This window comes from Cynara cardunculus (assembly GCF_001531365.2).
Source record: "Cynara cardunculus var. scolymus isolate 2C chromosome LG 1, CcrdV1, whole genome shotgun sequence".
NCBI classification, from domain to species: Eukaryota; Viridiplantae; Streptophyta; class Magnoliopsida; order Asterales; family Asteraceae; genus Cynara; species Cynara cardunculus.
Window position 1 is genome coordinate 47,059,426 of NC_037528.1, and position 72,089 is coordinate 47,131,514.

At 32.9% G+C, this 72,089-nt stretch overlaps 3 protein-coding genes and 1 pseudogene across 5 annotated transcripts; 2 read left to right on the forward strand and 2 right to left on the reverse strand.

The window, feature by feature from the left end:
• Positions 1–4,393: 4,393 nt before the first annotated feature.
• Positions 4,394–4,922, reverse strand: LOC112506738. Its single transcript, XM_025110985.1, has 2 exons — positions 4,610–4,922; positions 4,394–4,461 (listed from the first exon to the last, which is right to left on the reverse strand). The coding sequence occupies exons 1-2, from the start codon at positions 4,920–4,922 to the stop codon at positions 4,394–4,396; spliced, it is 381 nt and encodes a 126-aa protein (XP_024966753.1).
• A 3,867-nt stretch (positions 4,923–8,789) lies between these two features.
• On the forward strand, positions 8,790–10,465 carry LOC112508579 (annotated as a pseudogene).
• Positions 10,466–23,883: 13,418 nt separating this feature from the next.
• LOC112518361 lies at positions 23,884–33,959 on the forward strand. Of its 3 annotated transcripts, XM_025126036.1 has the most exons (4): positions 23,884–23,994; positions 24,664–24,740; positions 30,684–30,759; positions 30,863–33,959. In XM_025126036.1, exon 4 carries the CDS (start codon positions 31,172–31,174, stop codon positions 33,617–33,619), a length of 2,448 nt encoding a protein of 815 aa, XP_024981804.1. In that variant the 5' UTR covers positions 23,884–23,994; positions 24,664–24,740; positions 30,684–30,759; positions 30,863–31,171; the 3' UTR covers positions 33,620–33,959. The 3 variants fall into 3 exon arrangements, with proteins under 3 accessions (XP_024981804.1, XP_024981796.1, XP_024981812.1); XM_025126028.1 differs by having other exon boundaries at positions 30,684–33,959; XM_025126044.1 differs by lacking the exons at positions 23,884–23,994; positions 24,664–24,740 and having other exon boundaries at positions 30,754–30,763.
• A 12,955-nt stretch (positions 33,960–46,914) lies between these two features.
• LOC112506748 (thaumatin-like protein 1) lies at positions 46,915–48,335 on the reverse strand. The gene is made up of 3 exons (XM_025110997.1): positions 48,269–48,335; positions 47,310–47,991; positions 46,915–47,098 (listed from the first exon to the last, which is right to left on the reverse strand). Exons 1-3 carry the CDS (start codon positions 48,333–48,335, stop codon positions 46,915–46,917), a joined length of 933 nt encoding a protein of 310 aa, XP_024966765.1.
• Between the last annotated feature and the right edge of the window lie 23,754 nt (positions 48,336–72,089).

Here is a 72,089-nt window from a genome sequence, read left to right on the forward strand (position 1 = left end):
TGAAATTCTTAGCGGGTTGAAATTTTTTTGTTTGGTTCACGGAATTCAACTTTGGAATCGGAATTAAATATCAACAAATGACCTTTTATGATTTTTAAATAACGGATTTGGACTAGTGATATCGATAGCTGGTTTTCTTGAATTGGTTCCTTGATTACAAATGTTGTCTATCAATCTCGTATAGATGGAGAAATTACGAGAGAGAGAGAGAGAGAGAGAGAGAGAGCGTACCAGATGGAGATCGAACCAAAGATCAATTAGATGGTAGACGCAACGTTGAATGAATTTGGATTAGAGAAAGAATTTGTCGGAAAGGAATTGAAATCCGAGGGCATTGCCGTGGAATGTAAAATCCATGAGTGAAGGAATTTATTGGAATTGAAAGGATTCCATCATTATTATTCCATGAACCAAACATTGTATTTGGAATTTGGTTAAAGGATTTGGTCATTCCAATTCCTTTCAATTTCATCCAAATCCATGAATCAAACAGCCCCTAACTATGATGCACTGTATTTATATTAAAAATTAGTGTTTTACGTCGTGCAACGACAATAATTTTATTATTATTATTTAAGTTAGCTAAATGAGTCGATGATCACGTTTATATATTAAATTATATATATATATATATATATATATATATATATATGGTTCAAATGTTAACCAAAGTTTTTGTATTAACTTTGTTAACCGATCTTGGCTATTTAATCTTTCAATAAATGGTTGTGATTAATCATGATAAAAAATTATTTTATTAAATTTAAAATTTTATAAAAATAAGTGAACAAAGTTGAAAAGGGTATTTAGGTAAAACAAAATTATGTAACTCCCATATCATTAATTGGGAGTTAGAAAATCAAAATATTCTATGATTTTTATTAATTTATTTTTGTTAATATAATAATCATATGAACACAACTATATATATATAGGGGCCCATTCAAATGAGAACTGATTAGTTTGTGTTAACTGTGAGAACCAATCTCAACCACAAATTAACGAATAAATTAGAAAATTAATAATTATGGTAGTTTGAGTTAAAATTATAATTATAGGGCATTTTAGGTATTTTTAAAAAACTCCTCTCTCCTCTCTCATCTCTCCGACCTCCAATCTCCGGCCTTCGGTGAACAAAAATCCGGTAGGTACCAAGTAATCACAAAGATACACAATGTGATACCCATTATGATATACTGTGATACCATTGGGGTACCACTGTGTACCACAGAAAAGGAGTGGCACATCTTCAAAGTTACATCTCCGACGAGATCTGGTTTACATCTCCGGCGACACCTGTGCTAATCTACCATCATCATCATGGCGACTGATGATCGGAGATCTTTTGTGGATTTTCCGGCGTTCGAAAAAGATGCGAAGGCGCTTGAGTTCATCGAGAAGATGACGAGCAGCGCTGACACCGTTTAGGCGAATGTTTTGGCGGTGATACTAAGTCGGAACGATAAAACTGAGTATCTCAAGCTTTACAATCTTGATGGAGCCACCGATCGAGAAACTTTCAAGTCGAAGATTCTAATGGTCACTTACAAGGATCTTCAACCTCTTATTCAACGCATCATCAATGATGATCGTTCTCCCACTTATATAAAAACTCTGTTACCTGGTTTGATTGATTTTCCATGTGATGATGAATGATGGTGTGGTGGTTGTTGTGCGTGAGAAGGGGGAAAGAAAGGAAGAGAAGCATGCCTATGCTGGAGGACGGCTGTTTCATAATGAAGGAGAAGAGTAGGGTTTTAAAATTATAAACATTACCAATTTACCCTTTATGTTATTTCAGGATATAATATTAATTATTTAAATGAGTGGATCACATTGGTTTTCAGAGTTACCACAAATTAATCAGTTCTCATTTGATTAGGCCCCTATATATATATATATATGAACCATTGTGTCAAATACGAACAAAAAATTGACATATATATGAACTTGGACTGCATAGCATTTATGAACACAATAAGAACAACCGTTATACGAAAGGAAATAAATAAATAAAACAAGTATGAACACAATATGAATAGCTTGTGAACATAGTTCCTTCATTATAAACACATTCAGGAGCGATACTTTGTCAATTGGAGTTTTATACATGCATTGCATCCACACCGTTTAAGGTTCACCACTTGTTCATATATGTTTCTAGTCTTATGTGGTTGTTTACCGCTTGTTCATATCGTGTTCACCCCTTGTTCATATCGTATAAAATAGATGAACACATAACTCTGACGCTATGAACACCGGGTGCAAACACTTATACAAATATAAAGATTTGGTATCAAGCTTAACAAATAACACTTGTGTTCATATGATAGAAGTAACATGAACACAATTGTTCATGATTCATAAAAGTCGGTAATATACAATATGAAAATGGGTCGTGCATGTACTTCCATTTGAACATGTGAATTATGTACGTATTAATAATTAAAGAAAAAAGTTATCAACGCAATATGAACTACAAAAAACACAACACATCATAAATACATAATGAACATAATTTCGATTAAAACGAGTCTAATAAAATATTAATCTATTACCAAGACATTCACTTTGGTTAATTTCTTCACTTTCCGAACTCGAACTCGAACTCCGATTTTCACCATAAACCATTTTAATCTTCTCAATGTTGTCGATTTTTTTTCCAATGCATTTATCCATAATAGTTTGAACGATATCGAAGATTTTACTACCGTGTTTCCTCCACGAATAAAAAACTCATAAAACAATAAAATAAAGATCAAGATTAAAAAATAAATAAAAATATCAATATAATAAATGTATATTTTTAGAGATTTTATGATTATGTAACTCCCCTTCCCTTTAATGATATGGGAGTTACATAGCCAATGAATTTACTCAATTACTCTTGGTATTAAATTGTGAACATGATAGAAACCTAATAAAAGAATGGATTGTGATTGGTTGACATGGTTTGCAAAGTTAACATAAAAACTTTGGTTAACATTTGATCTTGTCCATATATATATATATATATATATATATATTAATAAGTCTTATATATCAGTCTTTTATTATATCAAACTTAGTAATTGGTTCAAAATCATAAAAAAAAATATGTTGAAATCACAAATTGCCAAAACATTTTGATAACATTCATCATTTCCTCGTCCTCTATACAAATGTTGTTTTTGAATAGGGAAGATAGCATGTATTAAAGTTTCATCTAAGGCGCCAATTACTCCCTACATTAAAGTTAATAGTCAAAATAAATTTAGTAAGGAAAGTTATACAACTGTTATTAGATTATCGTTTACCTCAAATATTCGTCGTAACCTCCTATAATTTCCAGGGATGTTTGGATTAGTATTGAATGATGTAGGAACTATGATCTCTTTTGCAAACTCCATCATTTTATCTTCATGAATTTTTTTATGAATTGTTTGTGTTGAGTGCTGAAACCTGTTTTTCAACACTCTATAATGTTGATTGTGACCAATAACCGTCAGGAAAATAGCCATCTTTTTCTTCGACCAATATATGTTTGTTATCCGTTAACCAACCTTTTGCTTTAAAGTGATCACATAGTCGAATGAAAGCTCCACGGAACATTAGCAACAACTCAATATGTTGACGATCACTACCTTCAACTAGCTCATTCATTAATTGACGTCCAGTCATTGCAGACGTATTATCTGTTTTCCTTTTCAAACGTCTTTGTCGCAAGTAAAACATATACAAGAATACGACGATGAGAAGTATAGGTTTTTATTATTATTATCCATGATGATTTGATTATTATCCATGATAAACCTGTTAAAAGCATAAATAAAATTATAAATAGTAGTAAACTTCAATATCAAATTCATTACCAAATAACAACTTGTTCAACTTCCAAAACACGTAACCAAGTAGTCAAAAATCAAACATATAAGCAAATAATATGTTCAAATACAGAACACATAACGAAGTAACTTGTTCAAATTCTAAAAACTAATCCATGAATCCCAATTGTCTTGTCGTCCTTGAAATTCATGATGTTAATATATTAGTGTTTGAAGAGATCGTCAATCATGTCTCTCTTAATAATGTTGACTGCCCAAAAATGTCAATGACTGCACTGTAAAGAGGACTCCTTTTATCAAGGCCAAGAGTGTTCAGCAGTTCAATACAAACATTTAGTTTTGAGGTTTGTTGTGCAAGTGTGGTTTGTTGTGTAACAAGTGTATGAAGTGCACCCCTCATTTCTAAAGACAATTCATCCATGTTGACCTTGGTTTTACTCTTCTTATTTGGGTTAGACGGGGTTGTGCTCGATTTATCGACAGTTGGTCCTTCCTTCTCATCTCCATCCACCTCATTTTAAGTATTTTCAGTAGTGTGGATATTAGATGTAAATGATGATGACGAAATCTTAGTTCTCACGGGTTGAAGTAGGGACATAAGCACGAGATCCGGTAGTAGAAACCCCCTCGAACAAAGCTATACATAATTCAGGATAAACCAATGATGATGTTTTTAAAATTCTTGCTTTTGGATGTCCTTACATCCAAATTAAATATAATTATTTATATACTACCGGTACTTTTGTCTTTAATATCTAAAAAGGTAAAAATTAATAAAAACTAACCTTGAAAGAAATCTTCCCATTCTTGATTAGATAAGGTGAACGTATCCAGTTCTGGGTCATAAATATTCTCTGTTCTATTCCTTAAGTACGTCAATCCTGTATACTTTCTCTTCAAATAATCATACTGATTTTTCAATTGTTTTTGGACGAGTTTTACATAGCACACTTCCTCAAACTTTGTTGCCAACTTCATCCAAGTTTCTTTGCGAAGACTACCTCCATTTCGAACCACTTTATTGACCTCTTCCATACAAGTCTCTAAAAAGCATTTGGTAATTTCATTTGTCCACCTCAGACGCACATTCTCGTCCATCACTAATTAGCACACAAGAAAGAATCACATGCATTCATATAAACAGCAAAAATCAAATTCTAGCGAATGGGTAATGTGTATGTGTCTATATATATATATACATACTTCCTCCTAAATCTGATCATACAACATCATGTGCATATAAAGTCCATATAATTATATCCATAAAATTGTAACCTTGATACCACTTCAAAACATATTTGTTAATGAATTATCAAGAATTGAGTTAACTAAGAAATAGTTGATTCCCGTTGCCCCAGAACCTCATTTCACCACAATCTGCTTCTCTTTAGGTGTGTGTTGTTTACCGCACCAACCCATAAACACCTTCAAATTCTTGATTAATGTACATTACAACTTCTCATTTTATGGTTTTTTTTATGAGTGCTTTGTTGCGGCTACCTTTTGCAAAATCAGGAACCTTTTATCTACCAAAAAGAGACATTACCCAAGTACTGAATGCGGACAAACATCAATCCCTTTTGCAAAGACTATGCAGAAATATAGATGCAGAAATATAGAAGGAAAGAACTAGAGAAATACAGATGCAGAAATACAGATAACATATACAAGATGCAGGAATACAAGAAGGAAATAAATATAACATATACAAGATGCAGAAATACAGAAGGAAAGAAATGGAGAAAGGAAGATCGAACAAAGAAACAGATTTGGAGATCGAATAGGTAACAACTTCATATTTGGGAAACAATCAAGATTTCTACAAATGGTGGTAGGGTAAACATATTTGGATTTTTGACATACCTTAGAGGCTTGAGGAGAGATCGGACGTTGAGGAGAGATGAGAAAGCTTGAGAGCGAGATCAGGGAGCTTCAGAGCAAGATCAAGACCTGAGGCGGGTTTGATTTAAGAGACATTTAAGGTGTTCTTTTATCACTTAAAATTTCAGAGGAAGACTGTTGGTTTAAAGCTCTTATCTGAGAAAAAAACAAACGATCTGAAATTGAAAAATGTATGACCGAATCAGACTTAAAAGCTTATTAAGAGCTGAATCTCAAAAAACAAACAACCTCTTAATCTGTTTAATAATTTATTTAATTTTATTAAGATTTTTTAAAATAAATTCAAAAAAAGTGACGTATTTCCGACAGCCATTTTCCGCTGGAAAACAAAGAATCTATCGGTAAAGTCGCCGGAAAAATTATCACCAGCGCCACTTTCTCTAGCGGCTAAATCCGTCGAAAATCCACCAGGAAACATTGTTTCCGGCAAACTTTGAATACCAGAAAAAGTGGCCCGTTTGATAGTACCAACCTAACATAGATGAACTAATTAATTAATTTGTGGTCCTGCCATGCATTTTCTTAACTTCAAATCAACCATATTGTTGTTCGACCTAATGTATTACCGATATATGTAACACTTCCACTGATCCACTTCTAGAAAATAGAGTATTTTCGATTGGAAAATGTCGGTGACAGATTTTCGACAGATTTTAAAGGGATTATCGACAAAATAATAAATAATTTTTTCTTCCAAATTTTCGATAGATTCGTTGCAGATTATAGACACAGAGAGCGATGTCGATTTTCCATCGAAAATCTTTGATGTATAATTGACGGTTTGTTGATGAAGACTTGGTTCATCGAGAATTCTAAAACCCGCTGCAAATCCGTTGAAATATTCCGTTAAACATCCATTGAAACTTATTCAAATAATTATTAATATTTTTTTATCATCCGCCCGTTGAAATATTCCGTGATTTCCGATATATCTCCAATTTTCAGAAAGACTCTATTGAGACAAAGATGGGTTGTCCAGCGGTTTAACGACTTCTCTCTTTCACGGAGACAACGAGGGCCTGAAGACAGGGGAGCCGGTGATCGAAGCCGCCGTTCAGAAAATACATCTGTCCTTGATCTATAAATTATATCATTTGTAATACTATCGAAGGCAAGAAATATATTTTCTACAGGATTCACAAATGCATCTTCAAATTGATTTTTTTTCCGGTGATTCACATACGAACATTACGTTCTTACATTCTCATGATATTTTACTTTCTTATTTGAGCTTTTCACTATTTGTGTAATGTATAATAAATATATTAATATGATACAATGAATAGTATATGATCTTTTTAAATTTTAAATAGACAAAAATGCCTAACAAAATTAGGAAAAGAAGATAACAATGAAATGGAAATTACAAAGAGGTTGGTGTAATTTACTTTAAAGAAAACATAGGTTTATTTTTTATTTAGTTTAAAGGTTTTTGTTTATCGCTTAATAGTTTCATTACGACCGAATAAAATATGACTAGAAAAGTTGTCCCTAAAAATTGTCTGATAATTTTATATATAATAGTGATAAATGACACAAATAAAGTAAATACTTAAATAATTTAATTTATAAACAAATTTACACAGTTTTCGTATACATAAATACATACATGTATAATAGTAACAAATTTGAATGAAAATCTGATAAAATTGATGGTAATTCGAAAAAAATTAACCCAATTCGTACAATAAATAAACTATGTTTTATTCGGTTTGAAAGATCCTTATGAATTGGTGGAGACACGATGAAGGTTGTCGCAACGACAATGGTGGTGGAGTTAGAGGCGGTGGTGGCTTATGGACGACGGTAAATATGGAGGATGTGAAGACCGTAGAATAATAGTGGTGGTGGAGGCCGACAGAGGTGGAGGAGGTTGTTGTCCTCTTTGTGGTAGAGGTGGTGGTGGTCATGGTCGAGGTGGCCAATGGTGGTTATCGAGGTGGTGGGGAGGTTGTTGTAGCGCGGGAGGAGGTGGAGGTGACCGAAGGTGATTGGTGGTTGCGATGACGAGAGGTGGTGGTGACCATTAAAACATATACAATATTAGGGTTATATATTAAATTAATGTAAATTAATAACTTTTTAGTTTTTGCTCCTATATTGTCTTATCTTGTTGTTCCACTTTGGTGGAACAAGAAAATTCGTTTTTTTATCCTACGTCGTCCCACCATGTCCTAGTCTTTATCTCTGTCTCATGTCGTGCTAAATATTAAATAGTGAATTTTTGTGCTATTCCATGTTGTGTCAAACGTGTGACAGTGAGTTTTGTCCCATCATGTCTTATCTCGTCTCATGTACCAAAAAACAAAATAAAATTCATGTGTAAAGATTTGTCTGAAATTCTCATACACGTATATGAGCATTTTCTACAACTTTTTAAAATAGAGAAAAATCAAGATTTTTTTTCTTATATTTACTCTAACATAATCTCTATATTTGTTTTAAAATAGATATACAAGAGCATCTCCAACAACTTCTTCAAAATGAAAAAATAAAGATTTTAAACAATTTTTTGTTCCAACAATTTTTTTAAAACATTCTTCAAAATGAATAAACTAGAAGAGATGATGTAAAAATCTCCAAAAATAATTACCATGAGAGACATTTTTTTATTATATTCCACCAATAAAAAATCTAGAAATTCAAAGTTTAGGTGAAAAAAATAATATTTAATTATATATAGAAATATCTTTTTTATATTAACCTCGATATCCGATCCGTTATGTGATCCTGACTAATTCCAAGACGATCACCTGCTTTGTAGATAGCTTGAAGTCACCACATTTGAATTTGAATCCGAAACCTACCGGCAATTTTTAATGTATCGAACCAAATCTTTCTTGTAGTACAGTGGAACCGAGGAGTTATTGCATTTTCCCCATAACTACACGTCTTGATTGTTCATGAAGGCTGTTTAGTTCCCCCATGCATCCCTTGGGTTTCTCTTCACTCAAGATTTAAGAACTTCATCCTCTGATACTTGTGGTCATTTCTGCCCCAAAATCCATACATTCACATATCCCATTCTTCGTCGTTTATTTAGATTCGATCAAGTGTTTCAAGATGTCTAACAAAGTTGAAGGAATTGCGGTGGGGATTGATCTTGGAACAACATATTCCTGTGTTGGTGCATGGCTTCAAGCGCAGAACCGTGTTGAGATCATTCCTAATGAACAAGGTAACAAGATTACCCCATCATGCGTCGCTTGGAATGGCACAGAAATGTTAGTAGGCGAGGCAGCAAAAAATCAAATTAACAGGAACCCCAAAAACACCGTTTTTGGTAAGTTCATTTCATCCACTTTGTAGTCTGTAATATAATTATACACCTTACAGCTTACTCTTCATTTTTTGCTTATTTTCAGATGTTAAACGTTTGATTGGAAGCAGATTCAGTGATAGCATAGTGCAGAAGGACATCGAGTCATGGGCTTTTAAAGTTATTGAAGGATCCGAGGATAAGCCAGTGATTTTACTTGAACACGAGTCTGAAGACAAGAAACTCTTACCTGAAGAAATATCTTCCATGATTCTAAAAAAGCTGAAAGAATCAGCTGAAGCATACCTTGGAACAACAGTTGCAGATGCAGTCATCACTGTTCCAGCTTCTTTTAATGACAAGCAACGACAGGCTACGAAGGATGCAGCTACGCTGGCCGGGCTCAATGTCATGCGGTTGCTAAGTGAGCCAACAGCAGCTGCCATTGCGTATGGTGTCGATAAGATTGCTGTAAACTGTCCAAAAGAGAAAAATGTCTTCATTTTTTATATGGGTGGAGGAACGTTTGACGTGTCTCTTCTCAATATCAGCAATGTTGGCAATGTTAATGTTAAAGCGGTAGGTGGTGACACTCATTTAGGTGGTGAAGATTTTGACATGGCGATGGTTAATCATTGTGTGCAAGAATTCAAGAAGAGAGAAATGAAGGATGTTAGTAAGAATGCAAAGGCAATGGCTAGATTGAAAGGTGCATGTGAGAAAGCAAAGAGAGATTTGTCTTCAACAACTCAGGCCTCAATTGAAGTTGATTCTTTGCATGAGGGAATTGATTTTTCCATGAAATTTAGTCGGGCAAAATCTGAGGAGTTAAATGCTGGTTTTTTCAGAAAGTGCATTGAGCATGTTGAGAATTGTTTGAAAGATGGGAAGATGCATAAGAACAATGTTGATGTTATAGTTATTGTTGGTGGGTCGACACGTATTCCCAAGGTTCAACAAATGCTAATGGAGTTCTTTGATTGGAAACCACTTTGCAAGAATATTAACGCCGATGAAGCTATTGCTCATGGTGCAGCATTGTTGGCTGCAAACTTGAGTGGGTATGGCAATAAAATTGTGCAGGATTTGATTCTCTATGATGTTACCCCTCTCTCTCTTGGCATCCTGGTACGTGTAGATGACATGAGTGTTGTCATCCCAAGGAACACACCTATACCCACCACCAAGAAGCAAACTTATTGTACGCAATTTGACAACCAAGAATGCGTGGGAATTTATGTATTTCAAGGTGAGAGCAAAAAGACAGAAGAAAACATCTTCCTTGACAAATTTATTCTTTATGGCATTCCAGAAGCCCCTGCATGTGAAGAAGAGATAAATGTTTGGTTTAACATAGATGCCAATGGTATTCTCAACGTTTCAGCTGAGGTGGTATCAACGGGTAACAAAAGATGCATAACAATTGAAAAGAGAGGAACTGTTGTCCAAGGATGAGATGGAAAAGATGCTGAAAAAGTAATGAAGTTTATCTCAGAGAAACAAAATGGGATTTTGAATGTTTTCTTCTTGCAGCAAGATCTGCTAAAAGCTTTAACGTATGTTCATTTATCGATAGATGTACGTAAAAATGACGTCTTTCTGGTTCAATGAAAAACAAATTGATCATGAGTTATTTTTCCCACGTTTAAAAATAATAAAGTAGTGTGTCTGGCTAAGGGCTGTTTATTTGTGGCTTAATTAGGTTTATTGAATTATCTGGCTTATTCGTACAGTTCATTTGGATTGTTTACTTACGGCTTATTTGCACAGAACATGGTTTAATCACACAGATAGAAATGGTGTGTTGTCCTCATTCAGCTACAAAAATGACACCCCTACCCCTTATTTAATGCACCGCCTTCTTCTCATATGAGACATTTCATTTTTGGTCTTTTTATGATTTCTTGTTTTGATGTTCAAATAATTAATATTGGGGGGTAAATCGGTTATTTATGTTATTAAGACTCTTGGTTCAGATAAAGTAAGTAAACGACAACACCCATTTTTCTAGACGGACAAATTTATCCATACATGACTTGATAAAAAATTATATTTTGCCCAAATGACCTAGTCAAAGCTTTAACCACAAGTTCTTCAAGGTCAACCGAAGCAAATTGATCAAACAGCTAGTATACATAGACAAAGATTTATGTAAAAACTTGAACCAAATTGGAAGAAAACAATATGGGTGGAGGAGACTGATGTGAAGTTCACTATATTTGATTCTATGCAGGATTAAAAGGATTGTTATTTACACACCCACCTATTAAAAAAATTAAAAAAATACCTATTAATAATGTTAAATGATCTGAAATTTTGAATTTTTCTCTCTCTTATGTCCTCTCTTTCTCTCTTAATCTATATTAATTATAATTTTTATTTATATTATATATTAATCAAATTTAAAATAAATAAATTAGAAAGACAATARCTTTGTTATTTATAAAAAATAATATATCATTTATTTTATTATTTTACAAATTTTAACCATATGTATATAGTCATATAGTTTGCCCTTATAAAAATTTGAATAAAAACTTTAAAAATTCATATTGAAATTCTTAATTTTCATTTTATCTATATCATTAATCTTTCTGCAACTTTAAAAATATTTAGAAAATAATCCATCATTTTTTTTCCGACTTTAACACGTAAAAAGTACCGAATCAATTCTTATTTAAGTTTTTGAACATTCAAATACTAATTTCACCAGTTTTCAATAATCTCTAAAAATTCAGATAATAATTCGTCGTTTTTTATTAAAAATTCAAATATTAAATTAGTTTAAATTGTATTATGCTTTTTTATAAAAAAAAAAACAATATTGTTATACTAAAAGTATATAGAAAAGAAATTTTGAAAACATAAGCTTAGAGGTGGTTGGGAGAAAAAAAATTGACTTCTTGAAAATATCTTTGGCAGAAGGGCACCCGATGCCTTCTATCGTGCCAAATTGGTTTCGTTACAAATATGATTGCGCGACCGCATGGGTTACTCCATACATGACCCGAATAAATAAGTACGAGCAAATGTTATCTAGTAATTGTACTACGRAATTTATTTCATTTGATTGAGTTGTAATATTTTCAGACTTTCTGTACTCTATTTGTTGATTTATCAATTAACTTATTTTGATGATCTTTTTTGTATTAAATTATTTTATCTTTGTAGTTTTAAATATTTATCCTACAAGTAAATTGCATGTACATGGTTTCAATCTCTTTGCTTGATTTTCTAAGCTCTCGCAACGTAGCATTTCTACGTTCGTCACGATCAAACTCACCAAAATCTAGTGTTGCATCATGCGCTCGCATCCCAATTGTCTAGACTCCAATCTAGTGTTGCATCATGCCCTCCATGAAAAATTTGGAAGCTAATCATTGTAGGCAAGTTCACTATAATTAGATTGGAGAAACTTCAAAACACAAGATTATCGCTATAAAGGTGAAAAAGGAGCTCAAGAGACAACCAAACGTACGCTTACCATGAAGTTAAAGTTCCTGAACATCGATTGGGTCATTTCATGCTCGAAGTTGGCACATTGTCGGTGGCATTGACAACGTTGTGAAGTTTGCGCTCTATATAGCTTGAAGATGAGCTCCGGTTTTAGCAGTTTGAAGGCTACGATTTGTGCAATATGGTTTTGAGAAATTGTGTTATATAGAGATTGCTACTTGGAAGCAGTCATGCAGGCCTTTTAAACAAAATGATCTAATCGCCCTCATGTGCTATGTATGTTGGGAACTTGACAGACCCTCTTAGACCAAAGTTGGTGGGAGGGACCTTGGGGATAACCACATAAGAGATTAACCAAATCAGAATAATAATGACAATTCATTGAGATTTAGCAAACATTAAGGGAGCATTTGGTTTGTAGAATGGAATTGGAATTCATCAAATGAATTTGACTTCGAAGGAATGAAATGAAATTTGATGGAATTTGACCATGCCTTGTGACTGCGTTTGGTTGCATGGAATTGGAATGAAATTCTTAGCGGGTTGGAATTTTTTTGTTTGGTTCACGGAATTCAACTTTGGAATCGGAATTAAATATCAACAAATGACATTTTATGATTTTTGAATAACGGATTTGGACTAGTGATATCGATAGCTAGTTTTCTTGAATTGGTTCCTTGATTACAAATGTTGTCTATCGATCTCGTATAGATGGAGAAATTACGAGAGAGAGAGCGCGCTCTTTTGGGCTCCATATATTTTAGTTAGGGCTGTTAGGCTTAGAATTAGCGTGAATGGGCGGTCCAAATTGCTTGGGTTACAATTAAGAAATTGTAATTGGATTGTAGTTTTCAATATCATGGTGCAAGTGCAAGGGCTCCACATATTTTAGTTAGGCTAAATTTAGGTTATTAGGGTCCATGGCTGACCCAAACAATTTTCTAGGTTAAAAACAAATGATTTATTCTTAAGTGATGGTATAAGTCTTTTTCTAAGTGCTTATTCATTAAGCTCGAGCCCGAGTTTCTAAGCGTCTGTTTGGTTTGAATCAGATTCCACTTTAATCCCACATTTGATTTAAAAGAAAAGTATTCTAATGATATGACGGCTTGCATGAGTTTCTTACTGAGGATATCTTCAAACTCGATAACCACCAATCATTTCGCAACCAAAGCCTATACATATAAACATGTGCGTGTCTATATATAAGTTGCGTTCAAACGAAATAACATGGTCAAAATAAGAGAACGCTTATATCACATGTGGTCATAATAAGTTGCGTTCAAGTTCAGTCAACATAGGGGCATGCACGAGTGCGCTTAGCCCAATGGCTTAAGAGCGTTCACCAAACCTAAATCACATATGATTTTAGACTTATGTGATATAGACGTTCTTTTGTTCTCTTATTTTGACGAAGTTCTCGTTTGAACCTCCTTATACATTTTTTTCACTATCTTCGGTTTTCTCAATTCTAAAAAAAAGAATAAAGAAAAGAAATACAAGATTTTTTATTTATAACTATATTATATATATACTATATTAATAAGCATTTAGACCAAAAGTCTTAAATGCAATCTATAAAGCCCAAAGTACTCTACTACCCTTTTATGTACAGATTTCAAAAATCTCTTAATTACAATTTCACATGCATAAGGTACAATTGTTGATGCACACCACCAACAACATCCAAGTTGAAACTTACAACTTTACTTTATTTCTTTCCAGCTTTTTTGCTTCCTTATTAAAAGCTTTCTTTCTTTTGGTATATTTACACCATTCTTTATTCATTCAAACTTTTGTTTTAGCTAATTTTAGTTCTCCTTTGCAAAAAGGTGGATATTGGTTTCTATTTCGGTTTGTATAAGATAATTTATTTATTTATTTAAATGTATTCACTAGATATCTGTTTCTTTCTTCATTATAATTATTTAGACAACATAATTGATTTTCATGTCTGTGTACGATAAAATTCACCTTGATTCCTTATTTTTTTAATTGTATTTGATTACATCATGTTGCATCGCACGAGTACTCAACTATAAGGAATCGAGGTTTAAATATTTCTAAGGGTTCCCCTGTAAGATCGAATGTTTAAATATAAATTTTGTACTTTTTAATGAATAGTTCCACTCATTTTTAGTTGTAGGTTTATTTGAAAATTTGACATCCCACTGTATTACGCGGGTACACAACTAGTTTACATTTTATTATGATTTTAGTCCAAGTAATTTATAATTCTTATTTAAAAAGGGCACATTGAAATTTTAGTAATTTGTTTTCCTTTGGTAGGTAAACATTATTTAAAACCAGACAAGGAGCTCAAAATGTCATTATGAATCTGGATTGTGTCGAACTACGTGTCTGTTTCTGAACCATTTTTCAGTAGTATCAAAAAAAGTTCGTTATTTTTTTCGTATCATATAAAACAGATCGAACTGGTCCCGAACCATGACATATTACTAATTTGAGTTCATACAGCTAGCTTTGTTTTGGACCATTTTAACTAAGCTCTCATAATTAGACTGGACTTTTTCTAAACCGGGTTTTGTACAACCATTGGTTGTAATAATTTACGTTGGTCATATCCTTGATACAAAAATATTTATTCTAATCATATAATTATTATCGTAAACTAATTGCAAGAGCATTTTTAATGAAGACGTCAAATTTTACATCAAATGTGTTTATTTTTTTCATTATTCACACTCCGATACACGCTCTATAATCGTGTAACGAACAATAAAAACACCAAATTTGACATAACATGATTCATATACACAATATTTGGTATTAATATTTCAAAGTTATAATTAGTCCATCAAGTTTGATATCCATGTAATTTTAATGATTATATGACATTTTAATTAATTATATTACAAATAAAATTTATATTTAATTTCTAGTTTTACGGGTTGTTTGTTTACCTTTTAAGAGTTCCCTTAAGAGGTAGTCTATGAATCGTTAAGATGTGAATCTTGTTTGATAAAAAAAAGTCCACCTCTTAATAGTTCTAAAACTCTCTGAATGATTTTGTATCATGAACCTCGCTTAACCATTCAGCGCCCTAATTCCATTGTAAACAATTACCGAACAATTATATTTCATTTTGCATTATATCATGAGAGTCTCTTAATCATTGTAACCAATTAATCATTCGACAACCACCGAACAGTCTCTTGGTACACTTCATTCTTCGTATTCAATCAACTTATATAAATTAATGACATTTTAATAACTTATAATCAGATAACATATTTAAATAAAACACAACAAAGAGATATTGGTATAATTGTACTCAAATTATCCAGCTTTTTAGGAGGTTAATAATTTAAATTTCATTAAAAATAAGAATTATGTATGAATATCTGTTGTAGATAATATATTAATAATATATATATATATATATATATATATATATATATATATAAAGGGATGTTATTCTGCCATTCCTACACCCTATACAACCCTCATCTCAACCATTCAATTTTTAAYCAATTAATTGTTTCCTAATATAAAGTATTAATCATAATTAATAAACTCTATTCATATTCCATAAATATTCAAATAATAATAAATGAACTTCAATCATTTCTATAAATNTGGGTACACAACTAGTATATATATATATATACATATATATATATATATACATATATATATATATATATATATATAGAGAGAGAGAGAGAGAGAGAGAGACTTGGGATCATGTGAGACCAAGGGTTTCTCGTGAGACCCGTAAAACCAATTCTCAACCCTTGAATTAGATCTGACAATCTGAACATTCATAAACGCCACGGGACTTCTCAATAATCACAAAATTGTCACCGTGCAACTTTAGACCATTAGATCATTAGCTTATAAAGTTGATCAATGAACATAAATTGGTCTTGCGAGTCTCACGAAAAACCCTTGGTCTCACGTGAACCCAACCCTATATATAGTATATATATATATATATAGAGAGAGAGAGAGAGAGAGAGAGAGAGAGACTTGGGATCATGTGAGACCAAGGGTTTTTCGTGAGACCTGTAAAACCAATTATCAACCTGTAGATTAGATCTATAATTTGAATATTCATAATCACAAAATTGCTACGAGACTTCTCAATAATCACAAAATTGTCACCATGCAACTTTAGACCATTAGATCATTAGCTTATAAAGTTGATCAATGAACATAAATTGGTCTTATGGGTCTCACGAAAAACCTTTGGTTTCATGTAAACCCAACCCTATATATATATATATATATATATATATATATATATATGGTGAATTACCAAGAACATATAATAAATGAATGATAAAGAAATAAAAAGTATACCATGATTAAATAGATGATAAAGATTTCATCATTTCAACTATCATTTTTTAAATTTCTTTAAAAGAGTCAAATTCAGTGTTTTCACTTTGTTATAAAAGTCAATCAACTTTTAAAAAATGTTAAATAAATCATCTAATTTTTTAGGACTATTATAATAAAACACCATAATTGTTTACATAAAAAATTATATAAATATAATTTAAGGTTTCGATTACGGAGCTTAATAAACTACATATATAACCCTCGTAATAAACAAGATTAACAACGACACGACATAATAAATAATACAAAAGATTTTAGCGAGGAGGAAAACCCCGACGAAGGGTAAAAACCACAGACGATCGTGTATATCGTCGATGCACTATAGAGGTCAATAAGGACGTCGTTCTTAATAACAATGATTACAATTACAGATCGTGGATAAACACGACGTCTCGCGTTAAATTTAAAAGATAACTTCCGAAGATGATTTCTTTATGGATGCTTCAGATTAGATTTTGCAGTTCGTTCGTCATATTCTTAGTCGTTGCGTCTATTTGAATGTTCTTGCAGACTCTTTTATATGTAGTTTTTGGTAACGGTCATCTTCAATGGCCATTGTGGTGATAACGATAGTCAAAGATAGGCATATACGTCAGTGTTAGTTGAAGAAAATAAACTAGAATTCTGACTGTCGATGATCGACTGTTGTAGATATTAATACCATCGAAGATATCAACGATCATTCGATGAAGACGACGTTGTCATGGATACGAAATTTTCCCCAAACAACAACCAGTTCAACGATTTATAGGATTTTCCGATCAAAATTACGTAAAATAATTAATATTCAGTAAATATATTAATTTTAATATAATAGAATTTAAAAGTTAAAAATGATTGGTATATATTTATTGCACTTTATAGTAGAATTGTGTTTTGAAGATGACGAAAATGACAAGAATAACCTCGACTCGTTTTCAAGGGGCCCTGCTGCATTCAACCCCCCCTTTCTTTTACATGAATAAAAGAAGTGTCTTTGAATTGACACTTTCTTGGACTCTTTTGTCCAACTCATCCTTCTCCAAACAAAAAACAAATTATATCCTTTTTATTTATTTTTTTCTTCTTAAAAAAATTAAAATAAAAATAGTAAACAACTTTGAAGAATAATGTGATCTTAATAGCACTAAAATATTTCATTTGCATTAAAATGTAACTTACTTTGTCTTTATTTCTATTTTAAATAACATACATTGAAAACCTTCATTTTGGTATCTAAGATGAAAGTTTTCAAACATTTAAGTACCTTGGGTAACCGGTTTAACTCTTAACCGGTTACCATGCTGACCTGGTTGATGATGTGGCGTATAACTCAAAACTATTTAGTGATGTGGATATGGATAATGGATTTTATTATATAAAATTGTATTTTATTCTATTTCTCTTTAATTTCTATTAAATAATTTAAAAAAGTGTTTTATATCTATATATACATATTGGTACACATAAATACCATGAAGACTATGACCATGTTTTTCCAGCCATCATTTTCGGTCATGCTACGTCTTCGACCGGTGTCTCCAACCTCTAACTCCACCTCCACCATTGAGAGCTTCCACAAATACATCAGCTTCTATCTCCGGCCATTGTCTTCGGTCATCGTCTTCTGTCACCATTTGCAGACTATCTTCAGCCTCTAACTCCATCCCTAACATCAAGAGCTTTTGAAGTTCATCACTCTTGCATCCATCGTATCAATAGCCACCTCATCGAATAATGTTGTGTTGTATGCCACGTCATCAACCACGTCAGCATGGTAACCGGTTAAGGGTTAAACCATGTTACCTGAGTTACCTAAATATTTGAAATTTTTCATCATAGATACCAAAATGAAGGTTTTCAAAGTACGTTATCCAAAATAGGAATGAAGATAAAGTAGTTTACATTTTTATACAATTTGTTCGATATTTTAATACATCAATATTTAAAATTTTATGTCTAATGTCCTTTAATGTTATCATATTTTGTTATAAATTATATAAATTTCATATAAAGTTTTAATATGCTTAAACTACATATAATATTGGAATAATTTAATTTAAGGGTAAAAAAACTACAACCATATTCTAAATAAAAACAATATTTAAATTGATATGTAATTTAACAAAAATGTTAAACTACTTTTTATTGGTAAATTTGTATTAAAATAGAATGTATTCTATTTCAATTACTATTTAGAGGAACTTATTTTAAAAAGCTTCATTTTAATGTTTATGACAAAATATAAACAATAAAATATAATATTTTTTTATTTATAAAATTATAATACCTCATTTTTTATTTTCGTTACAAAATTATTTATCCTACCTTATAAACCAGATTTATCAAAAGTCTTAAAAACAATTTTTAATACACAAAGTACTATATATTTATGCACAAAGTCTTAAAAACAACTCATAATGCATTAAGTACTACTACTTTATGCATTCAGTCTTAAAATATTTTAATCTACAATTAAAATAACATATAATACAAGTTACCAATGCACATTATTATCTTTTATTTTCATGTTCCCTAGAAACTTTTGACATCTTTCATTCATGTTTTCACCCTCTCATACCTCTATGTCTTATTCTCATCTCCCAAGGTGATATTCAAACTGATATTCATTATGAGTTATTAAAAGTTCTCGCATTCATTTCTCATTCAATTGCTCTAGAACTCTCGGTCTCGCTCTCGATCTATTGATTCTTTGCTCTTGGTGTAAATCGAACACATTTGTGGAGTCGTTTAAATATGTTGAATTTTAAATATATTGGATTTTAAACTGTCATACAATTTTTTTCATCGATAGACTGTAATTGGAACCATAACTTTTATTTATTCAAATTGTATTAATATGTAAAGACCAAGTGTAACTTATATCATCGTCAAATCTTCTCTATTAAAACCAATAAAACTTCAAAATTATTAAAATTCATAGCTACTGCTATATTGCACGGACACACAACTAATATTAAATAAAAGGGTTAGAATTTCTTGGACATAATAGTAATAAAAATAAAAGGAAAAAAATAAAAGAGGTTCGCCCAGTCTGGTAGGACATCAGAAGATCCGATTCCTTATCCGAGTTAGAAATATCAAGCTCACGTGCTGGTCATGTGACCAGGGTTATTTTCTTTTTGATTTAAGTTTCTGTTGAAAAATACCACGTGCTGTCTAATGCTGAAAGAAAGGGAAAGAACAATAAAGAGAAATTGAAAAGATGGTTGTATTTTCATAAATAGACCCTCTACTTTCATCTCTTTTCTAAGTTTAGTCCCTCACATGGGTTATTTTCGTTGACTACATTTCTGGTCTTCAAATTTCCTTTTCAAAGTGCTTAACTTTTGACCATACAACATTAGTCGACTATTCTTCCCCCTTTTTGATAAATTTATCGTCTTATTATATAACACTAGAAGGGTACTCATGTAATATAGCGGAATACATCTTGATTTTAATATTTCATATGTATACAAATTGTTTTTAAGAGTTTTTATCAAATAATTTATAATATAGTATATATAATTTAGGTTTAGTAACAAAGAAATTTAAATTAGGTTTAATAATATAATTTTTTATAAAGATAATAACTAAATATTCTGTTAGTTATCAATGATTATCCTAATTATATTTTAGATTTTTTATATTTAAAATGAGATGTTTATTCAATATTTGATTATGTTTATCTGCAGTCAGTTAGACGAATTCAAGTATGAAGCTTTAATAAGTTGTACTTATGCACAATTACTTGTAATCTTAAATTTTAAGTAATATTCATCAATAAACAGTACTTCGTGCATAAAAAATCGTTTTTAAAAGTTTTTGTCAAATACTTTATAATATAGTATAGATTTACATGAAAAATCTGTTTAGAAGAATTATAATAGACAGTATAGTGTTTCCATTTAATTATCAGATTTTAAAAACCGTTATATAAATCTATAAAATGCTAATATTGTTGTCAAAAAGTAGATCATGCTTACAAGGACGGAGCCACCTTAAAGCCAGAAATGGTATTGGCTCCCCTCAAACTTCAAAAATAAAATTTGATACAGTTCCAAACCTCAATTACTTATTCATATCAAATTCTTCGTTTTCGTTCTTTATAAATGTCAAATTTTCTAAAGGTTCTAAAATAAATACACGATTTATTTACGAAAAATTTCATGTATTTTCAAAGAACTTTTCTTATTAACATGGTTATCTACATAGATATTGTATTTATTTGTATCAATATAGATATAGTTATGTTGTTTAAGGAGCCGTTTACCAAACACTTACTGGGTAAGTGCTTTACTGACAAGAATCACCACTCTCGCTTATCTTATGGGGTAACACTTCTTGCCATCAAAATGGATTGATTGTAAGCATTTATAACCCGGTAAGCGTTTACCGGGTAAGAGTCAACACCCTCACTTACCGGGTAAGATTCTAGGTGCATGTCATGCTCATCTCGAAGGTAAGTGACGCCTAGTAAGCACTTACCCGGTAAGTGTTTGATAAACAGCCCCTAAGTCATCAACTTTTTTTTACAACTATTTTTAGGACAAATATTTAATTGAAAAACATATATACTTAAAAGATCGTGAATTTTCTTACATTTTTTTTCTAGACGTCCCCTCGATAAATTTCCTAACTCCACCCGTACATGTTTATAACGATTTTAGAAAATTAAATATATCAGTTTCTCAAAATCCGACGACTTCAATAACAATTTATGAAGTATAATGAACAAAATTTGAAATAAATGAAATCAATCTTAAATAATGATTATATCAATCATTATTAATGATTTTATGTTAAAGATAATTGATTAACATTAATCAAAATAGCGTCACTGATATAAATATATAAACATATAATTATATCACTGATAAATAATTTAGTTTGAATTACAGTTAAATTACGAAACATGATATTGTTTTTGTCTAAAACTATTTCATCAAAAAAAAAAAAAAATTGGGTCAATAGTAGGAACCCGATATCGATTAGCGGTTTTTGTCATTTGTGTCTGCTATATATTTTAAGCATCCCGAAATAAACTAGATGAATCGGAAGCTTTGATACGTCTTTACTTAAGAGCATATACGTTAAAATAATGGATTAATGATGAACAAAAGTTATATCGATGCACGTATGTGTGTAGAAAGTCAAACGTCTTTGGTAATTGTTCGTATTTCCTATGTATTTGATGGACACGTGGTACTTGACATGTGTAATTCCGGAAGCAACATCTTCTAAGGATGGACCCATAATTTTTTTCAAACGATGACACCATTTGACTATAAAAAAAACTATAGGGAAAAAATTTCAAGTGGTGACAACGTTTAACTATAAGAAACAAATATACGAATTTTTTTTTAAAAACGGTTGCACCATTTGACTAAGAAAATGACACTAACAGGATTCGAACTTGCATATGTGGTGGAATAAAAGCCTTGCAAACCAACTCTACCAAATAAACTTGTTCTCATTGTAGTTTCAAAATATATATAGTGGCACACAAAATATTAATACGGTTGCATCTTTCACGAACCTAATTTTTTTTACCCTTTGACGAAGGAATAATACGGTGACACATGTCACCATATATGCACCACTATAGGTCCGTCCATGACATCTTCAAAACTATCATCTTGATAATTATATTAAAGGTGATAGATATTGTGCTAGCATCTACGTTTAGAAAATCTACATGTAACTGGTTATATAGTTATTTGAGCGTTCAAATCAGTAACTTGAAGAACTGTTAGTGGTTATCTAGTAATGTACAAAAGAGTAAAGGCTCTCCGCAGTGCTTGTTGTATCAATGTATTGAACAGATGACCTAAGTTTTTAGAGTATACATGCACACATAAACAACATTGTTTCCTCCTATTAAAGTTTCGTGAACGGGCAGGGGCCTAGGGGTGCTCAAAAACCCGATGAACCCGACCAATCCAACCCAAATTAAAAAAAAAAACCCAACATGAGGTAACCCGATGCATGATCGATAAAAAAATTAGCCAACCCGACCTTATTGGGTTGGAATCAGGTCAGGCCCAAAAAAACCCGACCAACCCGACCTTAACTTTAGCTTTGAATTGTAGATGACAATCATGACATGACCAACATCAACGTCAAGAAAGCGAAAGCATCGGGGTTGGAAACGTCTAAAACTATTGTTGTTGATTGATGTATTATCATTTGGTTTAAACATTTTTATTGTAATATCTAAATATTTGATGAACTTGCATATTATCTTGAATGGTCGGTCGTATTTCAAAGGAAAGTTTCCTTTATTTTTATGTGATTTTACATTGTTTAAACATAACCCGATCAACCCGAACGGGTTGGGTTGGGTTGAAAATTTTCAAACCGCCAACATTGGGTTGAGTTGTTAAAACGGCTCCAAACCGATCAACCCGGGCCGTGAGCACCCCTAGGCATGGTACTACAACCCATCGACCGTAAAATTTTGCCAAACTCTCACAAAAAGAAAATGTTAGATGATAGCTTAATAAGTTTTAGGGGCCGTTTACCAAACACTTACCTGATAAGCACCCAGCGGTAAAATTCAACATTATCATTTACTTATCGGGTAAGATTTTTAATTGACAAAAACGGTTTTCTATGCGACAATTTACCCGGTAAGAGCTGACCGTGGTAAGAGTCATTGCCCTCACTTGTCGGGTAAGACTCTCGGTCCTTACCTCGTTTTTACCGAGTAAGATTATTGGTCCTTGTCATGTTCATCCGGTAAGGTAATGCAACTTGATAAGTACTTACATAATAATATCACAGGATTTAAGCAGATTTAATATTTAACTGAAATATATAATACATATAATCAATTAATTATAAAACTTCACGTAAGTGATCGATAATTTTTTTGTTTAAAATATAATTGAAAACATTGTTAAGGTATGGTTGTGTTTTTAATTTTTTATTTCTTTTGCAAATTATATATTTATATGGGCTTTATTTACTAGACACAAAAAGTTGGGGGTTAAAAATGCATAAACTTAAAGGTTAGGGTAGTTTTTGTAATTTATAATACTTAAGAAAACGAAGAAAACAGGTGCCCCTGCAGAAGCAAAGCAAGAAAGGAACGTTCGATCGATCTCTCTTGTTCAGGAAAACGCCACTCAACATCAGACCACTACACAGACGCCGTGAGGTCTTCTGTAGAGCGATAATTTGGCCAACAGATGCTCAAAGGTACAAATCTAATCTCTTTTTTCAAGATTCTAGAGCGAGAAGTTGTTTTTAGAGAGAGAAACACCGACCATGGCCACGAAATTGGAGTTTCAGGGGTTTTCTCTCTCGCGCTGGCTGTCTAAAGTTTTCTTATGTTTCTCCTGGTTTGAATTTGAATAATGAATTCAATTTGAGTAGAGGATAGCTGTATTGCTTGTTATGAATTAATTTCATTTTTCTTCTGTTTTTTTTTTAATGTTTTCCGATGTTTCCTTTCTTAAAAGATAGATGGAATTTTAATTTCCTTACTGATTTTTCTTGTTTGATTATGTAACCTGAACGAAATCTAATGGAATCATTATCTAGTAGTTTATGTATATATGCACACGACTCCTTCGCCTCACGCGGAAACTGGATTTCTAACTAGGGTTTCGTATTCCCTTGAACAATTTGCCTTTTGGAGCTAAAAGGTTTTGATTTCTGTTGTTTTTGTAAGTAGATGGAGTGGCTTAGCTACTTTGATTTGCTGACAACGTTGAATCACTGATTTTTTGGGGGTTGTTTTGGGTTTTTGTAACAATGAGCTAATTTTGTGCTCTCACTGTTTACACGGGTGTTTTAACTTAGGGTTTGGATGTATCGTATGTGAAGTTTCTTAATTTTTGACTCTTTTCTGTGGTTTAATTACAGGATTGACTGAACTGTGATTTGGCGGCTCTAGTTGCATTACTATCTGAGCTTGATCAACAGGGAACTTGATTCATATGGTAAATTTTCTTTATTGTACATGAGTTCAGGTCTATACTATTTCAGGCTCATGCTGGTTATTCTCCTACAGAATTTTCAATTGTCTTTTTCCCTTTGAAACGGCAAATAAATTCACAAACCCATAACTGTAAGGAGATTCAAACTCCCAATATAAACTTCATAGAGCCACACTTGGTACCATTTGCCTAAAGGCCTGTGGGTTACAGAAAATGCAGCTGTTGCCATACATGATGCAATTCTTTGAGGATTTATAGAATATTAATTTTCCTTATAATCTTGTGACAGTGGTCTATGGTATTCTTTGTATTGATGGTAGCATGATACAAGCTTATTTATGTATGGATCTGGTTATTTGATTGGTTCCCGTTGCAAATTTTTACCTATTCGTGGTCTTCTTAAGCCAAATAAAAGTAAATGTAAATTTTATCATGCTAAGTATTTATGTGCCATGATGAATCTTTTGGGAAGCAAGCTTAAAATCTGATGTAATCTCTTAAAGAGTCACGTAAGTTAATATATCTGTATTGTTGTGGTGATAGGGTCCTTTTAAGGCACCCTCACAGAATAAAGCAATAAAAGGAAAACGAATGATGTGCTTGTTCAAGGAGAAACAGTTCAAAGGGATATTTTCTTACTTCGTTTACAAATCATTTATGTTGCTTTGGACTTAATCATGTTGAATATTTGCTGCAATTGCATCAGTAAATTTAGAGAGTTGGTTTTCCTTTTGGGATTTTTTTTGGTATGGTTTAGCAGTTTTTGTTGTTGCTTAATAATTTGATATTAAGACGAAGTATTTGACCGAAACGGGGTCTGGGAAGTAATCTCTCCACCTTAGACTGTTACTGCTGTACTCCAGTATATACAGTTTTTGTTTGTTCATAAGGTTGAATGACCCATCAGCATAATCATGAAAAGAGAGAAGGTTTCTGAGAACTTAAAGTCAGTTGTCTAATATTTCTAGTGTTAACTTCTGCATTGAATTTGATTACTTTGGATTATCATGTCTAATGATTGCCATGATATCCATACTCCAAACTGAACTTAATAGTTTGAGTGATGGTGTCTTTATTTTTGTAAATTTGGTGTTAGACCATAAGGAAGCAGACCGGAAGCTTGTTATACCAAACAAGGTGAAAATAATATCTATTGATTTCCGATGGTGTCATCACTGGATGTGGACTAAGAGAAAACTTATTCGAATTGTTTGGAGTTGAAGATTACACGCGAGAAAGTTCTTCCATTGAGAGTTTGAGACAATGCTTACTTTGACAAAAGCAACTATTGCTACCATATACTTGTCATTTGTCCAAATGATGGTTGACAAGATAACTGATCTACTTTATCAATTTGGGGACCTATGGTGTGTAAATTAGTTTAACTTGATAGCACTTTGTTATGCTATCCATCAAAATTTAAGCTCCTTATTTTTGTTACATTGCGTGAAGGTAATTCCGTGCACAATTAATTAAAGTTAGCAGACATTTGCTTATTCGACAAGTTTCTAATATGGCATGAAAGTAATTGGTATACATGGATACTCGAGCTTTATTACTCCCAACTTTAGCAGTAGAAAGTTTACAGTTACGAATAAAAAGGAAAGAGAAGCATACTTTCGATTTAAATTGCATAAAAGGATTTCTAATTGACTAATTGAAAAATCATTTGAATCATTGCATTTGATTCACTTGTAAGATGTAAATTGTTCAATGTGCATGTGATGTGAGGTTATCAGTTTTCTTGCATTTCATTGAATAAAATACCTTAAACATGATTGCTTCTGGGTTATGCTTATTGTTGATACTAGGTGAGAATACCATGCTGTTGTTCATTTTCCTTTCTAGAAGATAATGCTCTTTCACTTGAATTTTTTGTCTGGCTATTGGGACGTTGTAGGTGGAATAATATATCTATATATCAGATACTTTATTACTATCATCTTAATACATGATCTTCTGTTTATTACATGATGGTAGGCTGTCCTTTAGAGGTTGGAACTTGTTCGTCTTTTAGAAGTTGGAACTTGCTCGTCTTTTAGAAGTTGGAACTTTTAGAAGTGCATACCCTGATGAGCACAAACATTGTCTGTCTTTTAGAAGTTGGAACTTGTTTTTGTGTTTTTACTTGATGCTTTTATTTCTTGGGATTGGGTTGTAGTAGCTGGAATAATATCTGTATATGTCATATGTTATTACCATTTATTCAGTACATGACTCTGTTTTACATCTCAAATATGCATAACATAACTTAGAATAAGAAGCACAACCATTTCATTATCCATGGGTTTGATTTAGTGGCTTTGCTATACTCGTCTCGTTGCTTATCTTTTTAACGTATGGTAGTAGTTATATTTTTGAGATAGTTGGCTTGATAGATTTTTTTGTAATAGATCTAGCAAGGGGATCTATCCCAAGACTTGAAGATTGACAAGGTCATACTTTTTAAGGAATATATCAGTAAGTCCGTAAGTGCTACGAAATATGAGCTTTTATCCAACTGATGCTGACCTTGAAGCAGATACCTATTACCTAGCACCTTCCTCTGGTTTAGTTATCTAGAGATCGCAGCAATTCCAGACTTTGAGTTACACATGGTGTTTATAAATTTCTTTTAGCCAAAAAGGACCACATCTAAAGTCGGGTCCGAACTGACTGATGTTGAAGAATCAGCGGATGAGGCTTAAAGTGGATACCTAGGCACCCAGAGATGAGTGCAGTTTCTGGATTATTGTATGATGAAATTGAAACTTTCCATATATAGAAAAGAAATGGAAAGAGATAGAATAGAAATGACGTGGAAATCTATTATGGTAATCATCCGCTTTTGAACATGCTTTATTAACATCATTTCGGGGGTTACCATTATCCTTTTTGTTGTGACGTATATCTTCAGGCATCAAATCTATAGTTAGCGCATTAATTTTCTGCAGACCTCTCTGAGATAAATAGTCTTCTTTTGTGCAATTACAAATTACTTCTCACCATCCGTATAGCGTATGAGACAAAGACATGGTCTCTCTGGATCCCATTGAATTTCATTTGGAGGAGGAGCCTTATCGTCAGGATTATAATTGATACAACAGAAATATAAGCTATCAATTCTTTTTCTAGATTAAGATGCTTCTCCTTCTCCATGTGCCCTTACTTTTAATCAGTCAAGGTTGATATTAACAATAATTTACTCTTCAAAGATAGTCTAAGGATATGTATGTTTTACGGATAAACATAGGAAGTCGAGAACTGGATGAAGATTAATGCACCAGACCTATGTTCTCAGTTTGAACTTCTTCCCAATATTATTAGCTTGTTGCATCCTCTTGCCCCATTGCACGTTATGTAGTTCGAAGTCCTATATGCTCTTGTTTCATCCCTGATTTCCTACAAAGTTTTATAACATCCTTTCCGTGGTCCATCCATCCATCAACATTTATTTTCAATGATATTGCAACTTTGCAGATAGTTGTAAGATAAAATGTATGAGTGGATGATCATAGGAACTTTAGCATATGGTTTTAGACTTGTTGCATCTTTTTTATCTCGCTCTCCCCCCTTGCAATTGTTGATAGTTGTAGGTTCACATGCTTGTTCTTCCGCTCCTTATCTTCATATCATTTCCAAATTAGAATTACGATCGAGAATGAATTCTACATGTCATCCAGTTCTCAGGGTTTGATCTTTATAGAGGTGGGAGTTCTTCCTTTTTTCTTCATGTATGTCTCTCGACCAACTCGTTATAAGGGCTTGAGCAGCTTTTATGAAGAAGATGTCTATGTGGCCTTTGAATTTGCAAATGGCTAAATTAAGTGCTCCATTCACGTCTGGTGGAACTTTTAATAAATAGAATATCTGGAACTGAATTACATATTTACATTGAAAGAGGATATCCTTTTCAGCTGTGTATCTTAGGTCCCTTCTGAAAGAGGCCATTCAATTTTAGTCACATCAAAACAGAAATTGCTCATTTTTAGGTTTGGCATGTAGGAAGTAAATGAAAGTTATATGCATGTAGCTGATAGGAACCTATATCAGTAATTAGCAAATAGTGAATACCAGAAAATTCATTGAAGAAGGCAAGTTGATGTGATAATTTTTTCTTCCATAGCCTTTCCTTTTGGCATGAGGCAGAATAGTAATACCTAATAGACAAAATGACCTGTACATACGTGGGAAACAATTGAATTTGAACCTTAGCGAAGTTCATGTTTCTTTCATCTACTTCAAATCATGAATTGTGCTTATGCATGTGTTATGGATACTCATGTGAAAACAGTGAAAGATCATAAAAACGGATATGATAACCTAAAACTTTATTGGAGTTAGAGATTATAAATTATGGAAAGGTGAAAGTTCAAGTTGATCAGATTGACATTGATAGTGTGATGAAATCATGACTGACATTTTATCATTGTGTTTGGAAGTGGGAATTTTAAAAATCACTATATTTAGTATCAAATGCTTTCGTTATCTCTTTACGTGCATTATGTTGATTAAGGACCAGCAGCACTTAAACCGTGTTTATAAACAGAACTGTTTATAGAAAGTGTTCATGCATGCTTGATTTCATGATTTCTCAACAATTCAGCAACTTGCATATTGTGATAAGTTATATTTCTTTTAATAGTCCAAATTCATTGAACATTTATTGTGGTTTGGTTCAAATTGTGCCACCAAGGCTGTGCTTTTTATGTAATGCGATTATGCCAAATCATGCTGTTACTGCCTAATGATTATATATTGGATTATATTTTTTGTTACAATACTTGTATTTCCTGGTACAATTCCATTTTTTTAAAAGTATAAAATATACGGCACACACCCTTCTCACCTGTGAGGTTTGAATTCCAGACCTCTTGGGAGGACGGGCACTACTGGTAACCGGGATACCGCTAGGCCCAAAGGACCTTTGGGAGTACAATGCCATCTTGTCAGCTATAAATCTTTCATGGTTGTTTTGTTACCCCTTGTTTTGGTTTTCATCGAATGATGAAAGTTCATAGTCTTGTATACACGCCATTATGACATAGGCGGTCCAAATAACATCTTGTTGCACCAATGGTGCTCCATTCTAACCTAAAGTTCTTGGATAAACTATGGGACAGTATATTGTTTTTTCAGTCACCCAAGTTTTCTGACTGTGCTTTCCATTTTGTTACGAGGAAAGCCAGTTCTAGGAAAGACCAGGGCATATGGAGAGACTTTGCTAGGACTTGAGTTATGTAGCCAGTATTTAATCTGCTAAAGAATTTGTATACATCATTCAAGTTGATTCATCTTAGAATGACTATTTTAGTTGTTGAACTGGCTGCTGAACTTTTATCCAAATCTTTGGTTGTATTTACTGCATGTAAGCCAATCCATTGTTGGTAGGATGTTAGATTTCTAGGGATAGGACTTAACATAGATGTAAAATGTGGGTATAACAAGATATTTAAGCTCCATTTATTATCTTTCTATTTCTATGGGTCCATGTTTCGATGATGTAAAGTGCGGGGGACCACACAATGTATATGAAGAATGGAGGAAAACGGGCAAAATATATGGAGCCTTACATTCTCAAAGTGGGAAGATGTCCATATTATTTGTGTTTCCTAGTACTTCTTCCATCCCAGAATAAGTGTCCACATTTCTATTTTAGTTTGTCCCAAAATAAGTGTTTACTTCCAAAAGGTAAATGATTATTTTCTGATTCTACCCTTAATTATGAGATGGAGTAATTCATTACCCCCTCTAATATTAAGGGTAAAGTTGTTATTTAGTTTATCTAAAAGTGTGCAAGTTGCACGTTCCTAAAACTTTGTGCCTTCTTTATCGTGTACATCTATTTTGGGATGAAGAGTAATAGGTGGTATATAGATAAGTTTCAGTTGGATTTTATTTTCCTAGACCGTGTTGAACTATTTGGACAAGGTTCTGACATTGATTTTGATTATTCGATGTTTGCAGGGTATGGCGTAAATTAATATTATCTGATGGATATGCTCATGCTGCTTATTTGGTTCAACCTTGGAAGTCCTAACTGGTAGGTGAGCAATATGACACTCGAGGACTTCTTTACCTTAACCGAGTTGAGAGATGGGCTCACGACTCCCACCAGAGTTAACGAGCTCCTCACCGTGATGCAGAAGGAGAAAGATTGTGTTGTGAAGAATGTCGGTGAAGCAACCCGACAATGGTCTGCAGTTGCATGCACCATCGCAACTACTGAGAATAAAGACTGCCTTGATCTTTTCATCCAATTAGATGGACTCTGGTTCATTGATCGGTGGCTCAAGGATGCTCAGAAGTTTGGAAACGATACTGAAAACCGTTTTTTGGAAGAATTAATCATTGCACTGTTACGGGCACTAGAGAGGCTCCAGGTAGACAACCATAGGTCTATTTCTTCTGGAATTGATAAAACTGTTCAGGATCTTCTTGGTCATAGTAGTTCTATGGTTCGGGAAAAAGCTAAAGCTCTATGTGAGGGGTGGACCCCCATTCAGGACATCGACGTAGCTCCAACGGATGTCAAAATGATTGAGGCAATTGGTAACGCAACAGAATGCCCCGCCGTTGCTATTTCTAATGAAGAAAACATGGAACAATCGAGCGATCAAAAGATGCTAAAAGAAGAGATGCCAACACAGGAAACAATTATGGAATCTGCAAGTACAAACCAGGATCCTGTTGATTCATCAGTGAATATTAGCGTAAATGTAGCTGTTAAGGTTGAAGCTGATAGATCGAAATCAGAAAGCACTGTTTTAACAGGAATTTCTGGTTCTACACCTACTGTGCAATCAGATATTTCTCAGTTGGGTAAGCATGTTGAAGATGCAAAGGAAAAGCAGGAGATCGATTCTTTGGATAAAACAGGTAAAGTGGAATCGACTACCGTTTCTAGTCCTTTGGAGCACAAACTTCTGAGTGAAAGTGCTGATATTGAGAAAACTTCGGAGCCTGATACAAAGACGGAAAAGAGGGAAGACACCAGTGACAAAGATGAAGATATGATGGATGGTGGTGATTCTAGTGGTGGAGCTTTGCAGGTATCCGAGAATAAATGGGGAGAAGCTGATAACCCTAAAACTACATCAAATACAGAAAGTGATGAGGAAGATGCAAAGAAATTTGTTGGAATTCAGAGCGATGATGATTCAGGAAACTTTTCACGGTTTTCTAAACGGTCGATGAAAGGTCAAGATGGTGATTTGATTAGCAAGAGACCATCTGATATGGAACTGGATTATGGGATGGTTGATCCATTGGAGCTGGCTAGACAAGTTGCTAATGAAGTGGAAAGAGAAGTTGATTCTAGGGAACGAAGCTGTAGTAGTACTTCTCAGAACGTTTCTGGTAGTGGAATCGAGAGGGCAAGCAGTCCAGACTCCAGAAATGAAAAAGAACCCGAATCCGTCGGGGGCTCGGGTAAGGAGGTTTCATCCGGATCTGGACCTAAGGGTTCACCGAGGGCAGCCGAGCCAGTGACTGATGTTGAAACACTTGTTTCCAAAATGGCAAGTTGTGAGCCTAATATACCAGAAACTAAAATTTCCGAGATGGCTCAAGAATCGGCACCTAATGCTGAAAGAGGGTTTTCTGGGTTTGATCTGAATCAAGAAGTTTCTTCTGAAGAACCCGAATGTCGAGTCGATCCTGTCTTGACCCCAGTCTCGGTTGTTTCTGCCTCCAGGGCAGCTGCAGCAGATGGATTACCTGCTGCTCCTTTGCAATTCGAGGGTACCCTTGGTTGGAAAGGGTCGGCTGCAACGAGTGCTTTTAGACGGATCCCTGAAGTCGAAAGGGCATTTAGCCATAACAACTCAAAGCAACGATTGGATCATCTTGATTTCGATCTGAATGTTGCTGAAGGCAGTGAGGATGTAATCGAAGACCTCTTATCTCGAGACAAAATGCCGATCACCTCTTTTCTAGAACCTTCTGTTGAAGAACCAAGGAGATTAGAGAGGCTGCAGTTGGATCTTAATAGTCTCGGGGATGGCGATGCTGGCACTATCGCTCTCGATTGGAAGCGTGATAGCCGAGTAGCTTCTTTGAGGCACAATGGTCCCCAAAGTCCGTCTTTATCCTCTTCATCATCGTCGATGCAACCTTCTTTTAGGAACATCGATTTGAATTTGAACGACCACTCGACTATTCCGAATAACACTTCTTTCGATAATCCGTTTCTCGGTAAGTTATTCAACAACTCCAACGTTTCTGGAGGCTCCTATAAGCGAGATGAATCCGTTATTTCCATTTTTGGTACCCAAGTCGAGGTAAAGCGCAAGGATTCTGTTCCTGTACCTAACGGACGGATTTTAGACCCTCCTGTGGATTTCAGTTTGGGAAGAAGCGGGCCTGGTTTGGGGCTAGGACCTTCAATGCCTTACGCTAATCTACCTGCTTACGGTCACAATGGTTTTGCATTGGGTCCCGCTATGTCTTTCTCCGCACCCATGTATGGCCCGCCAGGTGGGCCAATTGGCCCGATCCCTTACATGGTTGATTCAAGAGGAGCCCCTATAGTCCCACAACTCATGGGGTCATCATCCTCCATCCCACCTCCCTTTTCTCAACCAACACAACCTTTCATCTTCAACATGACTGCAACCGGTGCACCATCTGGCTCAAACGGTGCAGGCCCATCACGTCATAACTTCGATCTGAACTCTGGCTTCATGACTGATGGGGGAAATAGAGAGAATAACGGGGGATTGAGACAGTTTTTTAGTCACAATCAAGTGAGACCAGTGGATGAACAGCAGTTCTTGAGGATGAGCAACTCACTACAAGCCTCTTCGAGTTCGGTCATCGGAGGGAAACGTCAAGAACCTGATAGCGGATGGGAATCGTTCCCGATTAACTACAAGCATCATCAACAACCACCATGGCAATAGAGGTTTGTGTTTTATTCATCTTGATCTGGCTCCCTCTCATCTTTTTTACCAGTTTCCATAGCAGCCATAGTTATAGAGAGAGTAGGCAAGCTGTTAACTTTAGTTGGAGGGATGTTGGTGCAATTTCGAATAAAAAGACCGTTAGAAAGAAAGTCCCGGTGGTCTCGGGACGGTGGCGGATGTAATCTTATTCATGAGATTAATTGGCAAAGAAATTAAGTAGGTTTACAGTGAGATTTATTTCTTAATTTGGTTTTTAAGTGTCTGATAGAACTTTGTTCACATAGAGATGTAATTTCTTCTCCATATATATCAAAGAAATTTAGAGAAGCTGTTTGCTTACATTTTAAGCTTCCCCTTTGATGCTAGTAGTGATTTATTATAGCATGTTTTATATCCGTAGCATCATATGATCAATTAGGGGCCGTTTACCAAACACTTATCCGGTAAGTGCTTATCGGTAAAAATTTTACACTATCATTTCCTTACCGGTTAAGATTTTAGTTCATCAAAATGACATCGTACGCAACAATTCACCTGGTAAGCGCTTATCGTGGTAAGAGTCGTCGTCCTTACTTACCGGATAAGACTCTTGGTCATTGTCTCGCTCTTACCGGGTAAGATTCTTGGTTCTTATCATATTCATTCGGTAAAATAATGTGACTTGGTAAGCGTTTACCTGGGTAAGCGTTTGGTAAACGGTCCCTAAGACTGGATTATAGTTTGAATCATATTTCACAAAGGCTTTCTAATTTTGTCATGCAAATATATTTATTTTAAGTGAGTTTTTGGAAAAATTTGGATCTTATAATTTAGTAAATCAACAATTTACCAGCGTACGAGTCAAGACCGGACAAAAAGTATAATCTTGTAAAGATTATTATATGTAACACCCCAAGATTATAGACATATATTTTCATATATCAAGAAATAACTTACATAATTGGTTTCACTAATTACAAAAGCTACATTACAAAGTAGCTACCAATTTTTTTCACAAATTACTGTACAAAACTTGTATATATAACGAGTATCCCAAATGCAACAGATAACATGTTATCTTAACATTCCATGTAGGTAAATATAACTCTTTACCATTTCCCTTCCCTTTATCATCTGATTGCGTCCGACCTGTAATACACATTTTCAGAACACAAAAAATGAAGGTTAGACCTTGAAGTCTAGTGAGAAATCCCTTTGTTGGCTATTACATGATGAATAATCACTAAACACATTTATAAACTCATGTTTGTAATAATAATAGATAAACCACACTTTAATAAAACAAACATCTTTTGTCGCATCTAAAAGATGAGACATCACCAATTTATCGCATCAATTAATAACTCATTAACACATTATGATATAACTCATCATATCATATAGGTAAAAAATGTAATTTCCTCGTATCACATGGGTGAGACAACCCCATCTCCTCGCAACACACTGGTGCGAGGACCTCATCTCATCGCATAACACTGATGCGATAAACCCAACTTGTCGAATTACATTGGTGCGATAAGTTAACTTGTCGCATCACAATGATGCAACAAACATACTCCTCGCATCATAAGGATGCGATAACAACTTTTCATCGCATCAATAGGATGCAATAACTTTAAGTCATCACATCACATAGATACGACAACTTTAAGTCATCACATCATAACGATGCGACAACAATTAACAGTTTGATCAAAAACCTAGATTTTACATTCCATTGGTTATGTCACCCTTATCTTGATATACACTTCTCCTTGATATGTCACCCTTATAACCAAAATAGATCTCTACTTGATATGTCACCCTTATAACCAAAATACACCTCTCTTTGATATGCAACCCTTATTCCAAACACATGATGTAACATATCAAAAATCCCACAAATTATGTTAATTAAAGCATCAAAAACAGTTTTATAATCACTCTCATATAAAGAACCATACGGTTCTAATTTCAACACCAAATAAGGAAAGTTTGTAAAATAAACTCACCTTATCAATCACAAATAGATGAAGATAGGATGATGAAAATCAGAGCAAATATTCAGAACAAAGATTAACAGAACTCAACTTCTACTTGCTTCCTCTTTCGGTTTCTGTTTTCACTCGAACATAAGAAAACACACATAACTTTTTCTTTATTTCTTTCCTTTTTTAACAATCCCCATGAGATATACATAATATCTCATAAAACAATTATAAATTATAAACCATAAGAGGCGGTGAAATTCTTAAGAGGAATTTAGCACATAACCAAGTCAACCCCCTTTAACTTACCACCAAAGTTTAAAACGACCCCGAACCTTATAACCGAATATCCGGTTATCACATTATATATCTCCGTACACAAACATACCTTGTTTAGAACATTCAATACAATTGGAGAATGTATATCTTTGACTACTAATTGCCTAATTTAACAACCGGTATTTTTACTTATCAAGTCACAGTTGATCTTTACTTGTCGGGCTCCATAATTTGATTTGTCTGTGGTACTAGACCATTCTACTAGTCAAATTTACGTGACTTGTCTCAGGACATCTTTAACATACTTCTATCCGTCAATCCAGAGACGTTATACTTGGACATCTTTGAATCGTCCAAGAGTTGATTCAAAATGATCATCTTTTCTCCGGATCATTTGATGCCCAACCAATCGATCATCAAAACCCCAGTTAAGCCACGATGCATATATCATCTTTATATATTACTTTACATAAAAGTATGCGTTAGAAAGCTTTTCCCTACAAAATGAAAAGAAAAGTTTGAGGACGCTAAGGGCCAGTTCGGTTTGACGAAATACTTTCGAGGGATTTGAGTTTTGTGGAAGAATTTGAAATCAGAAGGCTTTGTAATCTTTGATGTATTCGGTTTCTAGGGTTTGGAATGTAATTGAATTACATTCTTTATCACTAATTTCTAAAAAAAAAATTACAAAATTAGTTATATTCACTTTTATTAATTGATTATCACAAAACAAACGTTTTAAACATATCTTAATCATTATTACAAACAAATCCTACGAAATCTCATGAAATACCAACTTTCATTAAAATTGGTGGATTTCAGTTCCGGTTTTTTTTAAACCAATCACAAGATTGAAACGAGATTGAAATTTTAGATGGTATGTAAACCAAACCATCCAAAAAAGTAGACATGAAACAAGAAGGCAGCTTTGGCACTTAAAGTGTAAATCACTCCAAAGCTTTTGACCAAAGGGAAGATTCCTGAAAAGTAGGGTTATAAAAATGAACACACAACCACCCCACAAGTTAGGGACTTTATTTACAACCGTCCATGAATAAACAAATAGATGCATTTGCTATCTTTCAGGGCCAAAAAGATTCGATCCAACCACAATGGTGGTGTCTGATTGGTTTGAGCTTGACTTCGAAGGTCAAACGTACTAAGAGGTCTCAGGTTCAAATCCAAGGAGGAATAAAAATCCCCTTGTGGCCACAGAGGTTCAAATGTGATAACTCTGGGCTATCTGCAAAACATGTGGTTGCACTGAGATTAGTCAGCTCGCATAACGGGTTGAATATCCAGGTTAATAAAAAAAAAAGATTCGATCCCCTCACCTTCTCAATTGTTATGATTAGTGCTAATCTTATATTCTAAGTGTGTGTGTATATATATATATACACACACACACAAACCTCCTTTCATTTTAGGGTTTTTGTGTAGGCATTTTGGTCCCCTTGGCCTCTAAATCACCCCCTACATCATAATATCTTAACTTGGTATGTCTTTAATGTTGATACTTGTTTAAGTAATACGTACATACGATATTCAATTTAACACGTTTGAACAACAACAACCAAGTGTTTTGCTGGTAAAGTTTATTACTTGTTTCTTATAGAAAATATAGTGATCTTCCTTTTCGATAAAGAAATGTGTAAGAGCGTTTGTGTACCTACTAAGGAAAAAGATGTACATTTGTGTCGATATTGAGTCTTTTATTAGTGATTACTAAAATGAAGAGTGAAAACGTATGAGTTGAACCAAAGAATATAAAGAAATGTTCCAATATCCAAAAGTAACCCTAACCTAAAGAACCACAAGGCCATGGCGGAGGTGGGTTGTGTTGAAGCAACAACAGTCGCTCCAGAGTCCTCACCCTTTCTTGCTTCTTGGCTCTCTCCCTTTCTCGCTTTTATTGGCTTCACACGTGACATGACTAGGCTTTATCAGCTTTATGTTTCTCTTCTATATTTGAAGTTCATTTCACAGTTTTGTTGTACCTACAAATATTACATATACAATGAGTAAAATGATAGATTTTGCAAATAATCAAGAAAATAACTAAAGACGAATAAACAAACCTCATTTGAACTCAAACGATCATTGGATCCATTGGTACTAGAAGTGCTTCGAGAAGTCAGGATGAAGTTCAGATCCCAACGTCTGGCCCATACTTCTCGAGCATGGTCTCTTGGTACTGATAACAAAACATGGTTGGTATGTTTTTTCAAAATAAGTGGTATCATAACCATTATAAATTAAAATATGTGTAACTTGTTTTTAACAAAAGTTGTAACATAATATATTGGGAATCACAACACCATCCAATATGCTACAACTATTCCAAAATTCTAAGCATCACAATCAATTAACAAACTACAAGTATTAATGATGCCATTTAGGCTATAATTAAGCAAACTAATGAAGAAGACATTGCGTTCAGGGTAAGAAAGCCAGCGGTCCCTGACCCCGACGCTTTCGTCTTATCGGTACTTTCAAATATCTCGCTAGTTGTCCAGTGCGGCCTTCCTTTTATTTGCCGCAAAAGTCAACACAACTATTAGTAACTAAGATAAAATTGCCTCGGATTCCATCCCATTTTCCCGAAAAAAAACTAAGACAAAATAAAATTTAAAACATAATTACAAGTTTAAGTTAACTTACAAAACACAATATTTGTTGAGTCACCGACTTACCGACATAATCTCTCTCTCTCTCTCTCTCACACACACACACACACATATATGTTGTTGCAACGTTGTCTTTAATACATCTGTAAGTAACGACAAGTCATAGATCGACGGATTTTCCTTTCCTCGATAATCTATTGATAAACCGTATTTGTTTTTGGTTTATGAGGCGTTCCCTCGGTTGTCCATCAGTAATTATGCATGGGATGAGTCCGTTAATTTCCGTCAATAATTTTCAACGTTCTAGCTAGCGGTACTTTCCCCGAAACAGTTAAAATATACACATCTTGTTAACAAGTCTTGAATCCGTGTTAAGTACCAAAATGAAAACGACATTTTATCGAATAAATTCTAATCATACGAAGTGATGATTAATTGATGGAAGATGTAGTTAATGTAGGGTTGGCACCGAAAGCTTAAGATTCATTATCATAATCATACATTTGAATTAAGGGTTTGTTTATGATTCTGATTTGATTCTCCATGGGAATATATATAATTATGGTGTTATGTCACCTGTAAATCGTAAAGTGCTTAACATCATAAGCTGCTTTTCGACATGGAGACAAAATCTATGGTCGCAGGAAAAAGGGTTTTTATGCATTGCATGTGAGCTTCATCATTCAGACTTATGATACATCACTTCACCCATAATTTATTGGGTGTTTCCTTTTAAATATTTATTCAAAGAATTCTTTGTAAAATATCTGGTAACAAGATTTGCTTCTTGCTTTGCTTACTTACGGTGATACCATTTGACTAAGAAAATGACACTAACAGGATTCAAACTTGGGTGTGTGGTGGAATAAAAGTCTTGCAAATGAACTCTACCACATAAAACTTGTTCTCATTGTTATTTCAAAATACATACGGTGGCACACAACAAATTAATACGGTTGCACCGTTCACGAAACCTAATTTTTTATACCTTTCGACGGAGAAATAATACGGTGACACGTGCCACCTATACCACAAGCCTAGGTCCGTCCATGTCCGTATAGGGTTATATCGAATGAGAACCACAAAAATTTTACAAACCTGCAAGAATCGATTTTAAAATAATTTTTTTACATGTATATATATATGGGCAAATTAAATGAGAATCACAAAAATGTTACAAACATGTGAGAATCAATTTCAAAATAATTTTTTACATGTTTTTTTCCCCATCAAATGTTAGGATTTAAGATATTGTTTAACTTATATGTGTTTTATAATGTGATAATTTCACATTTATTTGTTTCACCACATGAATATTTTTTATGTAAATTTTTCGTTTCACCAAGTGAAACAAAAAAAAAAAGTTTCATATGTAAATTTTTCGTAAGGTGAACGCAAACGTACATCAAACAATATTTTAAATCATAGTTTTTGATAAAAAAAATCATATTAAAAATGTTTTTATGTCGATTCTCACGAGTTTAGAACCTTTTTATGGTTTGATTATTGTCATCTCTCTCTCTCTCTCTCTCTCTCTATATATATATATATATATATATCTATACCATATTAGAAAACATTTGACAAAAATTCTTAAAAACCATTTTTTATGCATGAAGTACTGTATATTGATGCATATTACTTAAAATTTAAGATTACAAGTAAATTATGCATAAGTATAACTTATTAAAGCTCCATGTTTGAATTCATGTAACTAACTGTGGATAAACATAATCAAATACAAGATAAACATCTCATTTTAAAATATAAAATATCTAAAATATAATTAAGATAGTTATAGAGTTCGAACAAAATAATTAATTATTATCTTTATAAGAAAATTATATTATTAAATCAAATAGAAATTACATTCGTTATTGAACCTAAATTAAATTATAATTAAAAAAATTGAATTAAAAAATTACACAAAAATATGAATTTTAAATAGTTAATTTGATGTTAATATCGATATATTTTTGTCAAATTTTTATGATATTTTCAAAGATAAAAACATCATCGCTTTTTCAAAATCACATAAGATCATACTATAATATTAACTAAGATAAAGAATAAAATGAAATATTAAAATCAAAATGTATCTCGCTGTATTGCGCGAGTACCCTTCTAGTGTGTGTGTGTGTGTGTGTATATATATATATATAGGGTTGGGTTCACGTGAGACCAGTCTGTTTTCGTGAGACCTGTGAGACCACATTTTTACACGAAAACTTCACAGCAAAAACACTGTGAAAGTTTAAAAAAAGTCGAACCTTCACAACTAAAACACTGTGAAGGTTTTAAAAAGTCACCTTCACAGCATTTTGTTGTGAAGTTTCAAGTGTAAAATGTTGGTCTCACGGGTCTCACGAAAACAGGCTGGTCTCACATGATCNNNTATATATATATATATATATATATATATATATATATGTTTCTTCAATTGTTAACCAAAAAAATTGATGTTAACTATATGGACTAATTTTAGCCTTTAATTTGTGTAATCTACAAATTAAATTGATCAATGACAATTTTGAAATAAAGTAAACACTAATGCGTATTAAACATAAGTGAAAACTAGTGAATAAGGGTAATTTTGGAAAAGATCAGGAAGACTTCATTTAGGTATCGATACCTAAACATAGTCTCCCTAATCTTTTACCATGTAGCTTCTTGCCCCTTATGGAATCGTCATTGAACTTTCACCAACCTAATCTTTTTAGTTCTCAATACTTAGTTTTACAGTCAGTGACAACTTCTGGGATTTCCACAAAACCCAAATTTTCATCAATCTGAATTTCGGGTAATGTTACAGCCAAATTCGGGCCAGTCAGACACTTTTACAGATTTGAAACATGAAACATGTTATGAGTAACACTTAGCTCCACTGGTAGCTCTAACTGGTACGCTACTTCACCAACCCGTTTACTGATTCTGAACGGTCCAATGTACCTTAGACTGAGTTTGCCCCTCTTCCTAAAACTTTCAATTCTTTTCCAAGGTGAAACTTTCAGCATCACACAATCTCCCACCTGGAATTCAATCAGTTTACGACGCTTATTAACATAATTCTTTTGCCGGTTTTGAGTTGTTTTATTCATTCCCGAATTCGATCTATCTTTTCTATTGTTAACAATCTCTAAATCGGCTAACTGTTTCACTCCCACTTCATTCCAACGTAACGGAGTTCAATACTTTATGCTGTATAGAACTTCATAAGGTGCCGTTTGAATGCTGAATTATAACTTCTGTTGTAAGCAAACTCAATCAAGGGTAAATGGTTTTCCCATGAACCCCCAAAATCAATAATACAGGATCGTAACATATATTCGAGAGTCTGTATTGTTCACTCACTTTGCCCATCTGTTTGTGGGTGATATGCCGTACTCAACCGAATTGAGATCCCTTTGCTTTCTGAAAGCTTCCCCAGAATCTCGAGGTAAATCGACTGTACGTATCTGATATGATTGACAACAGAACACCATGTCGAGTTAAGATTTCATCAATATACAATTTCGCAAGTTGTTCCTATGGGTATGCCTCTTTACTCAGTAAGAAGTGTGTAGACTTTTTCAAACGATCTACAATCACCCATATAGCATCATACCCTTTCGGAGTTCTTGGTAGTTTCGTTATGAAACCCATTGTAATATGATCCCATTCACATTAGAATTTCTAACGATTGTAAATTTCTTTAGGGTCGTTGACATTCTATCTTTACTTGTAGACATGTTAGACATCGTTCTACATATTGTCAATATCCTTTTCAATCCCGACCACTAGTAAAATAGTTTCAAATTTCTGTACATCTTGTTAGTACTCGGGTGAATCGAATACCGATATTTATGAATTCCATCCAATATTATCTCTTGGTTGTTACCGAAGAGAGGTACCCAAATTCTGCCTTCAAAGTGTAAAATTCCACTATCGTCCTTTACCAGGTTTACCAACACTCCTCTAATTCTTTCTGCTTTTACATTTTCGTCTTTAATAGCTTCATTATGACATCTCAAAATCTCATCAAGAATGTTAGGGATCAGATTAGCTCGCAAGGCAACAACTTTGATGGTATTACTCTTTTATTTTCTAGTAGGTGCATCAGCCACCACATTCACCTTTCCAGGATGATAAATAATCTCACAGTCGTAATCAATCACCGATTCTATACATCGCCTTTGCCTCATATTTAACTCTTTCTGATTGAACAGATGTTGAAGATTTTTGTGATCTGAATAAATCTGACATTTAGTTCTCAGCAGATAATGTCTCTAAATCTTCAAGACAAAAACGATAGTTGCAAGTTTCATTTCATGAGTAAGGTATTGTTTTTCATGATTCTTCAGTTGTATGGAAGCATAAACAATGAATTTTCCCCATTGCATTAAAACACAACCCAAACCCAACTTTAAATAATCACTATAAATCACAAAATCTTCTGTCTTCAATAGCTTTTATATATATATATTTTTTTTCTCCACATGAAGGGGTGGAAGTTTTTAAAATTTCAAACCAATTATTCAAAATACACCGCTCAACTTTTCACAACTAATCAGAAACCCTCCTCAACTTCTAAACCAATTTAAAAACAACACGGTCATAACAAAGAATATATCATTTTATTGAGTTTCAGTAAGTATAAAGATTTATTTATTAGAAAAATTAAAAATTAAATCCCCTTAAAACAAAAATGATAAGTTTTTTTTTACCCAATTCAAACAAATATTTTTGGAACATGAATATTTATGAGGATACCACCAATGAATGCTTGAATTGACACCCCACCTTCCACTAAACTCAATTTTGATCTTTTAAGGATAATATATTTAAAAGGAGGATCATATGAAAAGGAAATTAATTTGTGATAAAAGAGAGTAGAAATATGTGATGTATACTTTATCTAGTAAATAGATTAAATAAAACATTATTAAATTTATTAAAAAATATATTACATAATTTTGAATATAATATTATCTGTATCTGTGGGAATAATTTCTAATAAATCGAGATTGATTTTGCTTCTCATTCCCGAAAGGGATTTCTGATAATCCCTGATAAATTGATTACATTATAAAGATAAATTTATAACAATTTGATTACAGTTTTTTATTGTCACAAATAATAATTTATTTGATGATCGTATAATCATTGTGATAATTGTAGTCGTTTTTGCTAATCATATGTGATTATGTTTTTTTACATTTATAGATTTTATTATGATGCAAATAGTATCACATATAATAATATGTCACAGCCACTTATACTCAAACGTATATTAAAAGATGTGTTAGCATGTAACTTATACACACATGCATATAATCACATGTGATAATATGTAATTTGTACTCACACGTATTTTATCACATGTGATTTGTAACAAAATTCACCAGAGTGGATCATATGTTAAACGTAATTAATCATAATTAAAAACATGAATTCAGAAAATAGAGAAAAAATTGTGAAAATATAATAGATTGATTGTGGATATCACATGTGATATTCGAAGAAATTATGAAAAGAAATCTTATCAAAGTGTATCTGAAAAATAATTAAAAAATCATATAAAACATGATAAAAAATTATGAATTAATTACAATTTAAAAATAAACAAATTTAAAACTATTAATTATCTATACTGTAATATAAAACATTTGACAAAACTCTTAAAAATTATTTTTTATACATGAACTACTGTTTATTGATGCATATTACTAAACATTTAAGATTACAAAAAAATAATGCATAAGTATAACTTATTAAAGCTCCGTGTTTGAATTCGTGTAGCTAACTGCAGATAAACATAATCAAATAAAGAATAAATATTTTATTTTAAATATAAAAAATCTAAAATATAATTAAGATAATCGTTGTTTTCTAACAAAATACTTAATTATTATATTTATAAAACATTATATTTTTAAATCAAAAATAAATTACTTCGTTATTAAACCTAAATTAAATTATAATAAAACAAATTGAATTAAGAAAATTACATAACAAAACAAGAACTTTTAAATAGTTAACTTAATATCAATGTCGATATATTTTCTTCAAAATTTTATGATATTCTCAAATTTATATTTTATTCAAAAATAAAAAACGTTATCGTTCTTCTCATTATCACATAAAACCATATTATAACATCAACAGAAGACAAAATAAAACGAAACATTAAAACCAATATGTATCTCGCTGCATTGTGCGAGTACCCTTCTAGTCAATTAATATGATAATTATCCTAAGTTACAATGATAATTAAACTAATTTCTAAAATTATTTTTCAATTTTTTATTTGTCGTTTTTTTCAGTGGGTTACATAGTTTAGATTTTCTTCACGTTTTTTTCTCAAATTAACCGTTTTCTCATTTGAGACTGACCCTGTATGTGTCTATGTTCAAAATCAAATAAAAGCCACCTAAATGTTACAAATCCAATGAACTCATCATGATCACAATCTTGCCCAAGCATTTCTAGATTATGGATTGTTTTTATTTTTATCAAAAAAGGTATTTTTCTCAAATGACAAAGTCGACATATTACAGGATATCAACATCATCATTCTATAATAAACGGTTTCCTAAAAAAACTCATCTACAACAAACCCATCATTTATTCTCAATAATTTCTTGAATTGCAACGTTTTGACCGAGCACGAGTTATAATCATTAGACTGTTGTGCATAAACAATATTAATTGGATCATGATGATTTCAATGAGTATCCGATGAATCTCATTACAATGTGGTTGAAGAAATTAGGTTTAAGCAAGAGATGGAAATAGAGTCGAAGTTCATCGGTGTTACCAAATAACTTTATCAACCACTACAAGAAAACTAGGTGTCTTTCACGGAAACTTCCGTCTAAAAAGCCCCTTTGTTTTGTAGTGAATGCATTGTTTTGTTACAGTAATTATGAAGATTCCAAATAAATCAATGTATCGAAGAAAATAGAGTTACATGTAACTGGTGTAACCAACACGTGATTTTGAAGAAAACAAAGCCTCAGTTGAAGATTTCATATGAAACAATGCTCTCATCAAAATATTTCACTGGTGAAACAACTTTGTTTCACTGATGAAACAACTTATTGCACTGGTGAAATAACTTACTATTTTTACAACTTATCGAATACCTTTTTCTTTTACCCATATTATAATGGAAATTATATTACAGCTACTACCCAAATTTTATAAAGGTAAAGATTGATGAAGCACCAGTTATCATTGGTCAACAAATATTCTTCTCAAATTTGATTTTGTTGGAATAGATTCTGATGTACTAATTCAGGATAAATCGTGGTGAACAATTTTCGTGATCCTTTAAGAAACCCCAAATTTTCAAATATGGTAATCTATTGAGCAAATGATTTTGAAACTATTAGTTATGCCATTATTTTAAATGAATGGTAGATGAAATGGGTTGGACGATCTTGATTGATTCATATAGTTTCTAACTTTTTCATGGTTTGTAAATGATTTGTATATGTATGTAAAATTGTCTGTGTTTATGTGTATGTGTGTGCGTGTATATATATATATATATATATATATATATATATTATATATAAGGTCAGATTTAGAGGAAAACCTCAAAAAACTAAAAAAATAAGGAACACCCTGATAACCGTTTATCTCGACCATATACACATGTCCATACAAGTAATATTTAAGCAATTTTTCCGGTGTGCACAAGTGCATAACATGCACACGTGCATAAAAGCAAAAAATAACTTCAATTACTTATATGCACATGTGTATATGGTCCAGGTGAACGTTTACTAGAGTGTTCTTCGTTTTCTCATTTTTTTTGAGGTTTTTTTCTGAACCTCCCCCTCTCTCTATATATATGTATGTATGTATACGTATTATATATATATATATATATGGATTTAATCATTTTCAGATCTCCAAAATATGTGAGTTCTATTCTAAACCACTAATTTAAGATAATTAATGAGATAATTGAAGAGATAATTATCATTATTTCTTAAACAAAAATTAATGCATTTTTTAGGAAACACATCTCTTTTTCTCTTCGCTCTCTCTTATCTTCTCTTTTTTATCTCCGTATTAACATATACACACGTACAATTAAATATGCAGATAAGGTGAACACATTGTAAACACAATGTAACGAATCCTAATAATTTTTTTTATTAAAGTGCTCACAACGAGCGGTTCCCAAGTTTCACATGATATTTACAATTGTGGCGAGTTTAGATTTTTGGTGGTCACAATATATTTAGAAGCCATACCAGATCTCATAGATCTAAAGTACGTTGTTCATAAAAAAATAGAAAAAAAATAATGGGAATTATTTGAAAAATAATATAAATTATGTATTTCCAAACGTGTTGAAGCAATTCTAGAACATCTCTATACAAAATTGCTCATATAATTACAATTCTCTATTTTTATAAACTTCTCATTAATGGAAAAAATGGAGGGCAATAAATGAAATTAGTGTCAATAGGAGGGCATTATCGGAATTTGGTCTTGATGATCCTCCAATGGTGAAACTTGGCAGCCATGATGACCCATTCGGATCTGGTGAGCCATTCGTTGTTGTTCCGGTTGAGGTCGGTACCGATGAATCCGTGGAAGATTTTTGACTGAAATAAGAAAAGAGATTTAGTAATCATGTATTTATGATGTTATCACCGAATCATGAAGGAGGTGTTTGAGATTGCTTATAAAAACAACTTATTGACTTATTCCGGTATGACACCGATAATAAACACTTTTGAGTGTTTGGATAAACAACTTTTATACCGGTGTCAAACCGATAATAAGAAGTTTTTGAAAAAGTTAAACCATTCTAACCTTGTCGATGCGGGACAAAATGTAATCGTATAATCCGCACCGGTGCACGTAAACGTACTCGTAGCATCATCGTAAGCGTAGCTATACGATCTTGGGCAAGCGGATTTAAACATTTCCGAATAAACAGACGGACGACAAGTATCTGGCGATCCAAATGACCCACTACAACAATATTCCGGATTCCCAAAAGCCTCACAAGCACTTTTGCATGCTTGTCCATCTCCTGCACGTAACTCGGTGGGACACATTCGGTTCAAATCTGTCACACACCCTGTTGTACCGCACGCACCTGTTCCACCACTAGCATCAACCGCCATCGGCAAATTGTAGCCGTCTACTAGGCTCACATCGTAGAAATCCTGGGTGCTTGGTCCAGACCCTGACCCAATTGTGAATTCTGCTAGGGTTGCTGGAGGGGTCGCCCCGGCTCCGTTACATGACATTTGGTTGGAGCCACAATCCCCGGTGGCACAACTTCCTTGACCACTTGCATCGAAGGTGCAGCCGGTTCTACCCCAAAATCGACCGGACCAACCGGGTGAGGCTTGGAAGGAGCGTGATTCACCCGGGCTGAGTTCGAACCCGGTGCTATCTAATGGTGTACTTCCGGCACTTGATAATATCCCTGGCCATACCATGTAATCACACCTATTTTTGAAAGTGAATGTACCCCCCAATATTCCTGAAGTTACAAAATCAAAAGAAGAAAAATCGTTAGTGTTTGCATACAAAATTTAATTCAAACAGTTTATTAATAACCCTAAAGCAATGTAGGGGATGGTTAAAGATGTCTTCTCAAGCTTGATGTCACACGGATGATCATGCATCACCAGGGACGTCCGTAACATCAAAATGGCTCATTTGAATAAGGGGCAGAACATAGTTTTCTTGATGGTGCTTCAAGATTCAATAGATATACATCGAATCCAAAACGGGCAAAAAGGAAAACTTTTGCTTACCTTTGGAAATCGTCAGGAACACGAAGGTTACATAGCAAGAACAAGAAACAAAGGAATGTGTTGCCATTTATGGAAATATTCAACTTCGATTAGATCTTCCTACAACTTCTTTCCGGTATGAAGCACCACTGGTGATGATCAAGCAACTCACTGTGAACGCTAAAGAAATGTGGGATTCAATCAGGGTTTTGATTGTATGTTCACTACCCATAAAACTTGAAGCTATGACAATGGAGTTTATAGCTTTGAGGGAAGAGAGACAGAGAGAGATGAAAGAAGGGGGATCTTATGAGATTGACAAACTAAGTTATATAGGGTGCTTCAATGCACTAGTGTGTGAGAGAAGTTTGTGTTTAGTGTGTGAGAGAAGTTTGTGTTTAGTGTGTGAGATATAGATACAAGTGGGTGTATGTATAATGTGGTAATGGGGATGAGAGAATATAAGGATGGGGATTGGAGAATTGGAGGTGTAAAGCTGAGGCTAACTTTGGGTTTTCACTTTTTCTATATAACTTTAGATGGATGCTGTGCTTTATTACTTGCAATTGTAGGGTGGAAGTTAACATATGGTTACCTCATATTCCCCTTTGATATAATTAGCTTAATTACTATAATTAATTAACTAATTGTATTGCTTGTAATTGACTTCAACTGGCCCAAGTGGCTTTTCACTTTTGTGAGGTAGGTAATTAGGAAGCATATTCTAAGAATAAATTCAATAATAATGTTAGTAAAAATAATAATTATCAAGTTTTTTTCTATCGCATGGTATATACCAACTAATTATAATTGGTATGCAAAATCTTATACCATGTCTTAACCAATTATATTTGATATGATTTTTTTTGGTTGATACTGATTTTATGCCAACTTCAACCTCCATATATGAAAACTTGTGGAGGTACCAAAACGAGCACAATATGTTGTGGAAGGAGGTAATATCGACCATCTATGGTAGAAATGGAGGGACGGGATAATCGAGTATGATGGAACGGAATTCCGGGACTTGACACTACAACAAAATCAGGTTTATAGGACACTCTCAAATTCTAAGTGTCCTAATAGACATCTTTATAGGACTTAGTTTATAAAATGTCTTATCTAAAGATGTTGTAATAAGTTTATATGACCTTTTTTTGGCGTCGTATTAAGTTTTTTAGAACACTTTTAATATAAAGTGTCTCATTCTCAACTTTATAGGACATTATTTGAAAAATTGTCCTATAAAAACAAGTGTCCTGTAAAAAAAATGAGTTTATAGGACACTTTCTCAAAAGTGTCATATAAAGTTGTTAATGCGACACTTTGTATTAAAAATGTCCTTAAAAAACTTGTTAAGACGCCCAAAAACGTCATATAAACTTATTACAACACTTTTAGATAGGACACTTTATTTTTTTGGTCCTATAAACTAAGTCCTATAAAGAGGTCTATTAGTACATTTAGAATTTGAGAGTGTCCTATAAACCCGATTTTGTTGTAGTGTGGTCTAACATTCTTCGTGTGGACAGTTGATTCGACAACCTCAACCTCTCGTTGGACATGTTGATTTCCAAGACTATCAGGTCTGGGAACGATACTCGGTTCTGGAAGGAGAGATGGTGCGGAGAGAGGCCACTCTCGATAATTTTCCCTCGGCTCTTTGCAACGAAAAGGGAGCCTTTATGCTTGGTTAATCAAAGAATCACCAGAGATGAGAACGATTGCCAACTTTATTGGAATCGGAGGTGCCTGCTTGAGTTGCGGGGGGATAGGGGGGCTAAAGAGCTGGAAAACTTAGCCTCGATTCGTTTGCAGGTAGGTTTACGGCTCGGAACGATTACTGGAAATGGAGGTTGGAAAACAATGGGGATTTCTCGGTTGCCTTGCTTCGTTTAACAATTGACGACTAGCGCACCTTCCTAGGTCCGCTGTGAAGACCAGTTGGTGCAGTTTGGTTTCGGGGAAGTTATATCTCGTGAAAAGAGAGATCTTTGTCCAATCTATTTTCTGTCCCATGTACAACGAGAAAGTTGAATCGTTGCAACGTATTATGATTCAATGCAAGGTGGCTCGAGAGGTGACAATCATTCTTCATAGATGGTGGACAACCTTTCCTCACGGCTACGACACAATGGATACTCTCTTTTCCAATAAAGGACATCTTGAATGCTCTCAGAAACATACGAGTTTTTTTAGGGGAAGGATACGGTGTAACAGTCTGATGTACTCTTAACTCCTCACTAGTTCTGTTTTCTTATAAAATTTGTCGTTCTAAAAGAAGTACGTATTTATTTTTGTAATAAATATAAATAAAAAATAAAATCATTATTAAAATTAATAGAGATGTATGTATAGACCATACAAGTTGCAAGCTTTCATGGCATTGTTGGAAACTTTCGGTGGAATTGGATTCTAAAATTAAACAATTGAATGATGGAGTAATTAATTACACTCTTCCTTCCTTTATTTATACTTTTGATATATAAATGAATCCATTTATTACTATAAACATCACAATTTAAATTCTATATTTCTACCTCAAAAATTAATATTTATAATTTTATTCAATTTTGTAACACACACAATAGAAGTCCATAATTCGTTGATAGTTAGAATAGGTTCGTAGACCAGGTCGACTGATCCGTTTTCAATTTTGAAAAGTTCTGTTTGGTTCTTATGTAGCAATCGGCGATCCTTTTTTTTCTTTTACTTCACAGAGCTTTTCGTCTCCTTGGTTGATGGAAGTTCTCCAAAAGTATGAAAAGCTGGAGGAAGAATCTTGGTCGTGGGATAGCAGTTTTTGAATCAGTCTCCTTTGGCGTTCAATAAGTAGAAGATCAAGGCAGCTTCTGCTTTTAGGTCAGCTCTTTGGCTCCTTGCTATAAAGAATGCAGTGACCTTCCGGGGAGGAGAAAGTAAAGAATCGAAGAACTTAACCCTAATGGCATACTAATGTTATTTTAAAGAGGAAAAGAAGTTCAAAACTAATGTAAACATAAACACAAACCTGTAAAAAATATTAATGACTAATTTATACTTCTATTTTATTTAAAAAATTATTAATTATCTTAAATAATTAGCCTACGTTGGATCTCACAATTAACACAAACTAATCAATTCATTCTTAAATAAATATATATATATATATATATATATATGGAAATTATATGGACCGTGTTTATGGATCTATACGAATTGTACATGAAGAAACAAAGCTCGTGGGACGGTAAGGAAAACATTTGTCAATATTATAATTAAATTTATGATAAGTTTATACACAAAATTCGAAACATAATATTTATTCTATATAATATGTTTTATTATTAAAAAAGTTACATTATAATATTTATAATCATAAATCAGTTTTATTCTATTTTTTTCCAAAAAAATTAACTATAATAAACGTATTTATCTAAAATTTTAGTATCCAATTATTAACTAATTAAATACTATATATACACATTTAAAAACACATACCAATAGGGTTGGGTTCACGTGAGACCAATGGTTTTTCGTGAGACCCGTAAATTCAATTTATGTTCATTGATTAACTTTATAATCTAATGATCTAATGATTTAAAGTTGTAATGTGATAATTTTGTGATTATTGAGAAGTCTCATGACAATTTTATGATTATAAATGTTCAGATTATAAATTAAAACTAAAGATTGAAAATTGGTTTTACAAATCTCACGAAGAATCCTTAGTCTTACATGATCCCAAATTCATACCAATAATTAAGCATGTGTCATGACTTCAACAACAATTGCGTGTGTATATATAATATCTTTGTATGTGTAATAAAAAAATAATTAGTAAATAATTTGCGATTTTGAAGAATGTGCAATGTGTAAAGAGTAATGAATTTGTGTTTATTTTTAATTCAAAATTATTAATTAAGAATATGAGAACTCGTATTTCTATGCAATTAATCTATTTTATTTAACTTTGGGTCTTTTCATTTTGTAAAGTTACTTGATCACATGTCAAATATCATAGTAATAAAAACGGTCTTCAAAAAGTTACGTCTTAATGGTTTTTATGATTTCTGTTTATAATGTTACTAGTTGTGTATCTGTGTAATACGGCGGGAGTAGTGAATTTTAACGATTTTGAAGTTTTACTGTTTTATTAGAGAAAATTTAACGATGATATAAGTTACATTTGGTCATTATATATTAATTCAATTTGAATAAATAAGAGTTATAGTTCCAATTATAATCTGTCGATGAAAAAAATTGTATGACAGTTTAAAATCTAATATATTTAAAATTCAACATATTTAAACGACTCCATAAATGTGTTCGATTTACACAAAAAACAAATAATCAAGAGATCGAGAGGGAGACCAAGAGTTCTAGAGCAACTGAATGAGAGATGAATGAGAGAATTTTTAATAACTCATGGTGAATATCAGTTTGAATCTTACCTTGAGGGATGGGAAGAAGACATATAAAGTTATGAAAGGGTGAAGACATGAGTGAAATGTGTCAAAAGTATCTTGAGAACATTAAAAAAAAAAGGTAATAACGTACATTGATAACTTGTGCTATATGTTATTTTAATTGTAGATTAAGATTACTTAATGCATTATGAGCTGTTTTTAAGACTTTGTGTACAAATGTATAGTACTTTATGAATTAAAAATTGTTTTTAAGACTTTTGATAAATCTGGTTTATAAGGTAGCATAGATTTAATGAATAATTACACCCCTTCAATTTAAAATAGAAAAACTGCCTTTACGAATTATTTTATTTAAAAAATTGATTATCCAAAAAGAAAAAGAAAAACGTTAATTTGATTTAAAGATATGAAAAAACATAATATATATATATATATATATATATATATAAAGTTTATATTCAATATATAACATTTATTTGTTTCAAGTGATCGTAATTAGCAAAATTTAAATGATGCATGTAATGATGGGTCCATTTTGTTGCAAATTTCAAAAGGTAATAAAACATACCATCTATTTTGATCCCTAAAATTTTAAGCCTTTTAGAAAGGACAAAGCTAATTTCGCTTTTTTTATTTATTACCGACAATAATCTGTCTATGAAATATAAAATTACTGAATAATCCCACGGTGAATTTTGTTGATCGTAACTCCTTCGATGGTTCCGTTTGAAGGCAATATTTGCTAAAATGGCCCTTCTGTAAGCAGTACGTGACTTTCTCTCAGGGATCCGTCGATAAAAGTTTTTAACAACAAAATATTGACTACTAAAGTTTCAGAAACATATCTCCAAAGGATGTTACTTTGACCGACAGATTTTCAAAGGATCTGGAATTTTGGTGAAAGATCAGGATTATTATAACAGAATCTTATACTTTTATTTTTGATGTCCTCGTCAAGCTTACACAACATCTTTATGTTGATCATTAATACGAGATTTTCTAAAATATTATAATATAACATAATTTTATAGAACTAGACATAACTGTTAAATAATTTTTTTTAACAAAAAACATAATAGAAATTCATATAATGTTAAAATTTTTGGTTTTCGATTGCTTGGATTCCACTGAAAGTCGTGTATCACTTTCAGATTGAAGTATTCCGATAATACAATCGAAATTTCAATCGGATAAAATTCAGTGGTTTTCCCGAACAGAGAGTTTTTTCGTGTTACGAAATCTATGTACCGAAAATCAAATGACCAAATCGTAGCTTTTCCCTCAAACGATCGAAAACTGCCATACGGCAGTTAAAAAACCGGGTTTTCAAAACAGAGTCAAAACCTGGTTTAAAATTTCGAATTCGGATTTTCGACCCCAGCCAAGGGCTCTGCCTCCGCACCCTCGTCATTTAGGGGCTTTGCCCCTAAATCAAAATAAACTCAAACAAGTGTACACTCCGCACCTTTCTAAATTGTTCGATATTTATTATGATTACATTAGTCAACAAATTAATCTCATTACACTTAAATGATATTAGTAATACAAATCACCAAGATGAAATTCATCAAAATCAAATACAAAACCTATCACTTTATGATATGATTATCGCTAAATCAAGGTAACTTGGCATGGTCCACAGTATCTCGATGCTGCCGTGTAATCCATTTTCATCGCCCAACCAACTTATCAAATTGATGATATAAAAAGTTAAAAAAGAAAAATAAAAAATTATGGGTTATCATTAGGGTTTTGCCCTTTATACATTCATCGTCATGTTTTATATACAGAAATGTATCCCACTTCCATTTTTGCATCACCATTTGAGATATGATTTTATAGTCAACCATGATCATTATACAGAATTTGAAACCAACATTATTTTGTATCATTCTGAGTAAGATTAAAGAGTCTTTTACACAGATTTGTTTCACATGACCTTTTAAGCACAAAAGATCTCATCTTCTCGCTATCTTTAAACGAAAGGGACCCTCACGATGCAGTGTCGATGCATCTACCGGTTCCTGCTCCTTTGTTTAATCTTATAAAAGGTAGAGATGATAATGGCGATATACGAAAACCCACAATGGGGTTTACACCTGTCTAATTGGTAACTCCATATGTCTCTCTAAATTCTAGTACTAGCGATCATGAACAACATAGAATAGGGCGATGACCGCGTGAGCTATAGAACAAAACCTACTTAAAAATGGAATATGAGAAGGTTGATGCTTGTGATGGTGACTACTTATTATAATAGGAGGCACTTACGGGTAAAACAGTGCATAATTGCCATCAATGTAGGTTAAAGGAAAAAATAGCGTAAGTTATAGAGCAATTCTGCAAAGATCTTACATCACTTTTGTACATTTTGCCTCGTTTCGACTTTCTATTCGTGTCATTTGAAAGACTCCCCACATTGATTACCATGTATAATAGTGAATGGAAAGCTAAAGAATTGAACGATCACTTGAACGATTGAGATGGATGGAATGGCTTTCATCAAAATCGGGTCGATGAGCTTGATCTTTCACCTATTTAATACATATATAACAAATGGTAGATTCAACCAAAGAAAGTGCGACTTTGAGGGTTCAATGCTGGCACTGGTTATAAGGTGAAAGGAATATGTTCTAGGGTCCAACTCCAGGAGTACAGAACAAAAATATTTAGGTTTTACACACTACAAAAAATGAGGAGTATCAGCAACGGAAAAATCCGTCAGTAATCCGTTGCGAAAGGCCTACTCCATTGCTGATATTCCGTCGGCCAAAAACTCATAGGTAAAACGCTATCAGCGACGGATCAGGGACGAGTGTATTGTTGCGAAGGAGTAGCGACGGAATACTTTTAGCGACGGATTCATGACGGAATTGAGTTTATAGGTAAAACGCTATCAGCGACGAGTGTTTTTTTTGTGTTATACATTCGTTTATGGTCAAATCGCTACCATAAAATTGAGTTTATAGGATCCTAAAGTGTTTAATGTCATAATAGAGTGATTTATAGGACTTAGGTTTATTGGACCAAAAAATAAAACGTCATATCTAAAAAATGTTACAATAAATTTTATATCACGTTTTTGACGCCGTAACAAGTTTTTCTGAGAATTCTTTTAAATAAAGTGTTTTTTAGAAATAAATTATGTTCAATTAAGCAAATAGAAAAGATGTCATGATTACAAGGTCTAATATTAGCTATTTTAGAACACAATATTTGAAAATATTTTCAATAATCACAAGTGTCTTGAAAAAGATGGATTTATACGACACTTTCTAAAAAATGTCCTATAAAATACCTAATACGATATTCTGTTTAAACAATGTCTTAAAAGTTTGTTACGGCGCCAGAAAGCTTCGTATAAATCTGTTGTAATATTTTTAGATATGACACTGTATTCTCTAGTCTTATAAAGTTAAAACTTTGGACGTCGTCTCATACATCCAATTTTGTTGTAGTGAATTAGTGCTAAGGGTTGATGTTTATTAAGGTTTAAAATATGTGTTAAACATCAATCTATACGAAGATGGATGTGAGTTAAGGTCGAATAGAATTAACTCTCTTTGATTAGGATTGAATGCAAAATAGAGTTAGGGTTTAATTAAGGTTTGGGGTTGCAGTCAGCTTGGGGCCGTTTACCTAAACACTTATCCGGTAAACACTTACCGGTAAAATTCAACACTATCGCTTACTCACCGGACAAGATTTTATTCACTAAAACGCATCGTATGCAACAATTTATCTCGGTAAGCGCTAACCATGGTAAGAGTCCTTGTCCTCACTTACCAGGTAAGACTTGAGATTCTTGCTTTCATTCTTACCGAGTAAGATTCTTAGTCTTTGTAATATTCATCCGGTAAAGTAAATTGACTTGATAAGCGCTTACCCGGATAAACGTTTGGTAAACGGCACCTTAGTTTTAAGGGTTTCTGCGTAGTTTTTCAAGGTTACATTAGGTTATTAGAGTTGGCATTACATAAGGTTTGAAGGATATGGCTTTATATAGGTTTCAAATTCGTTCATTTTGGATTTGTACAATATACACAACATGATACACCAATTATAAACATACAACATTAATATATATAAAAAAAAGAAAAACATAAGTTCCAAAGGGGACCTCCAATTTAAGGATGGCCGATTTTTCTTCGACCATATATATATACAAGGATGGGTTTACGTGAAACCAACCGGTTTTTGTGAGACCCGTGAGACCGCTTTTTTACACTTGAAACTTCACAGCAAAACGCTGTGAAGATAAAAAAACCAAACCTTCATAACAAAAACACTGTGAATGTTAGCTTCACATCGTTTTACTGTGAAATTTTAAGTAAAAAAAAGTGGTCTTACAGGTCTCACGAAAAGAAGCTGGTCTCACGTGATCCCAAGTCTATATAGACTTGGGATCACGTGAGACCAAAAATTTTTCGTGAGACCCGTAAGACAAATTTTCAACCCTTTGATTTGATCTATAATCTGAATATTCATAATCACAAAATCGCCACGAGACTTCTCAATAATAACAAAATTTGCCACCGTGCAACTTTAGACCATTAGATCATTAGCTTATAAAGTTGATAAATGAACATAAATTGGTCTTGCGGGTCTCAGAAAAACCCTTGGTCTCACGTGAACCCAACCCTCTATATATATATATATATCATAAGAATGTAATTGTTAGCAAATTCCAGCGGGACATTGAATTTTTTTGCTCCACTAACAACTTAGCTGATATACTCTAAGGTTAGTTATATTAACCCTTTTATTTTAATTCAAAGGAAAAGTTTAAAAAAAATTAACTTAATTTTTTGTTTCAAATTATTAAGTTATTGGATAATTTTTTTTAATTAATTTTTTTTTGAACTTTTAAAAACATGTTAAATAAAATTTTGAACTTTTGAAAACCTGTTAAATACATTCTTATCATGCAATTTGTAGAGCAGATAAAACTACAAATTAAAATTAAAAGACCCCTAAAAACTATCCTAAATGTGAACACTCTGCCCCATTTACATACACACCGAGGAAAGTTCTTTTAGATAGCATAAATATTTTAAGAACCGAGACTTTTATCTTTGTGTTTATTTATTAATTTTTTCTTTTAAAAAATATAAAAAAAATTAAATAAATAAAAGAAGAGTTTTTGTTATTAATTTTTTTTTATATCTATTTAGTTTTTTAATTTCGTTTTCCCAATTTCAAAAATTCTGAAAGAACCAAAAAGAGTTCTTTTTCCTTTTTATTCTCGCAATGTAAAAAAGGTAAAACCCTAGTTTCATCATTCCATCTTTTTTACCATCTTCTTCAATAACCTCTTTTCCCTTCCAACGTGTTTCATCATCGTTGGCCTCCTTGATTCCATTCAGCACCGACGACTATCTCCAGTAGCAAGCTACCACCTGTCGTCGGACCACCGTGGTCCACCCCTCCCTGTGACTAGGGGTGCTCACGGCCCGGGTTGATCGGTTTGGAGCCGTTTTAACAACCCAATCTAATATTGGCGGTTTGAAAATTTTCAACCCAACCCAACCCAAACCAAACAAAAGTTCAACCCAACCCAACCCAACCCGTTCGGGTTGATCGGGTTGGTCGGGTTGGTCGGGTTGATCGGGTTGTGTTTAAACAATGTAAAATCACATAAAAATAAAGGAAACTTTCCTTTGAAATACGACCGACCATTCAAGATAATATCCAAGTTTATCAAATATTTAGATATTACAATAAAAATGTTTAAACCAAATGATAATACATCAATCAACAACAATAGTTTTAGACGTTAATTTCCAACCCCGATGCTTTCGCTTTCTTGACGTTGAGGTTGGTCATGTCATGATTGTCATCTACAATTCAAAGCTAAAGTTAAGGTCGGGTTCATCGGGTTGTCGGGTTGGTCGGGTTTTTTTGGGCCTGACCCGATTCCAACCCAATAAGGTCGGGTTGGTTAATTTTTTTTATCGATCATGCATCGGGTTACCTCGGGTTGGGTTTTTTTTTTAAATGGGGTTGGGTTGGTCGGGTTCATCGGGTTTTTGAGCACCCCTACCTGTGACCACCGTGCGACACCATCACCTTCCACAAACAACTTCATCAACGACGTCTCACCCAATCTATTCACGACTGACGACCTCCTCCAGTGGATTCTTCTTCTCCATCGACGCCAACCACCATGGTCTACTCCTCTTCCGATTCCTCACCGTGAACCATCCTCCATCTCTGCTCCCTACCGCCACTTGAAATTGTATCAGGCTTCGAACGCCCCTTTGTCTCCCTTTTGTTCCTAAACAAAATTTCAAGATTTTTTTATTTTGTGCTTTACCTGCTATACACATTGCATCTTACATTTTTAAGTAATAAAGAATGTATTTAACAAGTTTTCAAAAGTCCAAGAATTCATTTAACAAGTTTTCAGAAAGTCTAACGACTTATTTATTCGAAAAAATTGTCCAAAAACTTAATCATTTCAAATAGGAAAGTCCATCGACTTTTTTGGGCTTTTCCCTTGATTTTTAACCGTCTTTCCTATGAATTTCCTCGTTCTTTATCTTTTCCACATTTTAGTGCCGTTTGAACAAAGAAAAAGTACACGTCGAGACAAAAACCCGTCATCTTGACAAGGGATCGTTTAGGTTTAGGATAATATCACGATTTCGACGCTTTTATAGCTTTGTTTAATAGAAAAAGAACGTGTGTAAGACTTGATTTTCTATTAAAAGAAGGAAAAACCACTTTATTTTCGGATAAGATTGAAGACAAATGTTGGAGTCTTATGGTTAAATTCGTTGAGTCAATAGTGGTTTTTGTGGTTGACCAATACAATCTTTGGGACACCAAACGTCGACAGTTTGTAGATTTTTAATGCATACATGACGTGCAAAGTAGCAATGACAACACACCAAAACAAAAAAAAAAGCGATTAGTATGTATCCATATATTGCCATGCATGTGAACGTGATTACGTACTTGGTATACATGCTTCGTATTTCTCACCATCAAAATAAAGCAACCAACCATGTCTTTAAATGCCGGAAATGTCAAAAACTAATTCCCTCGCTGATCCCTCGCTGATATGCGATGGATTTTTTCCATCGTTGATATTTGTCGCTGATACCTGGTTTTCTAGTAGTGAAGCTATTCAAACACATTAAGTTTAAATTTAATAACTAAATATTGTTCAGTAAATAACCATACATTATGATTTATATAATCTTTAAATTAAATAAAACATATCCATTTTATTTATGTTTGGTAGGTATCTTATGTTTTATGATTTATACTCTAGAATATTTGGGTTTTTTTTTGTTGCATTCGATTATATTTTGTAATTTTCTTGTTTTTTAAGGCTAAATAGGGTATTATCACTACAATAAAATTGGGTTTATAGGACACCTTCAATCTCTAAGCGTCCCAATAGAATGCTTTATATAATTTAATTTATATGACCAAAATATAAAGCGTCCTATCTAAAGGTGTTGTAATAAGTTTATATGACGTTTTTTAGCGTCTTAACAAGTTTTTTAGGACATTTTTAATACAAAGTGTCGTATTAGCAACTTTATAGGACATTTTTGAGAAAGTGTCCTATAAACTCAATTTTTTATAGGACACTTGTTTTTATAGGACAATTTTTCAAAAAGTGTCATATAAAGTTGTTAATGAGACGCTTTATATTAAAAATGTCATAAAAAACTTATTACGACGTCAAAAAAGGTCATATAAACTTATTACAACACCTTTAGATATGATACTTTATTTTTTTGGTTCTATAAACCAAGTCCTATAAAAGAGGTCTATTAGAACGCTTAGAAATTGAAAATATCCTATAAACCCGATTTTGTTGTAGTGTATTAATAAAACCTAGTTGACTTTATTGTCATGCATGAGGTCATATGCTAATTTAACTTTAACAAATGAGTTAGAGACAAAATGATATTTGGTTAGAAAAGGCATTTGTCTAATGCATGTATTACTAGATAATATGAGTTTTTAGGATTATCCACTAAAATGTATCTCTTTTGACGTGGTACCTAACGTTTTGAGTATTACAATTCTCGTCGTACGTGATATTGTTTAACGAAATCAATCTATCACTTCGAAAGGTTTGTCTACCACATTAGGGTTTTGGCTGATAAGTTACATTTACAAGGAATGTTAGATATTCGAGCTTTCGATTGTTTGGATTCCACTGAAAGTCGTGTAACACTTTCAGATTGAAGTATTTCGATGATACAATCGAAATTTTAATCGGATAAAATCAATGGTTTTCGAACAAAGAATCGATTGTTATGAATCTGTGTACCTCTTCAAAATCAAAATGACCAATTCGAAATTGAATACGAAAATTGTCAAAAACGACAGTTTTTGAACCAACCGGGTTTTTTCGGATTTTTGAAGCATTTTTCATAAAGCAACATTACCCGAATAAAAATGTTCCAACTCAACCCCAGCCAGGGGCTCTGCCCCTTGGACCCGGCCACCTGGGCGCTGCCCCCGGACCCCCATCAAAATAAACTCAAACAAGTGTGCACTCTGCACCTTCTTTACTTGTTCGATATTTATCATGATTACATTGATCAACAAATTAATCCTATTACACTTAAATGATATTAGTGATACAAATCATCAACATGGAAGATGGGATTGTAAATACGAGTTTAATATTTATAAATATCCAACGTGTAACGAATACAAAAGTTTCATGTTATTTATGTTTTAAACCCTACTTTACTCCCTTCTCCCTACTAATCTTGACTTGACATTAGTATACTAATTGTGCACCTTATTATTCTCATTATATAAAAACTTATCGATATTCTATTAATAATCAAGTAGTTTATTAAAAAAAACATATCGAGTCGATTGTTAGATGTGAGAACAACCCTATTTAAGATAACGGAAGAAGAATGCATGATAACCGAAGAACATGCAATTGTATATTCACTCAAGGGTCAATTTCCGTCGAAACGTATGATATCGTTGTATAAAAGGCACTTACTTACACATAACTAACGAACCAATATGAAACATGCGTATCTTTTGTGTACGAAAATACAAATGATGACGTAAAGAGAGGGTTAAAGGTTGAGAGGTTAGGACATTGATATCTATGCGGTTTGGAAACAACCACAATCGCACATCAACATGTTATGTGTCGTGTAAAGTGGTATGCCATATCTATGGATAATCTTTTTCTTTTCTTTAAATATCTCCTTTTCATTTTACAGAAAGATTTCTTGTCACCCCCTTTGACAGAAAAGAGAGGGGCTTTAAGGATGCTTCTTATTTGAAAAAAATGGAAAAAATGTGAGGCCTAAAATAGTGAACAGGGATGGATCTAGAGTTAAAGGATTAGTCGGCTACCTGCCTTGCAGATAGTTCAGAGTCGTCGTATTTGTGGCTACAAGGGGATTTTTATTCCTTCTTGGATTTAAACATGAGACCTCCTGAAACTTTTGATCTTTGGAGCCAAACTTAAACCAATCAGGCACCACCCTTGTGGTTTTCTACGAAATACTTGGTATAACATGTGACGGCTTTTATTGCATGTTCATTGATACATTCATGTAATTCATTCGATAATACTTAAAATAGGTTTAAGTTTAGTTAAACTTTTAGGATGTTACATTATATTTAAGTAAAAAGGTAATTAATCTTTTGTTGTAGATAAAAAATTAAAACTACTTTTGAATGATTATTATGCATAATTAAATGAGTAATTTTAGTTTAAAACATATTAAAAAACATGACTAGTTTTCATAGACATACTGAAATAAAATGTTACAGTTTTATAGCAACAAAGAGAATAACAACCAAGCAAACCGTAATTTGAGTACCATATGAATTGCAATACTTTTATTAAACAATAATCAACATTTGAAAAAACTATAACTGATATCAGTTCAAAAAATATGCAAAATCGCTTAAATCTCAAAACAAAAGCAGCATACTTAACTTAAACATGATTTACGTTATATACTAGACAATATCTATTACTGAGCATGTAGTTTCATAATAGCAGCTGAATGTTCAAAATATACATAATGACATATAAACTTAATTGTTGCATAAAAACAACTGTATAAAGTGATTTACAACATAGCTGATGTGGAAATTAAAGAATAGTAAAGTTTAGGTTAAATAAAATGTGTGAAAAGAAGAACAAGAAGTTCCTTTAGTTGTTTAGAACAAGCATAAGGCAATGATAAAGACAATTTCCGTGTAACAAGGTCAAAAGGGTTGGTTTGTGATGTGTAGCCTATTCCCCCGATCCCATACGCTGTATAAAGTGATTCACTTTTAAGAATGTTGGAGAGAAATTCTTAACTTTTGTTTCATTGTAGAGATCGAATATTTCTTCAACGTCTTTGAAATTGTTGAAGATTCAGATGTAACACATGTCATACAATTTGTTAGGAATAATAAATCGAAGATAGAATCAGATATGTTATGTCTAGCTTGAAATAGAGTTAAAAAGGTTGTAAAATCAATACTAAATCAGATAGATGATGTAAGAGAACTCAATTACATAATGCAAGGATTCATATAGGTTTTTGGGATCCTAGAACACGATCATAAGAAACACGATCATAAGAAACACGCCCATCTGTCACTTAAGGATCGAACTGTTGAAGAGTCTTTGGTTTTACAGAAAAATAATACCAAAGTGAAATAATAGACTGCTTAATTTTAAACATAAAGATTCTCATTTGGGAGAGGAATTAGAGATTGAAATTTTGTAACATTAGCATTTGTAGGTTAACTGATTGTACAATAATATAACATATATAGTGTTTTCACAAATTTTGGTTAAAAATATGCTCATTTTTCAACGAATATTAATATAAAAATATGTTTGTTGTTAAAGCATATGAATATTATGATACCAAAATGTTATTATTGCCCTAGTTATTTTGGGTATGACGGTTGAGGGGGCCAGGAGGGTGTTGGATGAGTAACTGAGGTTGCAGAATGTGGCTTTAGGTACCAAACAAGGGGATACATGACTAAGATATTGACAATCGAGGTTGGGAGGACGCTGTATTTCAAAAAAGTATACAACATTAATTTAACCATAGTAGTTCTTGCAGATGTAGGACTAAAACTAGGGTGTTGTAGGTAGTGTAGATGAGAGGAAAAGACCCGAAGTGGTAGAGATTGAGGTAGGGTTACTGAATTGGTGGCAAGGTTACGAAAGCTCTAAGCTGCGCCAAGTATGTAGTTTCTTTAAATTGGTTATATATGGTTTTTTGCATCTGTTTTTATGGATGCCATTGTTTGATTATTCTCTAATAGCTTTTTAACTAATATTTCCTTCAATTTTCTCTTTCACAAATTTTCGACAAGTTCACGATTTTCATGAAAACAATCGTTCTAATTTTTGGGTTGGATGACAAATATGCATATATTATACCCTCCAAGAACCCGCCTCGCGGAAGTAGGCTTGTTAATTTGTAAATGAAAATGATTAATGACACACACACACACACACATATATATATATATATATATATATATAGAGAGAGAGAGAGAGAGAGATGACCTTTTGAGAATCAATGAAATTGTTATAACCTTGAGAATCATGTGTTATTTTATATGATTTTTTTCCAACTATGACCAATATTTAGAATATTGATTAACATATATTTGTTTCACAAATATGTTTGTTTCACATTTACTACTCGGTTCACAATGTGAACATTTTTTACGTGTTTGTGAAACAAAAAATACACGTAATACAAGTTTCGCATTGTAAATTGAATACATATGAAACAAACACATTGTAAAATAAATATATGTTAATAAATACACTAAATACTATATTTAGACGGGAAAAAAATCATTGAAACAAAACCTTAAGATATAAGTTCTCACGGATCTCACAGATTTTTGAGTTCTCAAGTGATTAAGCCCATATATATATATATATATATATGTGTGTGTGTGTGTGTGTGTGTGTGTGTGTGTGTGTAAAGAGAGAGAGGGGGAGGATCATGAGAGAAACAAACTAATTTGCGAGAATTAATATGAGCCACATACCTTATTTAATAAATGGATTAATTAAGACATTATTATATTAAATTAAAAACGGTAACATATCTATAATTGTGGTGATAGTCCATAATTAATTGGGATTAAGTTTGTTTTTCAAGCCAATTTCTGATAATCCTCTATAAACCGATACCATCACAAAGATAAATCTGCAACAACTTCATTATAAGTTTTTATCAGATATGATAATTTGTTCGATAATTTTTGGAGATGCAAAAATTATCACATGTGATAATACGTCATTTATATTAAGACGTCTATTATTATATATGATAATACGCAACTTATACCCACATATATATTATCATATGTGATATGTACACAAATTTACAGAGTGAATCATATGTGATGCGTAATAAATCATATGTTAGACGAAATTAATCACACGTGACTCACAAAGTGGATCCATAAATTAGAGAAAACATGATGAAAAATATAATGAATTGATTGTGAATATTACATGTGATGTTTGATAAAAATTATGAAATTTTTATTCGTTGATAAAAAAATTATGAATTAATAAATTAGAAAAATAAATAAATTTAATTAAAAAATATAATGAGATTTTTAAGGAATTTAAATAGTGTTTTTGTTACAATTATATCCATACAGAATATTTGATCCAATTCAAAATAGTAATTACCTCAATTTCTATAATTATTTTCCATTTTCCGTTTATGGTATTTTTAATTAAAAGATTATGTAGTTTATATATCTTCTTGCATTCTCTTAAGTTGATCGTCCTCTCATTTGAACATGTCCTTATATATATACATAGACGACAAATCATATAAAAATTGTGTGAACGATTTTGAAAAACCCAATTACTTGTGTTCTTTCATAAATTTCGTAAAACCAATTGCATGTGTTGTTTCATAGATGAAACATAACATGAGAAAACCAACCTGTGAAAATCAACTCAAACTATCTGATGAGTTTGATTTTAAACTATAGTTCATATTGCTTCATATGTGTTTGTTTATGTGTTGATCAATATGAGTATGTTTCATTTAATTATATACGTATTTTTGTGGTTTTTTCACATGCAAAACACTACTGGGTGTTTCATCTACGAAACAACATTGTATGATCATTGAATGATTACATAACGAAACAACACATACAAATTGCTTTTTACAGTTTCTAGCTTTCAAAGTTCCGTTACGAATAGGGGATAAAGGAGAGTACACCACTTGTCCTATACATTCATAGGTTATTGATCATGAATGTGTATCATTTATCATCAAAAAAGTATCAATATCATGGATCAAGAATAACGTGTCATCCATTATGAATAGTTCACGTTTATTATTCATGATGAATTAATGTGGACAACCGGGGACGTGTGTCACGCTCACCTTTGTCCCTTAGCTGGTTCACAACTGGAAAAAAAATTACAATTGAAATGTCTTGTATGTATGTGTGTGTGTGTGTATATATATATATATATATTGGTCAGATTTAAACGAGAATACAGTTAATTTATGAGAATACGAATTTTTTCAAGATCGTATATGATTACAAGTAATACATATGTTTAATCATATATGATATGTTGCATTGACCGACATATAACGGTTCCACTTGACTTATGGCTCGTGTTCACCCTATTGGATTTTTTTAATCATGTATGGCGAACACATGTGATACCCAAAACACACCAAGTAAATTTCGAGACCACTATGATACCAACTGTGATACCATTGTAATACCAACTGTAGTACTACTATAATACCTACATTGTGTGTGTCTATATATATATATATATACACATACATATGTGTGTGTGTCTACGATGTGCACAATATGTGTTGTATGTGTGTCGAAGAAGGCCACCAGATTTTGGTCTTTGTGTGTCCGTGTGTGCATAAACATATACAATAAAGTAATTAATCTAATTAAACTAAATTGGTATATTAAACTGATTATAGTAAATTGAATAATCAACCCAAATTACTAATTTACCCTTCTATTCTATTTTAAGAAAAAAAATATTAATTATCTTAAATGATTGACTCACGTTATATCTCACAGTTACCACAAATTAATTAGTTTTTATTTGATTAGGGGCGCGCGCGCACACACACACACACACATATATATATATATGTATATGTATATATATATATATGCATAAACATGCACTTCAAGTTATATTGTATTTTACCGAAAACAATGAGATCATACCCACTACACATAAAGCTTAAACGTGTTCATCCTTGATGTTTGACGATTAGTCAATTTTATATAAAACTAAACATTGTATATTTCCATCTTTGGCATACTTATCAGAATTGGGCAATTCTTTTCTCAAATTTAAAACTATACTCTTAGATAAAATCAAGAAGAATTGAGAGGGTATCGTACATTTCCTTGATTTCAATGCATATCTTATTTAGCCTTTTAGAAAGTCACTTGAACAACTTTAAATCCATCCCCTTTTTATCTTAACAAGGACAAATGAAAGAATATCCTTTTTTTTTCATGGTTATTATACAATATATCTTTCTCTTCTAAATTTACTCTCTACTTTTCTTTGTAATCTTCTTGGCTAAGTAATGTGTCTAATTTCTTTGAAAGCAATATATATGTTTTGCCAAACTGTATTTTCTTGAAATATTGTTTGTTAACAATCTGATTTGTTATTTTTGTAGCTGAATCAGTAATTATCTTTCCTTTTATCAACCAGTTGTCTTTTACTGAAAGAAAACTAGGAGGATCGACTATGAATGAGATTAAAGTTACCAAGGGTTGTTTTCTAATAACCGACAGATTACTTGTTGGGTATCCAAGGGATATTGTTGGAAATTCTGTATTTGAAAAAAAAAAATTCCTGTTTTTTTTGTCTTTAACCAGTATACGCAAATATCGGTTGGCATCCATAAAGTCCTGAAACAACTATTATACAAAAATACAATTTGGAATCTGAAAAATTCAGATTCAGTTATCAGATACAGCAAGCTAGAAGAGGTAGGCCCGGGAGGGGGAGTGGAAACGTCATGATGGCTTCAATTCGAAAGCTTTCATCCTCGCCTCTACTCTTGCATCCATCTCTTCTTTCACCACTTGCGCCCCTTGTTGCTATATGTGCTTGAAGTGCTTCCTCCTCCCGCTACATCTTTACTAGCTTAAAATTGTTATCGTCAAGTTGTTCATTTGATTGCCATACTCTAGAAATGTTAAACAGACGCACAAAATGAGTAATTAAGCATAATGTTAGGTTGAATAGTGGAAATAAACATATATACCTCATCAACATATGTAAGTTTAATAGTTTGTGTGACACTCCAAATGTGGAGGGGGGGGGGATTTTAATGATGATAATAAGGACTTAATTTTCAATAAGGAAGATGTGTAACCTAAGCGACCAAAATGAAAGGTTGTAGAAGAAGCAATGTCAAGGGGGGCTAAGATGTCATTTGTTGTAAATGGCGGGCTTGAGTGGGAAGTAAGTTAAAGTCGTTTGAAACCAATGGGAATTAAGCAATGCAATCTATAATATATTATAAAGCATTTGACAAAAACTTTTAACAACCACTTTAAGATCGTGGTTATAGTTTTTCAATCGTAGTGAATCAACCTCAAGTCAAGGTATAAATCATGACGAACCTCTTGTATCATTGACAGATCGGTGTTCTAATATGTTGGGTTAGTTCTTAATAACACAATATACTTGAGAAAGAGGGCCTTGTGGCCATAGTTCATTGTGTTAAAATAAAAAAATAAAAAACTTTTGTCATGTTTGTAAAATTCGTAACGGATCATTAATTCATCAAAAAATGGAGTGCATGTATGAATGATATGGTTAGTAATTAACCTTGTGGGTACTATATAATATGCAGGTGCTCTTGGATGTAGAGTAGTAAATCCATGATCAATTTCAGGTTATTCTACACTATCACGTGAGTTCATGTGATTTATAAAAATATAGATGCATATCTATATGCAATAGATTGCAAGCTTCTGTTCTAATGATATGTTTCACGATTACATGCTCAATATGTGAATATATGCATGAAAGTTTTTTGAAACTCATGAGATGCTTTTATACTAGTGGATCATGAGCTAGGATGCCAACAGATAAAGCATGTAGGACTCGAACCTGGTCCTCTACAAAGACAAGAGCATTTACCATCTTAACCATTAAAGTCTTGTGCTAATATTTAAGTTTCAAAAACTATATGATTGCATCCAACAAAGTAATACGGTGGCATCCTTCAAAAACATAATTTTTTCCTTAAGATGGAACCATCTGTATCATTCAATGTGGGTTCGTCATCAGGTTGCTACGAGTGATATTTGTGATAATCGGGTTATCAGTTAAAAATTCGGGGTTGTTTTTGACTATTGGCTGTAAGTGGAGGGGAGTTAATTTGAATATGCGTTTAAAAACAATTTAAACCCCACTGCCTCATTCGTTATATGATTAAAATGATGAGATATTTTAATTATCTCATAAGTTTTTGTCAAAAAGTTGGTGAGGAAGTTTTCTATGTGTTCTTGGGAGTGCGAAGCAAAAACAGAAACAAAAAAGGGAGCTAGTAGAAATCGATTATGTGATTCTTAACTGAATTTGTTGTTATTCATCTTTGTGATTCTATAAGGTGAGTTTATTTTACAAACTTTCATCTTATTTGGTTGGATTGGAATCGTAGGGTTCTTTACGTGATGATGTTATAAAAACTGTTTTGATGTTATGATTAGCATAATTTTGGTATTTTGATATGTTTATATCAAATGATCATAATAAGAATGGCATGATCCGGAGAGATGTATTTTGGGATAAGGGTGACATAATCAGGAGAGGTATATACTGAGATAATGATGGCATAACAAGGAGAGGTGTATACCAGGATAAGAGTGACATAATCAATCGAATGTTAAATTTGAGTTTTTGGTCAAGTTGTTAATTGTTGTCTCATTCTTCTGATGCGATGACTTTGAGTTGTCGCATTTGTGTGATACGATGACTTGGTTATCACATCCTATTGATGCGATGAATGGTTTTTATCGCATCTTTGTGATGAGAAGAGTATGTTTGTCGCATCCTTGTGATGCGACAAGACAACTTATCGCATCCTATCGATGCGACAAGTTGGGTTTACCGCACCAATGTGATGCGATGAGATGGGATCCTCGCACCAGTGTGTTGCAAGGAATTGGGGTTGTCTCACTCATGTGGTGCAAAGAATTTATGTTTTCATCTATATGACGCAACGAGTTTTATCATAATGTGATAAATGAGTTGTTGGCTATTTTATGCGATAATTGGATAATGTTTCATCCTTTTGATGCGACAAAAGAGGTTTGCTTTACTAAAATATTGTTTATTTGTTATTGATACAAATATGAGTTTATAAAAATGTTTTGGTGATTATTCACCCTGTAATAGCAAACAAAGGGATTCCTCACTAGACCTCAAGGTCTAACCCTCATTTTGGTGTTTTGAAAATATGTATTACAAGTCAGGCACAACCAGACGATAAGGGGAAGGGGAAATTACGAAGAGTTTAGATATGCTTGCATGCAATTATGGAATGATATGTTATCTTCAGTATTTGAATACTTGTTACGTATACAAGTTTTGTATAAGGATTTTGTGGAAAAAGTTTGGTAGCTACTTCGTAATGTAGCTTTTGTAGATATTGAGATCAGATATGTAAATTATATTTCATTACATATTGAAATATATGTTTATATGCAAATGTGATCTTGGGACTTGGGGTGTTACAATATTAATACTAATATTACTATGGCCAATATTAAAGGTGAGAAACATATTTATGCTTGGCATATGTGTTGTTTTAAAGCATAGTTTCATGTTTTATAAATATACTTGGACCATGTCGTAGAAAACGTTAACTTAGTAGTTGCAAGTTGGTTATTAGTATGCATTTCTTAGGGTCCGATAAGTCTGAGGCCTCGAAAGTAAAGAAGAAGATATAGATAGCATCCACTTTTATTTCATTGATCATGTTGACCCCCTTTAGACAATGTTCCTTATCTAATACTTTTGATAATTGATGTAAAGACTTCCGTTGTTGAGTATATAAATTTAAGTTACAATTTCTGAATGCATTATATTATAATTGTTAAGCCCCACAGCCCCTTTGTGACAATTCCTTAGCATATGCTTTACTGATACTTGGACTTCCTCCCGCTGAACCGTAAAACAAATAATCAAGATCACAAGGCACATCAAAATCGTACAAACCCTGCTTTTTTCCTTCGTCCCACAGTTTATGCCTATAAAATTGCATTAACATGTGGATGAGCATTTGCACCCCCATGCATATGAATCATAATTTGCTAATACAAATCCTGCAATACATATAAATACCACAAAATAATAAGTAGTTCTTTATAGAATATCTTGTCAACATAACGACTATAAATTGAACATATCCAAATTAAAACAGCCATAATAGTTATGTACAATTGGCACCTAAAACTATCTATTAGATTGTAACAACCTACCAAATTAGAAAACAAATACCACATAATTTGCATATATCAACTCATAATGTTATTACACATTGGGTCCCAAAGAGAAATGCATTTGTATAGCTACCATAATACTACTACAAACTCTTTGCTGATACAATTTGCATACAAAAGATTCACATGTCATATATCAAAAGTGAACTTTAATCAAATTCATTAGACATCACATATTAGCAGCCAAACGATGATCTCATAACTTCCCCTTTCCTTTACCTCTTATCTGAAGCTGTCCTGAAATGCATATCTTTGAAAACAACGTAAGGGTTAAACCATAAGGTCTAGTGAGGAAATTTCTGTCAGTGCAATATTGTATAAACCCACTTTATATCAACCTTTCAAACATGGAACAAGTAGTAAGCTTTCAAATAATATAACTCAACTACAATTAAGGTCGACACATTGACTTAACCTCCCCGTTAAATCACGTTGACTCAAGTGGCTCGACACTACCCCTGCATACTCATTGGCCCAACTGGCTCAATACGACCCCTGCATACTCATTGGCCCAACTGGCTCAACACCACCCCTGCATACTTGTTGGACAAACTGGCTCAACACCACCCCTGCTTACTCGTTGGCCAAACTAGCTCAACACCACCATCACCCTATACACGCTGGCCCAACTGACCCAATCCCACTATTAGTTATAATGATGTAGTTGACAAATTTTTACCATAACCAGATGACATACCAAAGAACACAACCTTTCATAGATGAAATCATTTAATAATGTAGGCATTTCAGCTTCAAAGTTTGGAAGAAAACTCACTAAGGATCACAGTTATACTTTAGATTTTTATCAGAATGAATCTCGATACCGAACACGTAAATTTGAATCATATAAACATGGATCGCATATGCAAATAAACTTTACCATATATGTT

Coding starts and splice junctions, on each gene's coding strand:
- LOC112506738 (XM_025110985.1), bottom strand. CDS start 4,922: ATGGACGAGAATGTGCGTCTGAGGTGGACAAATGAAATTACCAAATGC. Junction 4,462..4,609: donor ATGGGAAGATTTCTTTCAAG/GTTAGTTTTTAT, acceptor AATTATGTATAG/CTTTGTTCGAGGGGGTTTCT.
- LOC112518361 (XM_025126028.1), top strand. CDS start 30,773: ATGACACTCGAGGACTTCTTTACCTTAACCGAGTTGAGAGATGGGCTC.
- LOC112506748 (XM_025110997.1), bottom strand. CDS start 48,335: ATGGCAACACATTCCTTTGTTTCTTGTTCTTGCTATGTAACCTTCGTG. Junction 47,992..48,268: donor GTTCCTGACGATTTCCAAAG/GTAAGCAAAAGT, acceptor TTGTAACTTCAG/GAATATTGGGGGGTACATTC. Junction 47,099..47,309: donor TTTTGTCCCGCATCGACAAG/GTTAGAATGGTT, acceptor TTCTTATTTCAG/TCAAAAATCTTCCACGGATT.